This window comes from Musca domestica, unplaced genomic scaffold (assembly GCF_030504385.1).
Source record: "Musca domestica strain aabys unplaced genomic scaffold, Musca_domestica.polishedcontigs.V.1.1 102, whole genome shotgun sequence".
In the NCBI taxonomy this organism is placed as follows: Eukaryota; Metazoa; Arthropoda; class Insecta; order Diptera; family Muscidae; genus Musca; species Musca domestica.
The window spans coordinates 1,198,608-1,270,696 of record NW_026712117.1 but is presented as its reverse complement, the minus strand read 5'-3'; the positions used below and the strand labels follow the sequence as shown (position 1 = coordinate 1,270,696).

The 72,089-nt window shown below is 35.5% G+C and overlaps 7 protein-coding genes and 1 long non-coding RNA gene across 10 annotated transcripts in view; 5 read left to right on the top strand and 3 right to left on the bottom strand.

Annotated features, from left to right (window-relative positions):
* LOC101887747 (synaptic vesicle glycoprotein 2B) overlaps positions 1–9,827 on the top strand; it is a 63,601-nt gene extending 53,774 nt beyond the window's left edge. Inside the window, exons 2-10 of the mRNA XM_059128049.1 lie at positions 4,576–4,945; positions 5,007–5,185; positions 5,247–5,428; positions 5,495–5,739; positions 5,803–5,968; positions 8,818–8,935; positions 8,998–9,157; positions 9,226–9,353; positions 9,418–9,827. Coding sequence (XP_058984032.1) covers positions 4,576–4,945; positions 5,007–5,185; positions 5,247–5,428; positions 5,495–5,739; positions 5,803–5,968; positions 8,818–8,935; positions 8,998–9,157; positions 9,226–9,353; positions 9,418–9,467 — 1,598 coding nt within the window. The 3' untranslated portion in view covers positions 9,468–9,827. The remainder of the gene's footprint in view (positions 1–4,575; positions 4,946–5,006; positions 5,186–5,246; positions 5,429–5,494; positions 5,740–5,802; positions 5,969–8,817; positions 8,936–8,997; positions 9,158–9,225; positions 9,354–9,417) is intronic.
* Positions 1,674–2,187, top strand: LOC101887911 (luciferin sulfotransferase). Its single transcript, XM_005185878.4, has 2 exons — positions 1,674–1,953; positions 2,029–2,187. The coding sequence occupies exons 1-2, from the start codon at positions 1,703–1,705 to the stop codon at positions 2,174–2,176; spliced, it is 399 nt and encodes a 132-aa protein (XP_005185935.2). The 5' UTR covers positions 1,674–1,702; the 3' UTR covers positions 2,177–2,187.
* Positions 9,828–11,697: 1,870 nt separating the features above from the next.
* LOC101901533 (mediator of RNA polymerase II transcription subunit 7) lies at positions 11,698–13,076 on the bottom strand. Of its 2 annotated transcripts, XM_011295216.3 has the most exons (3): positions 12,960–13,076; positions 12,554–12,906; positions 11,698–12,485 (listed from the first exon to the last, which is right to left on the bottom strand). In XM_011295216.3, the coding sequence occupies exons 2-3, from the start codon at positions 12,875–12,877 to the stop codon at positions 12,156–12,158; spliced, it is 654 nt and encodes a 217-aa protein (XP_011293518.1). In that variant the 5' UTR covers positions 12,878–12,906; positions 12,960–13,076; the 3' UTR covers positions 11,698–12,155. The 2 variants fall into 2 exon arrangements, with proteins under 2 accessions (XP_011293518.1, XP_005185929.1); XM_005185872.4 differs by having other exon boundaries at positions 12,554–13,067.
* Positions 13,077–16,042: 2,966 nt separating this feature from the next.
* Positions 16,043–35,422, bottom strand: LOC131804809 (uncharacterized). The gene is made up of 3 exons (XR_009343299.1): positions 35,138–35,422; positions 16,234–16,321; positions 16,043–16,180 (listed from the first exon to the last, which is right to left on the bottom strand). It is a non-coding gene; the product is annotated as an uncharacterized LOC131804809 (long non-coding RNA).
* Positions 16,063–30,723, top strand: LOC101887583 (uncharacterized). Of its 2 annotated transcripts, XM_011295215.3 has the most exons (8): positions 16,063–16,200; positions 16,551–16,738; positions 16,860–17,041; positions 19,422–20,785; positions 20,862–21,199; positions 21,266–22,255; positions 23,531–24,280; positions 28,094–30,723. In XM_011295215.3, exons 1-8 carry the CDS (start codon positions 16,197–16,199, stop codon positions 28,160–28,162), a joined length of 3,885 nt encoding a protein of 1,294 aa, XP_011293517.2. In that variant the 5' UTR covers positions 16,063–16,196; the 3' UTR covers positions 28,163–30,723. The 2 variants fall into 2 exon arrangements, with proteins under 2 accessions (XP_011293517.2, XP_005185933.2); XM_005185876.4 differs by having other exon boundaries at positions 23,531–30,723.
* A 1,682-nt stretch (positions 35,423–37,104) lies between the features above and the next one.
* LOC101901368 (uncharacterized) lies at positions 37,105–55,360 on the top strand. Its single transcript, XM_005185871.4, has 2 exons — positions 37,105–37,781; positions 45,323–55,360. The coding sequence occupies exon 2, from the start codon at positions 45,595–45,597 to the stop codon at positions 49,597–49,599; it is 4,005 nt and encodes a 1,334-aa protein (XP_005185928.1). The 5' UTR covers positions 37,105–37,781; positions 45,323–45,594; the 3' UTR covers positions 49,600–55,360.
* On the bottom strand, positions 55,081–57,111 carry LOC101901202 (general transcription factor IIF subunit 2). Its single transcript, XM_005185870.4, has 2 exons — positions 56,450–57,111; positions 55,081–56,387 (listed from the first exon to the last, which is right to left on the bottom strand). The coding sequence occupies exons 1-2, from the start codon at positions 56,996–56,998 to the stop codon at positions 56,091–56,093; spliced, it is 846 nt and encodes a 281-aa protein (XP_005185927.1). The 5' UTR covers positions 56,999–57,111; the 3' UTR covers positions 55,081–56,090.
* Positions 57,112–61,001: 3,890 nt separating this feature from the next.
* On the top strand, positions 61,002–70,444 carry LOC101901030 (mucin-19). Its single transcript, XM_005185869.4, has 5 exons — positions 61,002–62,646; positions 64,155–64,264; positions 64,328–64,460; positions 64,527–65,010; positions 65,086–70,444. The coding sequence occupies exons 1-5, from the start codon at positions 61,682–61,684 to the stop codon at positions 68,512–68,514; spliced, it is 5,121 nt and encodes a 1,706-aa protein (XP_005185926.2). The 5' UTR covers positions 61,002–61,681; the 3' UTR covers positions 68,515–70,444.
* The last annotated feature ends 1,645 nt before the right edge of the window (positions 70,445–72,089 follow it).

Sequence of the window (72,089 nt, the reverse complement as noted above, 5' to 3'; positions counted from 1 at the left end):
GCTGTTGCCGTCACAGATATGGGAGAAGAAACCTAAGGTAAATTTTTCCGTTATGTTTTCAAAATTTATGGTGAGAATACATTAAAACGCTATTTTGAATGGCTTAAGTCATCGGCTGGCTTCTTCTGAAAAGAAACAAGTAAAAAAGCTGTAAGTTTGGTCAGGACGAACTTTGAATACCCTCCACAATTTGGAACGAACTTGTCAATTTTCAAAAAATTAAAATCCTTCAAAAATTCTGTTAAAAGCTTAAAAATATTGAATGTAGCCGTTACATTAGGGTCTATACAACGACGTGGACCTGCATAGGCAACTTTTGTTATAAACGTTTACAATATTCTAATGCAGAACTTGAAATGAAAATTCTGTGAATAATGTAGCTAAACTTATGAAAATACCGAATATCTGGAGGTACCGTTATACGAAGAGGTGGATCTGCACAGACAATTTTCTGCCATAGGCTGTAGTATCAATTACGAACTTCAAATACCAAATGTGATTAATGTCGCTAAAATCATCAAAATACCGAATATCGGGGGGTACCATTATATGGGGGCTATACGAAGACGTGGACCTGCACAGGCATTTTTTTGTCATAGGCTGTAGTATCCATTACGAACTTCAAATACCAAATGTTAAACAATTCGCTGAAATCACCAAAATACCGAATATCGGGAAGTGCCGTTATATGGGGGCTATACGAAGACGTGGACCTGCACAGGCAATTTTCTGTCATAGGCTGTGGTATCCATTACGAACTTTAAATACCAAATTTGAAACAATTCCGTTGAATAATGTCGCTGAAATCTTCAAAATACCGAATATCGGGAGGTACCGTTATATGGGGCTATACCAAAACGTGGACCTATATGGCCCATTTTCAATGCCAAAAGTCCTGCAGACATAATACACAGTTGAGAAAATTTTTATCAACCCCCTTCTTTTGTTCGAAAGCTAGAGTGATTTTCACACACGGGCAGACGGACGGACATCGCTAAATCGACATAGAATTTTGCTGATCAGGAATATATACATACTTTGTGGGATCTGAAATTTATATTTCGAGGTGTTAAAAACAGTAAGACAAATTCATTATACCCTCCATACTATGGTGGAGGATATACTAAAAAGGAGCGGAGGACCAAAATCGAACTAAGCAACCTAAAACTCTTTTGTTCCTCTACGAAGAAACCAGCCTAAAGGTGGGAATACATAAAGCGCTTATCTGGCTGGCTTAAGTTATCGGAAATGAACAAAGGAGCCTAGGGACAAAATCGAACTAAGTCAACCTAAAACTCCTTTGTTCATCTACGAAGAAGCCAGCAGATGATTTTAGCCAACCAAACAAGCACTTTAGGTATTTCAACCCTAACCTTTACTTGCCAATCGATTAGTGTACGAATTCTCCCACTATTGGAATATACCCCTCATCTCTCTTCTATGAAATACTCGATCACTAATTGGTTTAGAATGAATTTTATCGTCCCTTCAAAACATTTTGTTTTAATTCAACAACCAATCATTTCCTCCCCAACTCTTCATATCAAAAATCAAGGTTATCTACGTATCACGTAATCCCAAGGATGCCTTTGTCTCCGAGTATCACTTTTTCAATCATCAGGGCCTGCTTGCACCACAGTCCGTGGACGAATACGTCAATGGACGAATGACAAAGGCAGATTGCAATGAACAATTTGCCAACATGTATGAGTATTACACACTGCGTTCCGAGCCATGGCTATTCTATACCAGTTATGAAAAAATGAAATTAAATCTACGTCAAGTCATTTTGGATATTTGCGAATTTCTGGGTAAAACTATCGACGACACCAACATGGAACGAATGTTAAAACATTTATCCTTCGAAGAAATGAAAAAGAATCCACGAACTAATCACCTATGGGAATCGAATCAAGTGCGACAAATTACAAAAGCAAAATTTGATGATTTTACGTAAGTATAGAAAATTTGAAGAGGGAAATGTGGAAGAGTGAGAATTAATATTTTGTGTGCGTTTCTTTATTTTAGATTCTGTCGCAAGGGTGAAACAAATTCATACAAAAAAGAACTATCACCGGAAATGATAGAAAAATTGGATGCCTTTGTAGAGGAAAAAATTGCGAAGTATGGCCTCACTTTGAATGATCTACTGCTGTTGAATGAAAATAAATCCTGATTTTAATATAATAATAATTTAATTCAAATAAAAAATAAATAATAAAATAACTTTGTTTATAATTGCAATATTAATAAATTAAAATTAAGAAGGTAGTCATTTCAAATAAAGTTATCCGTCTCTTCCATCTATCCATTTTCTGTAATTTTCCTTATCAAATGTCAATGGATAGAAGGCTGCCATCTATGATTTGTGTGTGTACAATGGAAATGAAACGAATGAGTGAATGAAAAAATTGTAAACATAAAGCTGAAAATATTTTTCGGTTACCTTTTTAAAAAAACAATAATCCTGCCCCTGGCCATGGCAAAACAATAGAGGTAGCCTCGTTTGCTAAATCGAATATGGCAACCCCTTTTAAACGAGCTCTACCTTGTCATTTTTTAAATAAAAATTATTGTAATATCTAAAATAAATACGTATGACGAGTGACATATTTGACACGTAAAATAGTTATTTGTTTCACATCTCAGGAAGACGAGATTTATTTATCTTTTATTGGACCCAAAAATGGAAAATGTATATTCTTCATCTCTAGGAAACTTTCTAGCTCTTTTGACTTGCTTAATTCATCGGCTGGCTTCTTCGTATTGAAAACATGAGTTTTAGGTTGACTTAGTTCGATTATTGGCCCTACGTCCCTTTGAAGGTGGGAATACATAAGGCGCTTATCTGGCTGGCTTAAGTAATCGGCTGGCTTCTTCGAAAATGAACAAAGGAGCCTAGGGCCAAAATCAAACTAAGTCAACCTAAAACTCCTTTGTTCATCTACGAAGAAGCTAGGCAATGACTTAAGCCCGCCAAATATGCGTATTTTCACCCTGATATTTTCCGAAGAATCCATCCGATGACTTAAGGTGGAGTACTTAAAACCCTTTCTTGTCTGGCTTACTTGATTCAAGTATAAGGCCCCAGCTCAGCTGATTACCAAACGATCTGTCAATTAAATTTGAATTCGCTTCAACCAAAACAAACTCCAAAACTATGGTAGAAGAATACAGGTAGTCGCATTGCATAGTTGCTGGGACAATGAACTGTAAAACCAACTTTTAAATTGAAAATTATAAATGAAAAATTATTCCAATTTCTAAAAAAAAAATAAAACAAACATGATCGCCACAAAATTCTTCTGTCAATGCGAAAATTTTTATTTTCGCCTCAAGCATAAATTTTGACATTTCATCGGATAAAATAACAGCTGTTTTTAGATTAATTCGCTCGAAGGAAGACCTTAAGTTGGCAATACATAAAGCGCTTATCTGGCTTAAGTCATCGGCTGGCTTCTTCGTAAAAGAACAACGAAAGGAATGTCCATCAAAATGCCAATAGCCGATTATATCATCTGTTGGCAACACTACACTGCATATTCTAAATTGCAGTTTACACCAGACAAGTTATCTCCGCCATTGTTCTAATTGTCTGTATTTGAGATTTGAAAGAAGATATGAAACTAATAATCGATTTTTAATGATTTTCGATTCTTGTTCTATGAAAATTAAAAATTTTAAATACAAATTTGAAATACAAAGGCAAGATAGAGCTACCAGCTGATTACAATTTTTTCTAGTGTGCCCAACTTCTGTCAATTTTGTGTTTGTTTTGAAAAATAAAAACAAAATATTTTTAAAATCAATTATTGGAAGAAACCTACATTGTCCGGCGCGTATTTAAGATATTAACCAGTTTTGTCATGGAATTGAAAAATTAAACAGTTTAGATCGTATTTTTAAAAGAAAATCCAGGCACTTCTTTCATTTTAACTCAAGTCTAAAATCGGGCGGGGCCGACTATATGATCCCGTACCCTAAAAGAATTTATTAGTCAATGAATCAATTTTCACTAAATTTGACGGAGAAATTTTAATCTGTTTTCCCAAATAACATTGCAATAGAGTTCATGATATTACTTCGTATAATAATTTTGAACACATCTGACAAAAAGCGGGCATAAACTCAGGGCTGTATTTCTGCAGTTTTGCGAAGCTGTTCTACCTCCTTATTGTACCATAGCCCAAAGCAATTAAAGAAAATTTTGAAAAAGAGGAGGTGAGAGTCAATAAAAGACTTTTTTGGTTGGCGGGCTTTTTTGTAAAAGAACAAAGCAGTTTTAGGTTTACTTAGTTCGATTTTGGCCTTTTATGTATTCTCACCTTTAGAAGGCTAAAATATAATAAACTTTCAGCATGGAAATAAGCGAAATGAAGCAAACCACGATATGTAATTGTTTTTTTTTTTTTTTGTCAATGAAACGCAACGCCCTCAACAAAACCTTGATTCTGTCTTAGCCTCTATTAATATTTACTATTGTATGGCCGTATGTATCAAGGGTCAATGAAAACCAAATACAAGCATACAAACGATAACTTTCTAATATTCCTCTTTCCTTCCTCTTTCTTTCAGAGCTCAGTGAACCTGCAGATTTCGAAAAGGCCATAAATGAAGCGGGATTTGGTTTATTTAATCTTCTACTACTTTTCGTGGCAATACCAGCAACGTTGGCAAATGTCTTCTCGACCACAACAATGGCATATATTCTGCCCATAGCTGAATGTGATCTCCGATTGACGCTCTTCAATAAGGGAATGCTGAATGCGGCCACCTATGCTGGTATGATTGCCTCAGCCATTGTTTGGGGCTATCTGGCCGATACACAGGGTAGAAAGAAAATTCTCGTCGTTGGCTATTTGGCAGATGCGGTGTGTGTAGTTTGCAGTTCCCTGTCGCAGAATTTTGTTATGTTGGTATCCTTTAAATTTTTGGGAGGTCTGATGTAAGTTTGACGATTCTAATTACATTCTGAAATCATGATAATAAAATTTTCATCTCTGTAGAGTTAATGGGCCGGGAGCTGTTTTGTTTACATATTTGACAGAATTACATGGTTCCAAACATCGTCCTAGGGTCTTGATGATATTGGGTATGGTGCAATCGTTTGGTACCTTAATATTGCCAATTTTGGCCTGGTTGGTTTTGCCCAGAGACTGGGAATTTAAGATCGATGATTTTAATGGTAAGTTGGAGGGTTCGGGGGAATCAAATACTCCCAACTAAAATATTTTCTTTTTCTACAGTCCACACCTGGCAAATATTCCTGTTTATCTGTGCCCTACCCAGTCTCATAACTGGTCTTATCCTTATAATTTTACCCGAAAGTCCCAAGTTTTTAATGTCTCAGGGACGCAATATGGAGGCACTAAGAGCATTTCAGAAAATTTATGCTTTCAATACAAGGAAACCAAAAACTTCATATCCGGTAAGTAAATATGAAAAAAAAATGTTTTAAAAATCCCCAAACCTATTATATAAATTCTCTCTACAGATCCAACACCTTATCGAAGAAGTGCCCACACGTGATACAAATGCCAATGATGTCATATTTACCATTGAGAATAAACTACAATCGGCAGATGCGGAAAATGCCGCCAAACAAAAGGCGAAACGACCACACCGCTCAATGGCACAGAGTCTGCGCGAAGGTTGGCAACAGGCCAAACCAATGTTTCAAAAACCATTGCTCTCTAGGTCACTGCATGTCTATCTAATGCAGTTCTGCATTTTATTGGGGTAAGTAAGAACAGGGTGACATTTGTGGACTGAAAATAACCTAGAGTTCTCTTTTATGTTTAGTTTGAACACCATTCGATTGTGGTTGCCACAATTGTTTGCATCAATTGCTGAATTCGAACACGAATATGCCGACACAGATGAATCGGCAAATCTCTGTGTCATCTTAGATTATAGTGTGAATAAGACAGCCACGGCTATAGCCACCTACACTGGAGAATGTACGGCGGTAAGTAATCATGCTTCGGACGTATGAAAGTTTTCTAAAATTAGTAGAATTCCTTTATCGTAATGATATGTTTCATATTTGTTTAATTAAGACTTTGGAATTCCGGTCAAAACGATGTCTAATTGAACACCATCCATGTCCAACCCATCAAAATTAAATTTGCTTTAAGTTCCTTCGAAAAACACTCGACAACAATTTTACACCAACTTTAAAATCAGTTCTAGGAGCCATTCCGTTGATCAATAAAAAATACAACGAAGACTCTGACAAAAACACATATGGCGCCCAACATAAATACAATCTAGCCTCGTATATTTTTGTGCTTACAATGCCAAATCAAAACAATTGTTAAACAAGTTAAAAAGCATACCCTCAGCCAATGTTTGATTATTTTAATATAAATAAATCATATGGCGCCCAACGAAAACTCACTCTTAACCCAAATATAATTCTAAAATTAAAACGATATGAGCAAAAAGGAGCATTCACAAATATCACCGCCTACTTTATAATCAAGTTGTTTAATTTCACATTGACAAAATTCACTTCTTCTCACTCAATTTTGATTCCATAAAATTTAGACTATCAAACAATTTATGAAGAGTAACTTGTTTTAAGTCTTTGTTCATAGTATATTTATAAACTATATGGCGCTCAATGAAAAAGGGGTCTAGTCCCATATATTTTTAATATTTTGACCAGAAGTTGTTTAATTTCCACACTTACCATGAGCCTATGTAATTTTGGGCGTTAGTCTACTTCGATAAAAAATATGGAGCCCAACGAAAATTCGTTCTGAATATTTATATTTATTCGATATAATTTAAGGCTATCAAACGAAAAACCATTCTGTGTATTGTAAATTCCTAGAGCAGAAGGTTGTTGAATTTTTTGGACAAGTTTATTCTTTGCCACATATTAGGATACTTCGGGAAATGAAAATATAGGGCGCCAAAAGAAATTGCATTCTGACTTCGTATATATTTTTTACCAAATTTCGTAAATTTACTCTTTTCCCCTAAATTGTGATTCAATAGTTAAGGACTCCAAAAAAATGGCGCCCAACGTAAAAACATCCTGGTCCTGTATATTTATAATTTTTGGAACAGGAAGTTTTATAATTTACTATCCGAAGTTCATATGACATCCGTATTTACATTCGTGTACATTTCTAATCTTCTGAGTAAAATTCTACATTTTTGGGGTTAAACAAATTACATAATTTTTCCCTTTCTGCTGCTGAGGTGTCTATAACTCCGAACACAAAGCCAAAGTTCACAACACACTGGTATATGTGTATCATTTTAAATAAGCATACACTCTAAATTTTTCTGTAATTTACCTTGCCAAATTTAACGGAATAGAAAACCTCAAGAAAAACACGAAAATAACATCCGATTTCATTCAGACTTGGCATATTTCAATATTTCCATCAACACAAGATCTGTTATAAAGATGGTAGTGATCGGACCGTTCCTTCTGGTACCTCCCCCACAAAGGGTAAACCTTTTGAATAACCAAAACGATCTGAAATAACCATTCGGTTCTCTTAAAATTACACGCAGAACAATATTTTTATTAGCCCAAGGTCTGGTGTGAAGATCAAATATATCGGTCCACTCCTTCTGGTACCTCCCCTACAAAGGGTCAAAATTTGGAATATTCATGAAGCTCATAACACACGAAATTAACATCCGATTCCATTAAGACTTAGCACATCTCAATATTTCCATCAACACAAGATCTGTTATAAAGATGGTACAGATCGGACCATTCTTTCTGGTACTACCCCCACAAAGGGTCAAAATTTTGAATAACCGAAACGTCCATAAAATCCGAAATAAGCATCGGGTTTTCTTCAAATTACACGCATCACAATATGTTTCTTAACCCAAGGCTTTGTGGACGGAATATATCCGTCCACTCCCTGTGGTACCTCCCAAAGAAAGGGTCAAAATTTTGAATATCTAAGAAGCCCCCAAAAACGCGAAATTAACATCCGATACCATTTAGACTTGATACATCTCAATATTTTCATCAACACAAGATCTGTTATAAAGATGGTACAAATCGGACCATTTCTTCTAGTACCTCCCCACATAGGGTTCAAGATTTTTGAAAAACAAACCGCTCAAAGGAAGCGAAATAAGCATCCAACACCCTTCAAATTTCACAAATACAAATATTTCTGCTAACACAAGATCTATTGTGGAGATGATATATATCTGGTACATCACCCACAAAGGGGCACTATTTTCAATACTTATATATGTTATAACTTGCGATTCTTTACAACTAAACATTTCTCTTAATCAGAGATCTAATATGAATATGTAATTTATCGGAATTTATGATTTCGCATATAATTGAATATAAATGTATTTTTATCTGTATTAGATGAAGTATGAAAATGGAATACTTCGGTCCGCTATATCTGTTACCTCAAGCATATTTTCACATTTCCAAAAAAAAAAATTGCATATATCCCACATAAAGTACAGGAATTAGTCGATATAGTCCACATCTGTGTTGTTGTATTCAATATTGGACAACTTGTGGTCAATATTGGAGAACTGCTTCGGAACCTCCCCCTTAAAGGTCAACCGTATGAATAATTATAAGTCAAGGATGGGGGTATAAATCTGTCGGCAAAAACCGACTGATATTATTTTACTTGTTTTTTTTTTTTCAAAAATTTGGTCCACACTGCTCAATCTTGCAGATCCATGGCAAAACTGGTTAATATTTTTAATCCGCGCCCTGCAATGTACTTTTCTTCCAATCTATGATGCATACACAAAACTTACCTAATATATTTTATTTATTTATTTATTGTTTTTCAATTTCAGAATAAGGATGTATCCGTCGATACATATTTGAACAATATAATTGTAGCTATTGTGGGTTTGGTTGGTTACTGCTTTGCCGGGCTAATTGTGCGGGCCCTGGGACCAAAACGTTTATTGAGTGAGTAAATAATAAAACTATTAAGTACATGATTTAAAATATTTTCCATTTTTTTCTTTCAGCTTATGGACTGCTAATATCTGGAATATTGGGTTTCAGTCTGTTTTGGTCTAACAGCGGCCTAACCACATTGATAATATCTGCCTTGTTTATAACCGTTTGCAGTATATCAACCTCATCGCTGTTGGGTATGGTTGTGGCCATATTTCCCACAACATTAAGGTAAACATACATGGCTCGCTTTTCGTAAAAGAAATTTGTAACAAATAATTTGGAAATTCTTTTTGCAGAACAATGATTGTGGCCATAGCCATGATGTTTGGACGGTTGGGTGCCTTGTCGGGTAATTTAATGTTTCCCGTGCTGGTGGAAATCGGCTGTGTTCCGCCATTTATAATGGTTGGCGTGGTGTTGATATGTATGTTGCCTCATATTTGCGATTCCAAATTTAGTTTTGTAATATTCGATTTTTTTCATTACAGTTTCAAGTGCCTTATCCTGCATATTACCGAAGAAAACAACCTTTACATAGGACTCTTATTAGTTAAATTGAAATTAGAACAAAGTACTTAATCTATATACATACGGTATTTTAGAATAATTATAGTCATTGTTTGGAGGAGGATTGTGGAGTTCAGTTCATGTGAATTGTTTACGATTTGAAATGTTGAACAAATTAACTCAAATGATAATCTCTAGAAAGTGATATAATTTTATTTTTGTCCGCTGGAAATTGAGAGATCTAATTCGAGTCGTAAACCTTGCGATGGTTGTTGTCATATATAATTTGAATGTGATTTTTTATCTTATCATAGTAGATCATAAAATTGTATTTTTTTATAAAATTATTTTATAAAACTATGTAAATAAAGATTTAATAATTTAAGAAATATATAGACATAGATGATTTCTTTCAATGTGGCTAAATGGATAAATATTGAAATACCGAATAACGGGAGGTACCGTTATATGGAGCGCCCATCAGAGCTAGAATCCATTACGTACTACAATTACCAATATTTAAACCAATAAAAGAAAAAACCATCCATTTGGTACAAATTTGGCATTTTTCAAAAAAAAATCCGTTAAAAATTCTGCTAAAATCTTGAAAATACCGAATGCAGCCGTATATTAGGGTCTATATGACGACGTGGAATTGCATAGGCAACTTTTTTCATTAGCTATTACAATATTCAAATGCGAAACTTGCAAAAAAATGTTTTTATAATGTAGCTAAAATCATCAAAATACCGAATATAGGGAGGTACCAAGGAGGTTATAAAACGTGGACCTGCAAAGAAAATTTTCTGGCATAGGCTGTACTATCCATTACGCACTTCAAATACTAAATTTGAAATAGTTCCGGTAAATAATGTCGCTAAAATCATCAAAATACCGAATATCAGGGGGTACCGTTATATGAGGGCTATACGAAGACGAGGATCTGAACAGACAATTTTCTGTCTTAGGCTGTAGTATCCATTTCGAACTTCAAATACCAATTCCGCTGAATAATGTCGCTTAAATCACAAAAATGCCGAAAATAAGGAGGTACAGTTAGGTGGGGGCTATACCAAAACGTAGACTTACATGGCCCATTTTCAATACCAAAAGTCCTCCAGATATAATATGCATTTGAGTAAAATTTTATCAACCTACTTCATTTCGTTCGGAAGCTAGAGTGATTTCCACAGATGGACAGACGGACGGACATCGCTAAATCGACATCGAATTTTATGTTGCTCAAAAATATATATACTTTGTGTGGTCTAAAATGTATATTTCGAGGTGTTACAAACGGTATAACAAACTTCATATACCCTCCATACTATGGTGGAGGGTATAATAAAGGCGAGCTCGCAGTCAAAATACCTTGAAGTGGCCGACATATTAAAACCACCTCTTTGTCATTTTAACAGAGCATTAGAACTACTCTTCAAGGAGAAAGCCAAGTGTGCTGGTACAATGAACCACGTATCACCGTGGTACCAAAACAAATCTGGCCAGATATCTCCTCGCGTTACGGATAACAATATGATCTCAATTTTGGGATACTAACGGGCCACCTCATCATCTGATCAAAACCGTCCAAATGGGATAACATCAGGCTGAGTGAGAATCTTTGAGAGAATGAAACGATCAAACACCTTTTATGCCATTGTCCTGCCCTTCACATTGTAAGAGGCTGACTTAAGACCAAATTGGTCATCCTTCAAATCGCTAAAATTTGGAATTTGATTTAAATTTTGGAAGTTGATTTTGTTGAAAATTGGGGCCAAAACCTCTAAAGTCCCCAAATATGGAGCCAAAACAAAAAAGGGTTCAACGAGGAAAACTTTTGCAGAGAAACTGAAATGTAATATTGCAACGAATTTTCTTGGGAATTGAGAAAGAAACCGTCTTCTAGGAAAACAGTATTCTAGAATTAATATCAATGCCTTCGTACATGCTTGCTGTATCGTGCTTTATCAGCTGTCGGGCATAGAATTTTGCGCTAGCCATGAATAAAAACACTTTTTGGGATCTCCGAAGAATATTTCGAGATATTTGCCTTCTATGACCTTCATTTTATGGCGAAAATTATAAAAAATATCAGCCACATTTTGTTTAAAACCGTAAATATCCCATGTAGATTGAATGGATATGTTTTATAAATTTCTACTTAAGCTGCAGCAAAGCAGCTTTGCTAACTTCACCTAGTTTAATTTTTCTTTAACATCTTAAATTATATGTTTTCCACTTTTCTGCTTTTAAAGAAACACTTTAATTGATTATCAAAATTTTCATTTTTAATTATCAGAGAAATAGCTCAATTTCAACAATACATATTTTCCAAATGCTATATATTTTTTCGCATGTTACAAGTCTAGAGCCAGAGATATAAATATCCAAACTTGATACATCATTTGACTACTTTCATTGAAATGTTTTGTTGCCTAGCTTGATTATTGCCATTTCTTGACTATCATCTATTATGTATTTTACATTAAATCTTTATACACAATTTATATTATTATTATTAGTTTTAAAAAAATATTGTTTTCAGTACTTGAACTTACACTTGCAATTATGGCAAGTTTTGTTGTTATTGTTTCGGTTTTTTTTTTTTCTTTAATATAGAAATATATCTAAATAAAAATAATAAAATTAATAAAAAATGGTAGTTAACCTACAGCTACTAATAACTAACGTCAGAACATAAGCCCAACCACACCTGAGGTTATTCCATGTTATCAATGACACTGCACATAATACGATCCAATTGATGGACAGCATCAGATTTGCTGTTATTACTCGCATCCTGTGAATCGACTTCCATTTTAATATCACTCTCACTCATATCGTCATCTGTGATTTCGGGCAGGTCACTAAAAGCCGTATTCACAATGTCACAGACACGTTCCAAATGTTTTTCGAAACGTGTTGTGGTCTCCACACGTTGGCGTTTTTGTGTTTCCATCATCACCCGTAGGGTTTCGCGTGCCTGATGTGGTCGAAATTCATTTAACAAATGATGCATATGGACAAACAATAAACTAAGGTCATCAATCTGAAGAAGAGAATATAAAAAATTATGAAGATAAAATCTTGGAAATATTATTACAGTAAACCACATACCTTCTCTGTTCGTCGCGGACTATCCGGATATTGTATTAACAAATCTATAAGATCCAAAAAGTTTACAAACAGTGAATGATTTAATTTCTTCAATTCTTTTCTTCTATCAAAATGCAGAGGTATGAGTCGTTTGATGTTCTGTGATTCCAATGAACGTATCATTTCCTCATTGTTATACTGAATGCCGAACATACTGTAGCCATCTGGAATGGGTGGTGGTGGTCTTGGTGCCCTATTGCGTCTGATATTTTCCTCGGAGAAAAGATTTATATACTGGGATGGTGGTAGAGGTAGACTCATCACCTGTGACTCCTGCTGGGCCATTATTGCAGATTTATCCTTTCTTCAGCAACCTTTAATTTATTTTGTACTAATTGAGTGAATGTTTAATGTTTAAATATATTACAGCAATTGGCTTGAAGTTTAGTATATTTTCCAAATATTTCTTTAAGAATCTATCGTGAAAACAGACTTTCCTCTAAAACTAAACAAATGTCACATATCTCTTCTTCTTTCTCCATTATAAAGTAGTAATTCACGGTGAAATGATAAATATTATACACGCAGCGTAAGGCGCAAAGGTGAATAGCCGGGAAATGTTATGTTTACATCGAAAGATTTTACTTCAAAAAAATTCAAAGAAAATTGTTATAAACGGCTTTATTTGATTAGATTTAAAGTACAAAGCTAGACTTTTTTATGGCTGTATCATGGAAGAAGAATACAGGTTGGCGCATCGACACAGGTGATGAGACAAAGAACTGTCAAGCTAATTTTTAAATTGAAAATTAAGAATGAAAAACGCATATTATAATAACCTCCGATTGACGTCGTATAAGAAAACATATAAAAATATGCTTATATATGAAAAATCATTTTAAAATTTTTGACATATCAATGTCAAAATTGTTGCATCTACCTATATTCTTCTACCACGGGCTGTATCAAAAGTTATAAAGATACTACGACTCATGGTAGAAGAATAAAGGTAGACGCATCAACCCAGCTGCTGGGACAATGCAAATTCGATCTAATGAAGATAAAATTGTTACTCAAATTTTATTGAGAAAGTTGATACATAAAATGTATGTACCATTAAGAAAACCTAATCCTTTTTTACATCAACTCAAAATGTATAAAAATTATGATATAATAATTACAAGGATGGGCAGCATGGTTATTTTGTGAAATGAAATGTTTGTGGCAAATATTCAGAGTGGTTAAAGGTATTACATAGTCGGCTCCATCCATGATTAGCCCAACATGTGTCGCATAAATTAAGTATTTTTACCGAAGGTCGGCCTTTTTATCCTGATTAAAACAACATAGACTTTTAAGGGAGAAACACATACTACCTGTGACACTGAGCCCGGAAGAATCCCAAATCGCAGTCTTTTCTTCATTATTTCTAAACTTTGGTTCGCTTAGCCCGTTCGGACATGTCGTAGCGGAAAAAACTCAAGGGCAGAATGGCTGCAACCTAAACAATAAATATATTAAGAAAAACTTGGGTTCAAGTTAGGAGTGTTGGACAAATTCCAGAAGAGAATATTTCAAGTCTCATTCGAAGGACGGCTACTTAAAAAGAGTATCAAATTTTAAAAAAACAATAGCACATAGGGTGTGCATAGATTGAAATATATTGATTAACGGTTTCAAAATAAATTCTAATATTTGCACAAATTCTCGATCAAATGTGAAAAGGGACAATATCGACCCAATTCTTCCAGAACCTCCATTTGTATTTACATTCTGTACATCCCAATATTTCTACTAACAAAAGATCGGATATGAAGAACGGAGAGAACGGACCACACTTGGTGGTACCTTCCCCACGGGTCAAAATTCTGAATAACATGGACGCCCATTATTTAATGGCATACCCTAAAATATCCATCAATACAGGATATAGTATGGAAATGGGATACATCGGTCCTTCTGGTTCCGCTCCCAACATTTTGAATAATCATATATCATATAAAATGTGGAGAGGAGTTGTTTTCAAATTTCACACATCCCAATATTTTTGCCAACATGAGATCTGGTATAAAGAAGGGGTCACTTCCTGTTGTACCTTCATCACAACGGGTAAAAATTTTGTTAACCCATAAACCTCACAAAATGTAAAATAATAATTCTATACTTTTTTAACTTTGCTTATCCCAGTACGTCTGCATATACAAAATCTGATGTAAAGATGGAATGCAGCTCCGTTTGGAAAAATTTACAATGCCTGTCACAAAAATTATAATAGTCACATGCATGAAACCATTATTTACGGTCTTCTTCGGATTTGACAAGTTGGAGTTGACAAACAGTTTGTATGCATTTACACATAACACTTAACCGAACCAAAATTACGGTTCGAGCCGCCTGAAAACCTTAAATCGACAAGTGGTTTGCAGCCCTGGTTTTTTCATCGCATTCACTTTTGTATCGTCCATGGTAAAGTTAAAAAGGTAAAATCATTTCAAATAAGCATTCCAAAATCTGAATTTTCTGTAATTTATCTTGTCAAATTTCACTGCACAGAAAACCTGTTCCCATCTCAGATATGTGTATATACAAAGGATTTATAAATATACATTTTGACAATGAGATGTTGTCTAATGAATACTTTTAAATTGTAAATTGATTGCATGACTTTACCTTTTTAATTCTACCATGGTATCGCCATGCAGAAGAGGCTCTGAATTTTCAAAATCGCATTTATATTCATCAAAATAATTAGTTTTGTCTGAAATGAGTTTAAAGCTTAAAATCTTAAAAAAACACATTTTAAATGTTTGATTTTATTTCAATGTCACCGAAATTTTATCCATGGTTTATCTTTTTGAATATAAATGGTGTGAATAAATATGGTGTGAGATGTACAAAAATATTTCAAATTCTCTCGTGCAGGTCTTTGATAGTAAAAGGCTTTAGATTTATGTCTACCAGTTACATTAAATCCAACATTCAACCACCTGTTTGCTCTTCAAGTCAATTTCTTAGAAAACCGGATAACTATCGTCATTAATATTCCAATAGGATATGCACTTTTAGGTAGAAAGGCATACAAAACTGGTTTCTCACCACAAACCGAAGCCCAGAGTTGTATTTCCAAACAAACACGTGAAAACATAAGATGGCATCTCTAAACCACGAAGTAGCGAGTAGTTCATAGCAGGACGTGAACGAGTAAATGTGTGTGGAAAAAATAAACCCCTGAATACATGAATATGAATCAAAACAGAAAGAAAAATGTTGTGTGTTTTTAGTGTAAATGATTTATTTCGATTTGAAAGTGAAAATTTGTCAATGAAAAACAGCAGAATAATAAAGAAAAATGTAGAGGCGATAAAAACAAAATAAATAAATATTAAATGGAATAGGGGAAACAAAGCTGCATTTACATTTGAGTGGGCTCTGCACTAACACCAACATGAAAAAGGGGCGAAATAATGGAATTATAAAAGAATGATAAAAAATAATTAAGTAAATATACAACAGCAGAGCTCTAAAGCTAGAAAGCAATACTAAATAATTGGTTAAAATAACATGGATATGAAAATCGTATTGTAAATTAAAACGGCGGGATTATATTGAGAAAACAAAGTGGACATTAAAGGAAGATTTTTGGCGGAACTACAAGAAGATAATAATGGGTAAGATTGTTAAGTTAAATACATTAAATTCACCTTTGATTACAAGCATTGGATTCCATGCTTTTTCTCCCAGCCCATGGGGTACAGTCCAACAAATGCACAACACCGTAACCAACCATACCTACATACAAACAAACACATTATAACAATATAAACAGTGCGTGTTTGGCGGTGAGTGTGTGTGTGCATGTGTGTTCATTATGGCCCTATACCTCCTCAACGATAATAATGATGATGACGACGAATAAACTAGCTTTACAACATTGTATTTACATTGTAAACTTTACAACTAATCTCTCTCCCTATGTTTATCAATGTGTTTTCTATTTCATTTTGATTTTGTACAACAGCTAACACTAGCAGTAATAACCTATTGAACGACATTTTGCGGTCGGCAGATAAGCATCCCAATTCAAAAGTATCAAAGCTAATTCGTACCGTGGAAGAGGATCCATCCCAAAAGAATATTGTATTATTATTGATAGAATTATCAGAACATGCCGAATATTCAACAGATTTCAATATTTCTCTAAGATATGTAAGTGTATGAGCGGCGCGCCATACATGTGCACGCCGCCGCCATCCAATGAAATCATCATTCCACCGATTAATATTCATTTTTTTGTGCTTTCTTTCCATCATTTCTTTCTTTTTTTTAGTATTTGGACTTATTTGAAAGACTTGGCATTGATCGTGATCTAATTCTGAATGAAGCCGGTCTCTTATTAGTTAACTCTTCTAAAATATATTCGAAACGTGTTGATTACGTTCAGAGCTTGGTCGAGCGACAAATATTAACATTATCAAATGCTGATCAGGAAATACAACAACAAAAGGAACAGTAAGTTGATTTGTTTGTTTGTGTGTGAACGTTGTTTTTTGTTGTTTTCTTTTTGTATACAATAATATAGTATTATCACCGGCTTTTCTTTGGAATGTATTTTATTATCATTATTTTGTTTATGTTTTTATATTTATGAGGTTTTTTTGTTATAAGAGGACATTACGAGTACTAAGTCATCGAAGAAATTTGGCCAGATGGTTCTGTAGGATGTGAACTCAAAACGACCGGGCAAAGTTTTGATTTTAAGCCGGCTATGGAATGCAACGTGCATCCTAAGTGTTGGTTTCTTTTTTTTATGGTAAATCATCGTATTATGGTATAGTCTAAATGGGCTTTAATATAGGAACGTCTAAGGAGTTTTACCTTAGTGCATCAAAGTTCCACACTCCTACCCCAGAACTTTCTAACCTAGTCTGAAAGTTGAACTAGGCCCCGTTAGGTTCGTCAATGAACGCGAAAAGTTGTAGACAGGAACTGAATCGATCTACCATGCTAAACCAATGCCTTTTTTGACTTTTTAAAAATTAGATAAAAATAAGTGTACAACAGAAATGTAAAGGCCAATATTTAGAAATGTATGGACTTCTCCGAAAAGTAATATATATCATTGTGCTTACAACACTGAAGGTGCAAAAATGTTCACGGTCCAACCCTCTCTTCTCTTACATCAACATACTCATATGTTTTTATACCCTCCACCTTGAAAAGAAGGGTATATTAATATTGTCATTCCGTTTGTAAATCCCTAAATATTCGTCGTAGAACCCATAACATGTATGTACAAATATATACATATTCATGATCAGCATAAAATTCTAAGTCGATTTAAAGAAGTTCGTCTGTCTGTCTGTTGAAATCACGATAAAGCCGACATTATTTGACGTAGAGCTTCAAAATTTGGCAGAACAATTTTTATTGTGTCTAGCATGGTTGGTATTAAAAATGAGATATGTCGGACCACGTTTTTGTATAGCCTCCATGTAACGGTACCTCCCGATTTTTTTGTATTTTGATGATTTTTGCCACATTTTTCAACGGATTTGTCCAAATCTTCGTATTTTATAGGCCATGATGGATTCTAGCTCCGGTGGCGAAGCATTGTATATATAGGTCCACGTTTTTGTATAGGCCCCATGTATCGGTTCCTCCCAATATACGGAATTTTGATGATTTTTTGCCACATTTTTTCACGGATTTGTCTAAAATACTATCTCCGGTGGCGAAACATTTCATGTATGGGTCCACGTTTTTATATAGCCCCCATATAACGGTACCTTCCGATCGGTATTCTGATTATTTTTACCACAATTTTCCATGGATTTGTCTAAAAAATTGTATTTGTAGTTCATAATAGGTTCTAGTTCCAGCGGCAGAACATTGAATATTTAAGTCCACGTTTTCCTACAGCGCACATAAAACTATACCCACTGATATTCCGTATTTTGATAATCCTAATCACATTTACCGACGAAAATGTTTCAAATTTGGTAGATGACAATCCTTGAAGTATAAAATTGTCTATAGAGGTTCCCGTTTTGGTTTGTCCCCCATACAACGTCCTCACCTACTTTATGGGTGAGAAAATGTTTCAAATTTGGTAGATGACAATCCTTGAAGTATAAAATTGTCTATAGAGGTTCCCGTTTTGGTTTGGCCCCCATACAACGTCCTCACCCACTTTATGGCTTTTGAAAAGTTTAACAGCATTATCCAAACTGTCTTACTGGTATTTGTAGTTTAAAGTGGAACACGTTTGAATTTGGATACTTTTATTTACAAATGTCTTTACCCAAAGGTGGAAGGTATTGTGGTGTGGAAAAAGTTTCCTTGTTAACCATTTGTAAATTGATCTGTGGTCAATACTGGTGTTAGGGAATGCAAACGTATTCAAAGTTGTGAAAACATGGCCTTGAGAACTGACTCCTGAATCCATAGTAGTTGAGGTGCAGAAAATGATCTCTTGTTAATCTTTTTTAAATTGATCTACGATCAATACTGGTTTGAGCCAAGGGAATGTATTTAGAGTTGTAAAACCAACGCATTGAGAGCTAACTTTGGTCGACACATCTGTATAGATCTTTTGGTCGAGAAAGAAAAGTTTTACGCAGTTTCTCCCTAACATCTGCACTTAGACGAATGTCTGTTGCCATGGCTAGATCTAGATTGTGCCACCAACTCAGTTTCTTTTTCAACATGGAATTAAAAACCTCTCGGCATTTCTTCGACTGTCCAGCTTAGCCTGCTCAAATATCTTTAGTATAACTTTTTTAATGTCGTTTTGCTTTCACCTGCAAACGTTCCGCAGATTATCATTATTCCCGAAAAAATCCAAAAACATCTATAGAATAAAAATTCGCTATTTTATTTCTTCTTTCAGAAATGAAAAAGAAGCTTCCGAAGAAACCCCTGCCTCACAAGAAAAACCCAAACGTGGTCGTAAACGAGCCCTCGATGCTCCCACTGACCCTTATGAAGTTCAACTGGAACCGAAAAAATTCAAAAAGATGACCGAGGAGAAACGTTTTGCTACACCGAAAACTCCAACAAAAACAAAATCATTACCGCGAAACATTGAAATGGAACAGCAAATACATCCGGCCAGCTGGTTGCATGCAACCATCTATGATTTGGAAAATGAAGAGGAAGTCGACACCAAAAGAAATTACAAATTATTTACATATCACATTGAACATCGTTACAATACGCTGGTGCCCGACATCAATTTCCGTTTGCATTTCAAAGTTAAAGACTATCTGGATGCTCAAGCCGAAGAAGATGCCGATGATGTGGACAGTGCAGAATGTCAGAGGAATCAAGAGTGGCCACCATTATCGGAGGAATATGTACAAAAGTATATCAATTTAGAAAATCGTGTATTGCAATTGGAGTTGGATCCAACGTGGAAGAGTCCCAAAAGAAATGTGGAAACAATGGAAATGCCAATTGGCATGAATGATTTAAATACCAGCAATATCGCCAACGATGTTTCGAGTATCAATGATTCTGGCATGGGTACAAGTATTTTGGAAAGTACGACAAACACAAGTCGATTTGATAACACCACTGCCAGTCATGAAACATCGCTCAACAATACTTCTTTGGGGGATTTGGAGGCTGATAAAACAGTAGATACCACCCAGTTACAGGAGAATGAATCTGGTCTGGGAGAAAGTTTATTGGATCAAACAAATAATTGCAATGAAACTATATCAGATGCAGAAAAAAGCCACAATGAGGAGGCAAATACTTCAGTCGCTGAAGAAAATGAAAATACATTGTCGCAAGATAAGCCTGAAACGGGAGAAGAAGCCACCGCCAACAAAGAGAGTGAAACAGAAAAGGAGAAAGCGAACGATGAAACGGCTACTACTACTGAGGATGATGCCATGGGTACAAATGGTGAAACTACAAATGATGCAGAGGCTACGGAAGAAAAATCTACCACAACTGTTACATTAAGTAATGGCGTCGTTACAGCTGAAGATAAACATGATTGCTCGGAAACAGCGGAAAAGCAATTATCCAATGAAGGCAATCCAGTTGAAAACATCGACAACTCCTTAATTAACCAAGAGGAGGGTGACAAAAATGAAAACCAAGCAGGAACACCAAGTGCGGAAGCAGAGAAAGACACAACCACAAATACGGAAGACAATGTGCAAACTTCTGGTGAGGACTCAGCAAAAGACAAAGAAGGTTTCATTGAATTGGAAGTTCATGTCATGGATGACAACGACAATGGTAAATTGCAAAAATCCATTTTCCTCTCCTTTAAGAATTTTATTTAATTTGTTGAATTATTTTTTCTTTTCTTCAGAACCCTCGGAACGTTTGCAAATACAAATTCCCACCACTGACGATGAAGGTGTACATTTATCCGATGTATACGAAGGAGATTTACATATGCTAACACCCAACTTGCCGGATGCAATGAACAAGGACGTAACCATATATATGGACGATAAGTTACGGCAAGCTCTCGAAATGCCCGACGGTGTAATGGACAATTTTTCTCAAGAAACCTATACAGTGCCTGTGATAGATCAACCGAAAGAGTATCCACTTGTTATGAATATTTTCAAATTACCATCGAAACTTGTGAGAAGAAAAGTTCTCTTTAAACTGGGACCTGATATGGATTTATATTTAAAAGCGGTAAGCAAAGGTTAGAGTCTCTATAGATCAACGGATATCATTAACTATTTGATTTTCTGCTTTTAGCGCTCAATGAAACTATCAAGACCCCCGCCCAACCCTCGAGAATACAAGCTATGCAAAAATCAGTTGCAGGCATTTTCACTTAATAACACAGATATGTCTGGTATTCTAGACACTCCACCGCACAGTCCTGGTCATTACTCCGAGTTTTGTGGCTTTACCGACGATGAACGGGACGACTTTGATGATGAGACTACATGTACAGATTTTTGTGGTTTTACAGAGGATGAGCAACATAAATTGGTAATAAGTCCGCATCGTTTAAGTCGTGATTCTGGTGTGGGTGTTGATGCCTCAATTTTAACTCCAGAAAAAGAAAACCTGGCAACAATTTTTGAAGAAAATCCCGCCCCAGATGTAGATAGTTGTAAATTGAATTTGAAAAGTGCCTTAGAAAAAGAAACTACAGAAGATATACTTAATGAGTTATCGGATAGCATAAGATCGGCCTTGGAGGCTGAAATAGAAAATGAAACAACAGAAAATAATAAGGAATCTGAGAGTGCATCATCGGAGGTAAACGCAGAAAAGCCTGGCGAGGAAACAGAAAAGTCAACAATACCTTTAGAAGAATCGGGGGAAAATAAAAGTACTTCTGCAGAAGGGGAAATATGTGACAACGCCGGGGAGAATTCTACGGAAAACAATCAAGAAGAGTGTGAAACGATATCAAGCAATAAAGATGTGCAATCGTCTGCCGTTGAGGAAACTACAAACATCCCAGACAAACCTAGTGATGGAGAATGTGATAAAACAAATACTGAAGAAAATAAGGAATGTCAAGAAGGAACAACTGAAACAGTTTCAACAGCAAATGAATCGCACGTTCAAGATGAAACTATTCCCGGCGAACAAGAAAATACTTCCTTTGTGGCTGAAGGCAATGATGTAGTAGATTCTGTTGCTCCAGAATTAGAGCAAAGTATGACCGGCGATGAAAGTCAGGAAGATAATGCTTTATTCGATTTGGATTTACAGGGTACAAAAACCAAGGTATGTATTTAATATATATTCTTTTTAACATTCTGTCAGAACAAATGGTGAAAAAACGGTTGTCATTAGAGTGGCATATTACCAAGATAACTGCGTCCTGCTATCATTCGAAGACCTTTCACAAATCAAGTGTCTAAGACGCTGATGCTGTTCTGTTTCCAGAATCTGTGCATGTAGTTTTTTTAAAGATTCCGAAAGAGGAGTCTTTTTACTTACGATTGTTCCTCTGTTCACAATGGCTGAGATAAAATTAAATCAGGGTCAGGTATGTGGGTTTAATGAATTCACGCAATCAAGAATGACTCTCGATTTAATGGCACTTGGCTCGATAGCTTTAACCAATGACCATTTTTATACACTCCACCATAGTATGATGGGTATATTAACCTCGAAATATACATTTTAGACCCATTTTAAGTATTTATATTTTTTATATACATTTTTGTATTTATATTCTTCATCAGCATTAAATTCTATGTCGATTTAGCGATGTTCGTCCGTCTGTGGAAATCACTCTAGCTTCCGAACGAAATGAAGTAAGGTTGATACAATTTTACTCAAATGTATATTATGCCTGGAAGGCTTTTTGGTATTGAAAATGGGCCACGTAGGTCCACGTTTGGGTATAGTCTACATATAACGGTACCTCCCTATTTTCGGTTTTTTGGTGATTTAAGCGACATTATTCACCGGAATTGTTTCAAATTTGGTATTTGAAGTTCGTAATGGATACTATAGCCTAACACAGAAAATTGTCTGTGCAGATCCACGTATTTGTATAGCCCTCATATAACGGTACCTCCCAAAATTCGGGTTTTTATGTTTTTTTTTTTTAATATTATTCAACGGAATTGTTTCAAAATTTGGTATTTGAAGTTCGCAATGGATACTACAGCCTAAGACAGAAAATTGTCTGTGCTGGTCCACACCTTCGTATAGTCGTAATTCGTTCCAAGTGGTGGAGTTCGGCCCGGCCAAACTTACACCTTTTTTACTTGTTTTTATTTAGTTTGTTGCTTCTTCCAAGTGGGGAAGATCTCAACGACATCTGGAGTGCGCTGAATTCTGGGAGATATCATTCCACATATATCAGAAACTCCCTGGTTCACCCTATGGGGTTTGGACTTCCACCTACGACTGGGGTTCACACATATATGGATGATAATCCAACATTTCACACTTGTCCTTAAATTCAATTTTCCAAATTTCAATTTTGTAAATAACACGTAACTTTGAAATATGTAATAAACATGTCCTTTTATCCTTTCCTTTTAGATACAACAATGGCACGAACATCTTCGACCAATTTTGGCCAAATCAAGAGAACGCCATCACTTTGATGTTTTCCAATTGGGTACCGAAATAATTGACACAATACAATCAACCAATTGCGATGTGGCAAAGGAATCCACCTCCCTAAAACCAGAGGCAAGCTTTGAGGACATTATGGATAATAAGGATCGATCATATGTATCACGGTACTTCCTATCAACATTGCTACTGGCTAATCAAAGTAATGTTGATATTATGGTGAAAAATAAATCAAGTGAAAATCCTTCATCATGGTCGGATATTAAATTGAAGCTGTTAAGTACAAAACGTCACACTGTTGCAATAGAAGATAATATTGGCATGATTAGCGCTAGCAATAAACGTAAATCGGAAACACCAGTCGTGGGAGAACAAGGACCACAACAATTAGCGAAAAAGAAAGTCAAGACAAAATCCCGGAAGATCGAATCTGAAGAAGAGGAAGAATTTGATGATCACGATAACGATGAAGATGAACCTTTGGTTAAGCTGAAAACAACGCCGGCAAAACGTCGATCTAGAGAATCTCCAAATAGCCCGCATGAAAAGAAATTCAAAGGACTTACATCGCCGGCGTCAGCAAGAACTGTGGAATCGAGCACACCCCAACAACCATCGAAACCCAAGGAAATGCTAATAATTAGCCAAGAAATCTTATCACCAATCACCACAGAACTACCAACCACCAGCGGGCGAGCTATGGCGCAACATCAAGTAAATTTAAATAATATACGTGTTAAGTTACAGCCCATCGAGAAAATACCCCAGCAGGGAGATGACTTTGATTCGGGTATTTTCTCTTTGGATGAAGTCTCATCCATCTCTGGATGATAATAGAAGAAGCTTAGTTTTTCATTTCTACTTATATGTTTATAATTTATGTTTAATTAGCTTGTAATTTGGCAAAATATTTCGTATGTATGTGTGTGTGGTACAAATAGTTTTAATTTTTCTTATATATAATTTTTATGTCTATGCACAGGCTATTAACGTTTCAAAGAATTATTTGCGATCCAAGTTTTTGCGGACACATGCATTTTATGGGCCACAACTGAAAGGTCCCTTGTGGGTAGTCCGTAAAAACAAGCATTTATTGCAAAACCGTTATGGTCTGTATATCATAAGTTATTATACGTTTAGTTTAAATGTTTTTTTTTTACTTAGATTTTATGCAAAGCAATTCATTTGCCTTCATTATATTGTACAAAACAGGTTTAACGTTTAGTAGTAATTTCTTTCGTCTTAAGTTTTTTTTATTCGATGTTAATTTTAAGTTTTTCAATAGCTCTATAGTTTTTTAATCTATGTGTCGTTATATTTTTTTAATATACACATGTATTAACATTTTTTAATTTGACCCTGTGTGTATGTGCAATGAAATGTATTTTTAAACACGTTGTGACCCCCATTAAAAAGTTTTTAGAAAAGGAAAGAGACCAAAAAATATATGGATGTATAGAAACAATAACAAGGACGCAAAAGCCATAATCGGGCAAGGCCGACCATGTGATGTCTTACTCATCCAAAATTGAGTTTGACAGCTACCCCCAATCGTAGACCTTTCAGTTCATTTTGACCCTCCTAAAAAGTTTTTAGAAAAGGAAAGAGACCAAAACCGATATTGATGTATAGAAAAGAGCAACAATCATGTAGACCTAAGACATTTTGCCTAGAATGATCGGATACCTCAAGATATATCCCCAGATAACTACGTTCTCATACATCACACTAATGTCATATAGGCATGCAAAAGGATTATTTTGGATTTAAATCGAAAATTTGGTGGCATTTACCCTATATTTACACCTCTGTCGTGCAAATGGGAATTCAAAACAATATTCGAAAATATAGATTTCTGTATATATGTTGCTATATCTCCGATATCTTGGTTTGCTTTGGTTTAAGAAATAGCAGATACGTGGGAGATGGCTACTCGGAGATCTATGGTCCATTGAGTTCATCCTAGAACCAAAACGTGGAGAGTGCTAGTCTCAGCGCACTCCTTGCTGCTTGGAATTGAGCTAGAATATTCAATGGCTGGAATTTTTTGTAAATTGGGGTGTGCTCTTGAGAGCCTCGGTTGGCAGTAAGGACGCGGCTCGCTGCACTGTGGTTAATTTTAACATGAGCGTTCTGGATTCAATCGCCAAATGAGAACCCCATAGGTCAGAACAAATAAAACCAAGGTCACGTACATCCTTTGTTCGATTTGTTGTCTAAGCCCACATAAATATCTCGTACCCAGATATTTAGCACACGAGTAAATATTCAGTACAACTCCATTCAGTACTGGCAGCCAAAATGTATCTATATTACGTTTTTGTTAATAGTACAAGTTCAATCTTTGAGAGTTTAATTCCAGACCATCGACAAGGGCCCAACCAGACCGCTGTACTAGGTTACTTTGTATTGGGTTTGAAATAGATGGAAGAAATCTACAACTTATCAGCACCATTACGTCATCGACATATCCGACTGCCTCTATTTGAATTTGGTCGAAACTCACAAGTACTTCATTGATCACCAGAAGCCAAAGCGGAAATGGTAGCAATTTCCCATACGGTGTCGCTCTGCTCACAGTTTTCCTAATGGAACTCTCTCCCAAGCTTGAGGATATACCAGAGGTATAGAGGACATTAGGAATCGACTTCAGCTTACATTGCTAAAAGGTCCCTCTATACCGAGAAGTTGCCAAAGTAAAATTGGAATTTTCCATATTTTTCTCAATGTATCCGAAGACTTTATGTAGGTAGTCTCCACTGACCGACCCTTGAGATAGGCGTTTTGCGATGCATTTAATCGATTTGAATGAATTTCCAGATCCAGCAAATTTGGAAAAAAGCTAATCGGTTTATAGCCTTTAGGTAATGTGTGTCTTAGTTTTGGGAATATAGGTCACCGTAACATCTTCCCAAAGAATGGGTACTAACCTCAACCTAAGACAGGCCTGATATCCGAAACCGACTCAGATGGATGTTACAACATTGCCAGTATAATGCAATCGGGACCAGGAGATTTAAATTGTTGTGGTAGATTTAAAAGAATTTCCAGGTCCAGTAAATTTTTTGAGGTATTCATTAGAAAGGAAGAGTGTCTAATCGGTCTATAGGTAATGTTTGACTTGGTTTCCCACCAGGATCAGGATATTTAAAGTATTGTGGTTGCTTATTATCCTTCCTACAAATCTAATTTTCCGATTTACAACATAGGGAGGATGTTGGTGGTAACTTACTACTAACTGCATGTTTACTACCAGGGAAGTGGATGACTGATAAGAGGTCGAGAGTCTGTAGACAAGAATTAGTCCATTCGCTTTATACCTATGGACTTGTGGTCCTTAGACAGTATATTGCAAAATCTAGCAGCATTATCCACTCCCTCTATAAACTTGTAAAAGCCAATTTAAGATCTTCGTTTAGCCTTCTTCAAACGTTAACAAGGACTCTGGCTAATAAACCTGATATTCATTGAGGCGCCCAAATGTTAACGAAGTTCCGTTAGAATACAGTCGGTACTCAGACTGGAGTACTGATTGGTGGCACAACAACCGGCGTTCTTCTTTATGTGGCGATCAGCCGAAAGGCTTTATTATCAGGCGCACAGAAAATCGCCAATCTGATATTTATTGAGGCGCCCAAATGTCAACAAAGCTCCGTTAGAATACAGTCGGTACCCTGACTGCAACACTGATTGGTCACATAACACCCAGCGTTCCTCTTTATGTGGGGATCAGCAGAGAAGTTAGGCTTTTTTCAGGGGCTCAGAAAAATCACCATGTCAGCCTAAGGATCATTGGCACTCGGGTATTTAAGCCGAAATTATCCCCTCAGTCAGCGGGTCGTCCCCGACTGCCTATTCAATTCGTAACTACCTGTACTACGCGACTGATTACAATAAGCTATGGGACTGCTAATGTTAGACAATCAATTTTGAGCAAACATATAAACATTGATAGCTTAATGTTTGTTATTGCATGACGCTTGTACTGAAGTTACGTTCGAATCGAAGATTAGCATTTCATGTTTCATTTTATATTTGCAGACGATACATGCATACATTTAGTACATACACAGTGGTCTTTACATATAGTTTAAGTTTTATTTTAGTAAGTCTTTTTCTTTGTATGTAGATTATATAATTAGAAATATGTATGTAGTATGTGTGGCAATAATTAATTTGAAATCTATTCTTAATATAATGGTCGGGTGAGATACGAAATTACACTCAAAAACTCTACACATCACAATTACTGTGTCGAAACAAGGACTCAATATCAAAACTGTAAATTACAAAGAAAATGTTTTCTTATGTATTATTATTTCAAAACAGTCAGACTATATTCCATTTTTATTAACAACAATAACAATAGGAATACATCTGACTAGTTTGAAAAAGCCCAACAACTAAACACGCCAATCCTGTTCTATTTTATCTCACAGCAAATTTCGTATCTTATTCTCAGCCATATCCAAAATTTATTAGCATATCTATTAGCAGCTTAATCTAAGTTTCAATTTTTCATTACAGATGTTAGAACAAGATAATATAAAAACCTATCAAGATCATAGAAAAAGCCCAGTTGGGGCATGTGCCTGACATTTGAGATATAACCGGCTAATAACCTGTACAATTATTTATGTAGAGTATAGACAGTATTAAGATGCTTTTAAATTGCAATATTTTGTAAATATAGTTACATAGATATAAGAAACAAATAATGTAAAGGTAAAATAATTAAATAAGTGAACCAAAAACTAAAGGAAGCTATGCTTTCTTTTATATAAGAATATTAAATATATGACCAAGTTTTTTTATTTCGACTTTGCATTTTTTAATTATTTTACCTCTTGCCATTTTTAAATGTACAAAAAAACTGACCCCCTCCTAGTGATAGAATGAAAATTGTAAAATTTACACTTAGAAATAGAATTTTTATACAAATATATATATAGTATGTATTTCTCTTTGTTAAAAGAGTACATAGAAAGAAAAAAACTAAGCAAAAATGCTAACTTTTTAGACAAACTGCAATATTTGATACATGGGCTAATAACTGAAAGCAAAATTCCCTTTAAAGAAGCCTGTATTTTAACAACTTGATTTCGAAGACTCCAAAAACGCATATTCAAATATAACAAAACCCAAGGTTATATTCATTGTAGAAATAAGAAGGTAAAGTCATGCAATCATAAGTTTACAATTTTTTTCAAAATTATTCATTTGTAAAAATTTATATTTATAAATCCATTGTTCATACACAAACCAGAGATGGGAACTTGCTTTGACATGCAGTGAAATTTGACAAGCTAAATTACAGAAAATGCAGAGATGGGAGGGATTAATTAGACTGACTTAAATGCTACAAAAATTCCACGGGTGGTTTTTTGAAGTAAAAAAATTTTAACAAAAATTTACATTTATAACGAGATTGTTCCAATATTCGGGAAAAAACACGCCCGTGGTCCAAACTAGAGAAAAACTTGAAACTAATGACACCATATTTTAAAAACTTGAAAACAAATCACAAAATCTCATTCAGATACCATTTTTTCGAGAATCTTATATAGAAATCACAGTACCACACGCACGTGATGTAAGTTATTTTTTTTTTGTATTGTTCAATTTCGTACAAAAATGTACCTTTACCATGGTACAACTATCACATAAAGAAAAACTTGGTTTCTCGTAGGGATTGTTGGACACAATCCAGAGGAAAAGGTTTCACGCTTCGCCCGAAGGCCTGCTATTTAAAAAGAGTATCAAAGTTTTTGAATACTCATAAGCCTCACAAAATACAAAATAATCATCCTATACCTTTCTCACTTCGCACATCCCAGTACGTCTGCATACACAAAATCTGATGTGAAGAAGGGATGTAACACATGGTGTAGCATTAAGTAATAAGCAGCTCTGTGTGAAAATTTTACAATGTCTGAAAACGAATAGTGGCCTTCACACAGAAATTTCCTTCTAAAAAATTGTAAGAGCCACTTGCTTGAGTTTCGTGGTCTTCTTTTCTTACAAAGAAAACACGTTCTCATATTTTCAAATTTGAAGTTAACATTTTAATTTTGAATTTATATTTATACATAAAATGTCAGTCAAAATCATTTTGACAACGAAATGGGCAATTATGAAAAAATTGTAAACCTTTGATTGCATGACTTTACCTTCATAATTCTACCATGACTACAACATTAAGACAACAAAAATAAAAGTCGACTAATGTGTGTTCACGTTCATCCAAATTTCATATAAGAGTAAACTTTTTAAAACATTGTTTATCATATTTTGATAAATTTTAAACTCCTTCAGATTAATTTGATAATTTTATGCTAAATCTACTTGAATTAATTTTTACTAAATCCATTTTTAATTCCAAGAAATATAGAGTATGAATCAAGGAACTTTTGTTATAAAACACTTCCAAAAAGTTTTACAAACATTTCTATTTATATTTCATAAAAATGACTCTTTTACTTCAAGAATGCTTGCATTGTTCCAGTACCTGCAAGAATCTACTATTTTTGCAATTTTCTTCGATATCACAAAGGGAAAATCGGTTATCGTAGTAAAAACTTTTACATTCTTAAAGTTGTGGAACCGACCAACTATTTGTCTGTTCCACAACAGCAAGAATTATTAGATTCTTGCAGGTTCTGATACAGAGCAAATATCTGTGTATATATGTGTTCGAAATTTAACAGAAAAAAGAAAATACTCTTCGATATCAAAAAATGCAGCTTCATTTGTTTTATGCATCCTCCACTTTAGCCCATGTGTTTCCACTAAAAAAAACATACATTTGGAAAGATTTTATTTGACATTTTTTGTTTTATTTATTTTGAAAGCTAAATTTTTGGTTTATAATTTCTAATTACCAGATAATTTTTTTATGTTTGTTTTTTTTTTCTCATTTTCTTTGAACTTATTTTTGTTTAATTACTTATGGTTTAATTTGTTACATTTCTGTTACATACATATGTCATATTTTGATGTCGATTCAAAAAGAAAGCAGAACAGGAACAGCAAATAGTACAATAAGTTGGTAAAAAAAAATTTCGAAAACTACAGTCATAATTATTAAAAATTAAATGCAACCATGGTACAATAAGGATGTAGAACAGCTTCGTAAAACTACAGAAATTCAGCTCTGAGGCCATACCCGCTTCCTGTCAGAATTATTCAAAAATATATGCAACAAGTTGCAGCTCTGAGGCCATGTCCGCTTCCTGTCAAAATTATTCAAAATTATATGCAACAAGTTGTTTTCAATTATTACACATTTTTAAAATTACGAAAGATGAATGAAGTGCCTGGATTTTCTTTCAAGAGTATGATCCAGAGTGTCCAATCTTTCAATTCCATGGCAAACTGGTTAATATCATCATACGCGCCCCACAATCTACGTTTCTTCCAATCATTGATTTTGAAAATATTTTGTTTTTATTTTTTAAAACAATAAATACATACACAAAACTGGCGCACTCAGAAAAAAATGGAATCAGCTGGTAGCTCTACCATATCTTTTTATTGTACCATGGATGCAACAAGGTCTTATTTATTTTGTATTTTTCCTTATTAATTTTTAAAATGAGAAAAAAATCCAAAGTGTTAATATTCCAATTCCGTGGCAAAACTGGTTAATATTTCAATTGCATTTTAAATTTTTGTATCGACATCAAATATAGACAAAGTTTCTTTCTTTTTTCTTTCTTTCAGTTGAGTTTAATTTATTATTTGTTTTAATAATTTGAGATTTTTTATAGTTTTCGTTTATTTTCCTTTCAATAGTTCTTTTTTTTACTTCAAATACAATAAAAATGGTTTTCAAGAAATGTAATCAGCTGGTAGCACTACCATTGGTCTGCTTCAGAACCGCAAGAATTTAAAAAGGTTTGTTACGATAGTCGCTATTCCCTTTATGATATCGAAAAAATGCAAAAAATCACATTCTTGCAGGTGTTGCATAATTTTTTTTAAATCTTTGCATCGACAACAAATATAGATAAAGTTTCTGTTTTTCTTTCTTTCCGTTGAGTTCAATTTTTTATTTGTTTCAATGATTTGAGTTTTTTTCATATAGTTGTTCTTTATTTTTCTTTCAATTATTCTTTTTTCACCCAAATATAATAAAAGTGGTTTTCAAAAATTCCATCACATTTTACTGTTAACTCGATTTTTTCAATCATTGTCACTTTTGTTTATACACAGCACACTGTAAAAAATAAATAATGTATATATAGATACATAAATTTAGTATATAGAAATAGTTTTGTAAAGAAAATCTCCATTATTTACATTAGTTATTAAAAAATAGCTTTAATATGATAAAAAGAGACAGAAATATTTTTATAAAAAAGTGTTATAAATCATCAAGGACTTTGTTTAAATAAAGAAATTGAAAAAATTATATAAACAATTGGTTTATTTTATTTATTCTGTACTTCCCGTGGGAAATGAAGTTGATATCAACGCCAAAGGCGATGGTTCGGAAACTTTTTTTGCGGTTAAAGAAGAGCGACTCCACGTTAGATAATATATTCGTATATTTCATGTTTCCTAAAATTGATTGCTTGAAGAGTTGAGAGATTAGGACCAACAGCTAAAAACTTTGTATTCAGGGGAATGATGTGAAAGTATTAAAATTAAATATTTTACGAACTATTCTTCTGCATTTTCAATTTGATAATCTCAATTCCAACAATGTATATTTTTGAAATTAAAATAATAATTTTATCCGGTCTTACAAAACTTAAATGTACAAAATGGGTATAATTTGAAAGCTTATGATAAAACCCCCAAAAAGAAGAAAAAGGGCCCAATAAAATTGATACCGAATTATATCTGACACCCAAAATGCTACAATTTTGCTAATACCTTTTCTGAGTCCAGAAAGGTTCTCTTCTGGATATGTTCAACCGGCTACGCGAACTAACGTTTTCTAAATTTAACAGTTGTAGGTATCCGGCCTTCGGCCCCATCATTTGACCACTTGTTGGATATCTTTCAAACGATAGTCGGTGTTGGACAAACCTCAGGGGAGAAAATCTCAAGCCCCGGCCGAAGGCCCTTCTACTTAAAAATGATTAGATAAATATTAGTGGAGAAAATATCAATTTCATCAGCACATGTGGTACCATTTTGGAAAGGCAAGAGTGTAGGCTATAATGTAGCATGTAAATCTTAATACCCCATAAGGAGCCTACTTTCGAGTTTTTAGGGGTTTTTCAAAAACTGCTGGTATAAAAATTCCGATTTTCTTGCATTATTCCGGAACCGGTTCCGGATGTTGCATACAAATTACGAAAAAATGACTTTCCCTTACTTAAGTTACAAAAACTATTGCTTTGCGACTAGGCATTCCCTTAGTTGGTGCCTTTTTCGCAGCCCTTTTGCGTTTCTGGCCAGAAACTGACGGTGACGACACAAACTCATCTAATTCTTGGTATTTCTCAAACAATGTAGAGAAATTCTCTAATCGGAGTGATAGTGAGGAAAAATCTTTTTTCATCGATGTCAATTCCGACTGCAAATCCTTTACAAAATTATAAAAGTCTGCAGAGAGTTTCCTACATTGCACACAACACCAACGAACACCAACATTATTTCTAATTGTGTCTACGACTTTTGCATTAATCCTAGCACATTTTGCATGCAATTGTTACCAACAGGTAACACACAATTCATCCTCTGCAACAATATTACACAATTCAAAAGGGCACGACATTTTTTTAATTATAATTATTTCTTTTTTAATACACAAGTTACAACTATATTTTTCAAGATTAGATCTTTATCTGGATTTTTTTATTTATTTATTTTATGCTTTAATATTACCTACCAATATGTCAATATAAGCAGTTGCGAAGTTGTCTCTCAGCCCATTGTTGGGTATGCTGTGTCTTGGTGAAACAACATGTAATGCAAGTCAAGCTCTTGCATTTTGGGCAAAAAAAGTTAGATATCATCTCACGGTAGCACACAGTCACTTTTCGAATCGCAGTATCTTTGAAAACGTACGGTAAATTATGATTGCACCAGCATATAAACCGTACCAAACTGGGACTTACTTAACTCTAACATGAGGAGGTTTTTTGAAACGGTGTGGAAGTTTTAGTCAAATTATCGATTTTTTGAACCAGGATTTATTATAAGATCCCAAAAATGCCGAAAAACTCTCATAATGTACCATTATGTTATATAAATACCTATCCAACAAGTAGTCACATGAGGGGGTTATTTGAAGCGGTTTAAAAGTTATAGTTATCGATTTTTTGCACCCGGATTTTTTATAAAACCCCAAAAAAGTCGAAAAGTACCCATTATGGGGGTCAACAAAATTGAAACCAAATTATAGCTGACAATCTTACCTTTCCAAAATGTTGCAATTTGTGCTAATACCTTTTTCTTGTCCCAGAGATATGGGTCTTTCCACCCGCATAACCCGATTCTAAACAGTTCAATAAGTCAAATAGTCAAACTATCGATTTTTTGGACCCGGATTTTTTGTAAAACTCCAAAAAGGGCCCGTTATAGGGGTCAGCAATATTGATGCCAAATTATTGCTCCATCCGCTTAACCCGACTCTAACCAGTTCATTAAAACTATGTTTTCAATAAAAAAAGGTAACCGTAACCGTCCTTGGAATTACAAAAGTTTTCTAAATTTGGAACAATATTTTCATAAAAACCCATATCTCTGGAACCGAAAAAAGTATTAGCACAAATTGTAGCATTTTGAAAAGGTAAGAGTGTCGGCTATAATTTGGCAATCATTTTTTGACACCCCCCCTAATGGGCCCTTTTTTGACTTTTTGGGGGTTTTAAAAAAATCCGGGTCCAAAAAATCGTTAATTTGACTATAACGATACCTATATTGTCTATATCGGGTAATTGGATCCGGGTCTAGTCGGGGTCTTGAACCCGGGCTTTTGGATCAGAAATCTGGCGCCCCGTTCCGTCCCCCAAGAAAAAATAGTTTCCCGAAACCGGGGTAAAAATACCTACCTCTGGAAAAAATCTAAAAGTTTTTACTAAACTAGAGTTGTTCCGTTACCTCCTGGATTATAAACATTTATGTCACCTTTTAACGGCATTTATGAATTTCATAACTGTAACACTAAGCATGACTTCCCAAAAATCTACATTATAAAGATCATTTAAGGATTAAACGCGTGGCCATAAGCGGTTTAAAAGTTATAGTACACACATCCAAATTACGTAAACGTACACACATCCAAATTACCAAAATAAATAAAAAAAAAATGGTATGTGAAACACACCATGAAGCCATATTAATATTCATATCTTCAAAAACCACACGCTGCCATCGTACCAAAACTGCATTTTTAGGTTTGGTTTTGTCTTCTATTAATCAATTCGGCAATGGCTGGCAAAGAAACGGTCAGGCCACTCGTGTTGTATTCTTAAGTTGTGACACCACCAAATATTTGAAAACACGACGATAATGCAACAGAGCGAATGCGTAGCTGGTAAATTTGGTAAAACACATATTCACACACACACACAGCCAAGAAAGTCTGTCTCCCCCAATGGTTTTTTCTACTACCTGCTGTCTGCCCTGAACGTCGCCCAATGCAATTTGATCCAAAATATTTTCTTTTGTGGATTATATAAGAGTTGCATAAAATGGTATAAGAAAACATTTTAGTCAACACCTTTGCCACTGGAAAACGAAGCAACGATGAGAAAACAACTTTTAATGGTGGTGATTTTTTCAATTTGCAACATTCGTTTTGGTAGATGAATTAAAGAACAATAATAAATGTTGAATTTAATTTGATTATACATCGATGTATTATGTATGCATTTACACAACTCGTAAAGACATCTTGAATTCTGCATGTGAACGACATCTGTATAGATTTAGTAAACATAGCAGACTATTCTGCATTAATGCATTTTCTGGTAACGTCTTCACTTGTGGAACATAAACAAATTTCATACATGGTTGCATTTTCTATCGTATTGGACTACAATTTGCAGGGTATTATAAGTTTAGGCATTCGTTTGTAACACGTGGAAATGAATCGTGTTTATTGACCGATCTATGTCAAGCGTTTTATGTGTAATTAACACTCAAAATTGCCCATTCAGAGACTGTTTATAACTTTTTGAACGGCAATGCATAGCTATTGAAAATTACAAACAAGAAAGGTTGCTCAACCCATGAGACAATAAGGAGGTAGAACAGCTTCGTAAAACTACAGAAATACAGCTCTCAGACTACGCCCACTTCCTGTCAGAATCATTCAAAATTATATACAAGTTGTTTTCATTTTATTCAAATTTTTAAAATAAGTAAAATAGCGCGAAAAATGAAAGAAATGCATTGATTTTCCTTCAAAAATATGATCCAAACTGTTCAATTTCATGGCTAAACTGGTTAATAGCTTTAATGCGGGAGTGAATCACTGGTTTTGAAAATATTTTGTTTTCATTTTTCAAACCAATAAATATATGTACAAAATTGGCAGAAGTCTGTACTATGGTTGTTTCTGCTTATCGGCAGCATCTGAATATGTAACCTTCCTCGCCGGAAGTGTAGGATTAAATGTATAACAGTTCGTGACTTTGTCTTGCAGACCGTACTGATCATGGTAGAAAAATACAGGTAGATGCATCAACGATTGGGAACATTGATATGTCAAAAATTTTAAATGTTATATCAAATATAAGAAGATTTTTTTACGTTTTCTTATACGACGTCATTCGGAGGTTGTTATAATTGTCGTTTTTCAAAAATTTTATCAATTATATAATTTTTCATTCAACAATTTAAGTTCCAAAATTGGTTTGACAGTTCATTGTCCCAGCAGCTGTGTCGATGCGTCTACCTATATTCTTCTACCATGGTACTGATGGAACCGCGTGTTCTGTGGTTAACGTGCACGAACGTGTTTGATTCCCAAGACAAAGAGAATCGGGACCCAATTATTGTTCTATATGTAAAAAGCTTGCAATATAGATTTTGTATTATGGTTTGTATTTTTTAAAATATTTTTTAAGCTTTTGGCGTATTTACCAAGCGAATCCGTAATTTCACATATCAATTTTGAAAAAGAGGAACATTATAATTTTTGTCCAGTATCTCAGAAAAAAATCCATTAATAAATAGGGGGGGGTTCTAATCAATTTTTGGAAATCTCCACGGTTATTGAATTTTTCTTTGTTTGCCGATGCCAAGATTCAAACTTGCAACAATCGGTTTTGGATTATTTTCAACCAGATAGCAATGCAGAAGGCATACTGCACGTACATATACATACATACATATTCCAAAAATGTATGTGTTGTTCAAAAATACCTTTGACACCTATAATCCCATATATCGAAACGCAAATATAGGGTATCACATATCCTACTACAATATCCAATAACTACTACAATCCACAAAACTACCTGCCCAGTGTTGATATCATTTTAGTTGTATTATTTCGTACTTACATTTGCATGGTGTTGGCCATATTGTGGATTGCATTGCATCGCTGCAGTGTTGTACAATTGAGTAGTTTTTATGTGGCTTTGATGTATAAGTATACATAAAAAAGAAATTTTGTGGTACAAGTTTTTCGACGATGTGAAAAAATATAAAAATATTAGTTAATGACGAAATAAATAACAAATTATTGGTTTTCTTTATAAAAGAAAACTTCAAAGGCCTACGATCATTGTGAAAGTTAATGAAAAAAGTGCAAAATAAATTTAATTCAATGCCTCCCTTTGTTATGTTGTACATAATTCAAGAAGAAATGGTAGACGACAACTCTTCAATACATACATACAACAGCAGCAGCATTTAATTGATTCTTTGTATAAGAAGGAGGACTGTGTGCATTTGTGTGTGTGTGTACTGTGTATATTACCAAAAAAGTTTTGCCTATATGTGTACATAGATATAAATATATACAAAGAAGAAAAAAAATGAATGCTGGATTATCCTTCTAAATGAAATCTTAAAAAATTATTAATCGGATATTAAAGAAAGCCATCATCAAAGCCCACAACTTGTTGGTGTTGCTGGTCCATATACTGATTCACCGTGTCTTCTTTTGTCTCTTGTACCGTCTTCGTATATCGGGTGTGTGTGTACGTACTTCTGCCTTGCCTGGTAAATCTGAGAACAGGTTTCGTCGTGATGTATTTGGAACATACCACACAACACTGGTGCTAAGGTCTACGACTACTACATGGTAAGTATTTTTTGGTGGTAGATGCATAATTTTTATTTTATTTATTTTTTTTGGGCAATGAATCTCTATATGTGCCCTTGTCATAATATCCATTATGGATTTCTTTAAGAAGCAAATACACTCTTTTTTGTGGTTTCAAATGCATAAATATTAAATATTCATTACATATATACATACTGATATGTTTGGTGGATGGATAGCTGGCTGGCTGTTTAGTTGGTTGAATGATTTGCCTCCTTCATATACAAAACTCCACATACATATACAGCTATTTTATAAAAATTCTTCTTTCTGCATGAAATAGGAGTCCCCACAGGTATAGTAAAATTACATTTATTCAAAGAAAAGTTTTGATAAATAGTTTTGGTGGAATTCAACAGCACATAAAAATTGTTATTGCGCTCATAGTATTTCAACATTTGAATTTGTGTTGCGAAACCACAAATAATAAGCAACCTCCACCCATTTTGTTGCAATGTAGTATCGTATAATACCTGACTTTTTGCTTCGTTGCAGTGTGCCCAAAAAAATATTAAAACTTTAAATCTGTTTTTCCGAAAATATTGAAGATGAACTACAAAATAGTTTTCTGGTTGGTGTAGTCTGAAGTACAACGAAGAAATGTTTGAACATGGTCGATATCATTACCAAAGTAGATCATGCACCGTGGCAAGACTATTTAAAGTTATAAAACACGGTATACATGCCCATTGTCACATGTTTAATGCACGTTAAAAATATTACTTTTCGAAGGTATGAAGTAAGGGCCAACCTATGTAAAGTCAAAAAATGTTAGAAAATTATACGAAAATAGGGGACGATTCTTAGCAAGAATAATTTGGTCCATAAGTCCCGAATCATTGATTCAAAAACATCTCTTGGGGCCCATGACACTAATCTGAGGTTTCATTACAGCTAAGCATATCCAATGTAGTTATCGGATCAGAAAATTGATTGATTTTCTCCATAACTACGTTAAGGGTCCTATGAAACTAATTCCACGGCATCATTAGATTTGATAAAACTCTATTCTATCCAAAATTCCCTCGCAAGCTTTGATGGAATAGGTAGTAGAATTGTCTGTTTACGCATCGGTGGAAAATTCAGCGGATGCCTTTACTAAGAAACGAAATAATCTATGAATGGAATGATGGTTAGAATAATGTTGACTCAGGTCACACGCGTATACTGACAATGTGTTCCTAAACTTTGATATAGGACAGACATTCGACTAGTAGGATCTTCTAAAAACAACCCACTGAAACTATTGAAATTCACTCGGGAAATATCGAGACATTGGGAACTACTAAAACCAACTATGAATATTGCTGGTGTAGCTCAAAGTGTAGAAGAAAATACAGGTTTGTCCATCCCAACGTATTTTGCATAAAGAATTAATTCTTAAGAACGATCATCAACAACATCGCGCCTTTGGGGATTGTTTTATTGTAATGCATAAATTCCATAATTTTCACTATGCTATTAACGTCAATAAGCAAAATTGTCCTATCTGGGGCTCGGAAAAACTGATTTAGATGGTATTGAATTTGGCAACGTTTATTTTCGATACTGCGCTGGTGGATCGGGTCCTGTCTTTCATGACATATGTGTTGGAGGTGTTCACTCCATCTCGCGAAGATTGCCACATTCTTCAAAGCGAGGAATATAAAAAGATACGCTATCTAATCAACGGGCACACTATTTATTACATGGACTGCGGAGATGAGAACACAGCTGAATGTGAACTTAGCTGAAGGCCGAAAGCAAAAATCCTGAGGACTGCAACTGTGTGCCTTCTCATGACGCCAGTGGATCATTTTCATTAGGAGACGAAGTTTCTTCCCTTACGTCAGCATAATCATATGCTTTCGTTACAGTATCTGCTTGGAATCCCTCCACCCAGGCGAGTCAGGAAGGATCTGCATGATCTAGAGAGAGGTCCAACGATATAAAATATAGAGAGCGTCTATATATATTGGAAAGCCTTTCTTTTTAATTACCCTGCCAAACCTACCCAACCTCTCTATAGAGGATTTCTAGCTACAGTCCGTAATAATAGCTGACTTCCTAAACTTGGGCATTGAAGCAGAACCCGATTAATCTTAATATATATTACTGCTACAACAACCGTTGTTCCGGTTGATCACAATTGGCAATAGCCACCCTGCGCCTTCTTCCTTTGGGATAGCGTGAGAGATAAATTCTACGCCAAAAACTCAGCGTGTATTCAAATCGTGAGGCTATCTAGGGTACAGGGCAGTCAGTTTGGGATTTGGTTATGCCAAATTTGTATGCTTGTGCTGGCCATTAGTCCGATGATGTTTTTATAAGCAAGCCTTCGTCATTTTTCACAATTTTTTTAATACTAAAATGTTACCTTATTTTGGATAACTCTATGTATACAATCATCGGAAAAATATCAAATGCCTCCATTTGTTCCGGAAATGCATAACTCTTTTATTAAAACCTGCTGGCTTTAACTCAGCATTGGAATAAAATCACAGGTGAACTGACACTATATAACAAAACAAACGTTAAGCGACCTTGTGCAATTTTGGTAGGTTCTTGAAATGAAATGGTATTGGGGTAAATTACTCAGATTGATTCTAAAAGGCATCGAAAATATTTGTGTTCATTCTTGCGCAATACGAGTTAATGCGGTTGTCCATATATCTCGTGGTTGCCTAGGTATAAATGTGTCCTGCAAAGCCATGTGTTCTCCTAAGGCTGCATTCGCGAAGTATTCTGGCAACGCGAACGAGTCAATCATGTTGTCTTTAAACTAGAGGATCCCTCTTGTTGCAACTTCGCGAACATTTACACTATCTAGCGTATACGTCTCCTTAAATATCGCTTCAGAATCATGTAAAATGAATACTTTAGTATAGTTCGACTGAAGGTTAGAATACATAAGAGGTTTTTTAGGCACAAGTTTTCGACTGACATTTTTCTTACAGAACAAAGTGGCCTCAATTGGCTTAGCCCTTCAAAAACAAAAACTGAAACATTTCAACAAAGGCCGGAAAGTGGTGGCTTTGAAAATTAAATCATCAAAATGCAGAGCAGACTGCATTTTAACCTTATCCGTAGGCCTCTTCAATAATTTTTAAATATTCCTAACGTTGAAGTTGTTACAAAGTCACAGCATAGGTCCCCAGGCCCTTAAAAAATATACTTTTCTTAAATTCCCATCCTGTTTTTTTTTTCATCTATTAAAATTAATTGAAACGTGTAGATATAGATAGATATCGGGTTCTGGTTTCACTGCATCATAATTTTGAATTTCAAATCAAATGAAGATGTATACGTACTTTGGCTCAAATTCATAAATGATGATTTACAAAAAAATGTTATGATCCATGAATTCAACGATAAACGAGAGTACTTATTTACAAAAAGGATGTCGAATTGATTACTCATTTATAAATAAAAGCATTCTTGTTTATCTTGTCTGACTTAAAGCAAAAATATGCCCAATAATTTAAATATCCGATTTATGTTTCTTTTAAGAGTGTATTTTAAATGTTGATGGTTCTGTTTCTGCAAAAAAAAAAAAAAAAAAAAAATGAGTCGTTCGTTTGTGTTAGAAACGGTATGAAGATGTTTTTAAACGGTGCGAAATTGTACTATAGAAATGGTTTCAGATTTAAATTTAATCAGAATACACGACACCCCATTGGCAAGGCTTATTGAATACATGTTTTAGGCGGACTCTTCGCCACGATTGAAGTTATTAAATAAAGTTTGCATTATGACTGTTCTAATGTATATACTAGGAATAGTTTGTAATTTCTACAAATGTCAAAAAGAAAATCTTAGATAGAAAGTTCCTCCAGTTGTAAATCTGTAGAAATAATCCATTTTTCCTTTTTTACTTATTTATTTCAAATTGGATATGCTATTATGGTAGGTGGTTGAATGAATGACACTACTAACAATCTGTCTAAGGCTTTTTGGCCTGCAAATCTCGGGAAGAAAAGCTGTCCTTCTCAATCTGTACAGTAGGCTATAAAAATGTATTCTTTTTAATTACCTTTTAATAAGTGTGAAGTACTTTTTTAAGTTTACATAAATCTTTTCTTCCGCATAAATCTTTTTGGCCATGTGGATTTCGACTTGGAAGACGAAAACTCCCAGTTATACGTTTGGTTAATTCTTTCTAACAGTTTCATAATCAATACGCAAATTTGATTTCCTGCATTATTACAACACCTTACTGAATTTGAGTACTTTATAATAAAACATGTGTTACCGTAGGAAAACTCGTGTACAACTTTTCAAATTTATGTAGGTAAATATGGTAAAAACTTGCTGGCTCTGGAACAGAGCATAAATAGCCAAATATAAAATTTTGTCAGTCTTTATTTCATTACCTATTCCATTGAAATTGCCCAACACTATTTTTATTCCTCGACAGGCTTAATATAAATATCATCACTTCGTCTATTGACTAAGGAAATAATTAATCAAAATGTTTATCTAACTATTTCATTTCGACTGCAAATTAAATGTTTCGTCGCTTTTTTTTTGTTTTGGAGTACACAATATGCCGCTTTGTTGAATTTCTTTTTTTGTTTAATAATTGGCTATACTTTGTATTGGGCACAGGGAAAATTTATAGAATAGCACAGCTGCCAAAGCAGCAGCGACAGCAGCATCCATCGGCCGACAGTGGCAGGCAGAATCAACACACAAAAAAAGGAACTTGGCGTCTGAGATTTTGTTCATTCACCTATTGATTAGTACACTCCAGTTTGTTTTTGTTATAAGTTCCACTTCAATAAATGCCATTAGTACAATAGGTTATGAGGATATGAGGTCGAGTAGAAATAAAAAAGAATATTGTGCTAAATAAAATTTATTATTGAAATAAGAAGAATTGAAGGAGACGAGTGGATGGGCCATTGAAATACAGAGAGAACAATGGCGAGGATCCAAAGATAAATGTGAAATCTAATTATGCCTTAATTGGAAATCTATCGAAATGGAATTGAAGGAGATAGGCATGAAAATTGGGTATTTTATTTTCTGTTTTAGATGGTGAAGTTCTTTATGAGAATAGCTGACTGAGTTATTAGAATGATACAGGTTTATGATCGAAACAATTTCGACTCGTTATGACATACATCGATTTGCTAAAAAGATAAAACCAAAATTAAAAAAATTATCAAAAAAATTCGTATTTTGATGGAAAAATACTAAAAATCTAGTCATCGACGGCTAAACGCCAAATTACAAGTAAAATAGTATCAGTGGGTTTTCCGACAGATGTATACCCTCAGCCTTGATATATGATTATTTAAGCTCTTGACTCTTTATGGGGGAGGTTCCGAAGCAGTTGGCCAATATTGACCAATTCGTTTCTGACCAAAGACTGATATATATTACAATGTGACAGATTTGGACTATATCGACTACTTGATATACATATCCGATATATGCAAATTTTTGGAAAATGTGGAAATATGCATTAGGTAACAGTCATACCTTACCTAATTTCAGAAAATACATATTCATATCAGATTTCTGGTTAAGAGAGATACTGTATCGCCAACTTGTTTCGCAAGTTATAACATATATAAATATTGGAATATGTGACCCTTTTGGGTGATGATGTTGTTGTAGCAGTAGTACATGTGAGTGTTTGTGTTCTGCTAATCTGGTTCCAGCTCCAGGTTTAGAAAATCGGCTACTTTAATGGGATGTAGCTAGAAATCTTTTGGAGTGAGTTGGGTAGGCTTGGCTGTGCAATTAAAGAGGTGCAGCGTATTGTGCGGGTCTATATCACACGCCGGCCAGGCGCCACGCACATCTTCATCAATTCGCACCCAATACGAATTGAGACGACAACACCATCCTGAACGTAATTGCGCTAAGACTACCCAGGTTTGTCTAGGCAGCTGGCGTTCTTCCGCTGCAATGGATGGGGGGTGGACTCCGAGGACGGAATTCACTTTATGCAGCATCCGCGACTGCATCGGTATGGATGCCTCCCAGACCCGCTTGATAGGCTTCTTGATCTAGTTGTTGAACATCCCTCTCTAGATCGTGTATGTCCTTCCTGACACGCCTGGTTGGGGGAGTTGTATCCACCATATGATGGTTGGGATTACTCTCACGGTAACACCCAAGCAGGTACTGCAACCAAAGCATATGATTATGCTGACGTAAGGGAAGGACTTTCGCTTTCTCATGTATATGGTTCACTGTGGGTGAGGTACCAAAAGGGGTTGGCAGATATATATCATCTTCACAACAGATCTTGCGTAAGCAAAAATATTTGGATGTGTAAAATTTGAAGAGAGTTTGATGCTTAATTTTTTAGCTTTCTTTGTTGTTTTTTATCAATATTGAACTCTTTGTGGGGGAAATACCAGAAGTTATGGTCCGATTTCTACCATCTTTATAAGATATCTTGTGTTCATGGAAATATTGAGATATACTATGACTGAATGGAATCGGATTTTAATTTCGTGTTTTATGAGCTTCATGGTTACTCAAAATGTTGGCCCTTTGTGGGGAAGGTACCAGAATGAGTGGACCGACATATCCCATCCTCACATCAAACTTTGGATTAATAAAAATATTGTGATGTGTGTAATTTGAAGAGAACTAGATGTTTATCTCGGCGATGTACCAGAAGAAATGGACCGATCTCTACCATATTTATAACAGATCTTGTGTTGTTTGAGATATTGTGAAGTGCCAAGTCTGAATGGAATGACAATTTCGTGATTTATTCGCTTCATGAGTATTCAAAATGTTGACCCTTTGTGGAGGAGGTACCAGAGGGAGTGGACCGATATATCACACCTTCACACCAGACATTGGGTTAATAAAAGTATTGAGATGTGCGTAATTTGAAAACAATCGGACACATACATCACATTTTATAAGAGTTATAATTGTTCAAAAATTTGACCCTTTGTGGGGAGGTACTTGATGGAGTAGACAGATATTGTTCATTATCGCTCCTGACCTAGCACTGATGCAAATATTAGGATTCGCAAAGTTGAAGCAAAATCGGATTATCCGTTCTCTTTCTGTGTAGCAAGTTATTTTCTTTGAAAATGTTAACATTTTGTGTGGGAGGTACCAGAAGGAGTGGACCGATACTTCCCATCTCCGAACTCGATTAAAGTTTGATAATAATATTACGATGTACCAAGTTTGGATTTAATCGGATACTCCCTTTGAAAGTTATTGTGCGCACCAGACGACAGAACATCGCGAACATCGCTAGATCGACTCCAAATGTCTTGAAACGGATTTGATCCAAAGAGACCGTTGTTTCGATGAGGCACGTTTCGGCCGTATCAGCCATATGGCTGAGGGTATAAAAAAAATGCTCTACACACCTTTCAACACATGTGACTTTCATTAATGTATTTTTCGTTGCACATTTCCGAACAAACACCGCTTTCCCACTCCATAAATATTTATTTAAGACATAATCTAATTAAGTATTCATAATATTAGTTTCCACGAAAACTAAAATGACTAACATATTTATTGTTTTCCCCCACCTCTTTTCTTTATAGGTACTCTAAAGAAGAATGCCGCGTGGAGGAACACACGTAGAAGATAAATGTAAAATGTTTACTTCAATGGTTTCATACTAGAAGAATAAACATAAAACTTGTGATGGAAACTCTCGAATAGCGTAATCAGGACCTTTTGCTCCCGATAACAAAATTGGAAAAATAGAACATCGCCATACAAGCTTTTAATGTTTTTACAAAAATACTCATAAAAGACAAAAACAAAACAAAACAAAAACGTCCATGCTAACACCGATTGAATGAATGAGTAAATGATTTATATAATCATGAATTCAAATATTACAAAGCTGTACGATGTTATTGATGAGAATGCAGTAAATGAATGCGATTATCTTATATTGGCATCTACAATTGTTGGGAAGGCGGCAGATAATAAAATACTCCAAACGTGTCAATGTTACTTAAAACATAATTATGCTGCGTGGGACGACGACGAGCATAAGCAGGAAGAAGAGGAGAAGACGACGAAGAAGAAGAAGGAAGAGGAAAGCAACGCAATAGGGTTCACATTTAGGCAGCAGCAGCAGCAACTGAATGGCGATCAAATAGATCCTAACAGATGTTTATGTGATAAACACAGGCAGCAGCACAATTGCCAGATACATTACTGCCACAACAGCAGCAGTACTATATTAAGAAATACAACAACACCTACAATAACAATACCCAGCTCAAAATTCTGCTCATCTAAACAACAAAAACAACAACAATCACCACCACCAACATTACTACTCGAGCATGGCAAAGACTCACCACGAAAACAACAACCACAATCCACATTATTTAAGCCATCTTGCACTCATGAGGATACTTATGCTGTACCATATTTAATATTAGACAATTCGAATACATGTAAATTTATATCAAATAAGGAACAAACTACATTAACTGTCGATAAATACGCATTCACAACAACAAATTTCATTTCATCAACAACAAATATGCGAACCACCAATACGCCGGATGTATCCGAAAACTCCCCAACATTAGATAATGTTAAGCATCATCAATTCAAGAGTAAATACAACTTGAATGATAAGGCGAGGAGAAATAACATTCGCGATGACGATGATGAGTATAATGACCATTGCCATTACAACAGACGTGACAAGAATAATACAGTCGTGCAATGCTTTAATTACTCCTCCGACCATTGCAATTGGTTTTTGAGAAACAATCCATTCGTTACATTTCAACCCTCAACTGGTGGCAAGCTATTGAATTTATTCTTTATTTTACTCTTAACGTTAGCACAATATTTTGGCAGCACACAAGGTCTATTGGTGGCAAAATCGCCACCATTTAGTTTAGATTCATCGTCACCAGTTGATTCGCTATCCATTGATTCCAGCGATTTTGCAATGCAAACGCACACCAACAACACTGGCGCTAGTTCGCTTAATAATAATTTCAGTCTGATACAAAAAACAACGGTAGATCAAAACGATGGTCTGGGAGGAGGCGGTATTGGTGATCATTTTCCTTCGAGTAGCAAAAGTTTAAGCATATCATCTGCTGCTGGTAGCGGTGCCTATCTCGATAAACTGGACAATTTGGAACGTAGCCTGGCAGCAGTACTAATAAAAGTTGCCTACGGCACAACCTCGACCACCAAACGTAGTATACCCGACAACAGTTATGCCTCAAGCCTAACCACCATTGCCACGCCCCTACTAACCACACAAAGATATCACGAAAAGTCTCGCCAGCCCCAATTAAATGTACATCATCGTAATTATGAACTTGATTTGGAAAGAGATCATGCCTTGCCAACAACAGCACCAAATGCAGATATTTTAAAGAGTAACAGTAATCCCACATATCCAAATCCCAATCGACATCACAACAATGATCGAGATCGCCATAGACATTTGATTAACTCAACACCACTGCCATCGTTACCAGAAGTATTAAAGAAATCGAATGGTCACACGCCCACCATACCAATGTTTTCCGGTGCCGACATACCCTCATACTCACCGCCAGCTAGATCGTTTTTCACGCCGCCACTGCCACCAGAATATCAGCATCCATTTGCTGATAAACCAACGCTTAGGGGAACAAATAATGAAGGGGGTATTGTACCCAACACCGGTAGCTATATAAATCGCCGTCCCATACCACCGCCAAGTCTGATGCCTGGCCATGAACGCATACCATTTAGGCCACCCGATTTGGCAGGAGGTGCTGGTGGTACCACTAGTGCAAATTCAAATCCAAACACAAACATGTCGCCGGCCCAATCACCTGCTGCAGGTGGCAGCAGTCTTTCGTCTTCGCTAAATCCTCACTCATCCTCAGGTGTTCACATGGACTCGGATCACAAGAAAGCCTCGAACAATGCCACAAAGAGTATTAATGTCGAATCTCCCCCGCCCGATGTCAAATCAGAAAATGGAAATTCAGATGCTGTTCAGGGTTCATCATCTGGTAGCATGTTCTTGGATTCATCGGACAGCTTCCGTAACAACTACAATTCTAAGGTTAGGAAAGAAGTACTGCCCAGTATACAACGCATACTCAGCGGATCGAATGGTCGCAAAGGTGATATACCCGAAGTATTATTGAAACAGGTAACGACAAGGCCAAATTATCACCAACCGCCTTCATCGCCAGTGGTCATAAATACCTATTTGAATCAAAACGGTGACACGAGTGTGGTGGATGCCAGCATTGATAGCAAACAAAATATTAATAAAATCAAGAATATGAAGGATGTTGAAGGTGTTGATGTGGGCGTTGGTGTCGATGGTGGTGCTGATTTGCCACAACAAACTGAAATCACAACAAAGTCCGTAACAGGTGCCGTGTTTGGTGCTGCAGTAAATGGCTCAACGTCAACGCCTTCGGCTGCAGCCATTGGCGGTATGAAAACAAACACCGTTATTGTACCAACATCGCGTACCGTATTTGCTTCAGGTGCTGGTGGCAACTCCAACAACTCGCCATCATCAACAAATCGCGGTGATGATGCCTCATCTACGTCATCCTCCACACTGGCAGCTGCTTCTGGTCTGGCCACCTCATCCCTAGCCTGGAATATACATGTCTACTTGTCGGTCATTCTCTTTACAATACTGGCCGTCTACTCCCTGTATAAAATGGTTACATACAATAAGCTAACACATCTTTTCTCACAATCCTACTTCCTCTGCATCCACATTATACTGATCACCATTTGCTCAATTCGCACTTTTTATCTCTGCTATGACGCTTATAATATTCATTCCAGTTTTCATATATTTGTTTCGGAAATTCTACTAAATTTACCCGCCACATTCCTGACCATATCCTTTGCCGTTCTAATACTCTTCCTATCGCTGAAATCTTTGAACCATAAGAATCGTTATTCGGCTCTGATTCGGCCGCTGACGGTAGTTGTGGGCTGTGGCGTACATGTGATGTTGTGCATAACCTTGCACTATGTGGAGTCGTATACCCTGCAAAATCACCAGCAGCAACAGAAATTGTTGATGAAACGACATCAGCAACAGCAACTCCAGTCCTATGTCCATCATAATTTTGCCCAGCAGCAACAGTATTCATATTTAGAAAGCATGGCCTTTAATTCACCGCTATCAGCGGCATCGCCAGCCGGCCAAACGGCAGCAGGCTATCAACATTTGGCTGCTGGCGTCTCTCCACTGCCACCGAATCCTCCACGTGTTTTGTCCTTGATTTGCCAAATTATATACATTTTCGTTTGCTTTAGTTTGGGTCTTTTATATTTGTATCTCTATAGGATTTTAAAGCGTGTCTTAAGAAATAAATCCCAAAATTATATTCATGGCTATCAGAATTTGTCCTATGCCATACACATTACCATTGCCACTGCCTTGTTGTTTGTACTGCTGGCAGCTTTACAAATATTCGGTGCTATAAGTATTTCCTCTACCAGGCCAATGATAGCTCAGGCCACAGCAGAAATAGATTGGTTTCAGTGGGGCTACCAGTTTTCGTTGCGTCTAATTGAAATTGCCATTATAACGCTCATCTCGTGGGTGACAGGTTTGAAGACAAACACCGGCTCAAATACAGTTAACATTAATCTAACGAATAACGAGGCGAGGATTGTGGGGGGACACATCGATACGAATACAATGTACAATACAAATGCCAGCATGAATCCCAGACGTCTGAAACAAAATGTCCACTATAGCCAATATAGCCATCCCAATGTGACCAATTTCTTCTTGCCTTATACCTCAAGTTCTAGTCAAGAACAATTTGACATGGATTACCCGGCGCGTATATAACTCGAAGCGAACAAAGCGAATCAATGGTATTGAAAGAGCTAAGTGAATGGAAATAGAAAAAAAAAAAACACGTGATCCAAAGGCAGTGCACCAGTAAGCCAGAAGTTTATCCACTGACATGGAGATAGTGGCATCATGGTTCAAGCTTTCAATTTCATTCTATTTACATGCATACATACACAGTCCGCAAATCTTGTCTCATAAAATAACAAAATTCCCCAATTTTTTGCAACACCGCCAACCACTTAATCATAAAACGCGTTAAAAACCTTTTCACAATATACTCCAGAATAAACAAAAAAAACAAAATAAAATATAAATATATACATAGTTTTTTCGTAATCTTTTTCCCATCTTTTTTATATATGCAATATAATCATAATCGCGACATAATGTATACAAATTAAAAAACAAAAACTAAATATTTTTCCCTTCTTTTTTTACCAGAAAACACAAAATATAAAAATGAATTTTTTTCATTTTTTATTATTATTTAATTATTTTTTTTTTGTTGTTTATATATAACTCTGTGTATTGGATTTTAATATAAATAATAAAAAATAATTTTTTATTTATACAACAAAAAAAAACATATATCATTTACACAAAAAAACGCTCTTTTTTATTCGATTATATAGTAATAATAAATTTTGTTAATATTAAATTAAATTGAAAAAAAAAACAATGCACTTTTTTAAGAACCGAAGCAGAAATGGAGAGGAATAAAAAATTTATAAGAATTACAAAAAAAATATTGCTTTAATAAAAACTCAAATACGCAAAATAAACAAGAAAATAAAAATTAAAAGAAATGTGAATTCTTTTTATTGAAATAAAAAAAAAAAAACAGATTAAATTAAAAAACAAAACACAAAAAAATCGAAAAATCACATTTTGCTGATAAATCGATCGAATGATCTATCGAATTATTGTCTGGACTTATCTCGTTTCTGATTAATCAATTAATTGTAATATAAGTGTAATTATTTATTAATCAGAATACCTGATGGATCAGGCGAAAATTTTGATGCGACATAACAATTTATCTGTAAGCTACAAAAACTGCATAATTATTGTTAGTATTTAACTGTAAATTTTACATACTGTACATTTGTTAGTAACGACATATTTTTTAAGTTTAGCATTTAGTAATATAATAATAATAAATAAACAATTCGAATAAATAAAACATAATTTTTGATAATAAAATAAAAACAAAATACAAAAATAACTATTTTCAATTAAGATAGAATTACAAGAAAAACAACAACAAAAGAAAGAAAGAAAAAGACAAAAATTCAAAACAAGTAACAAACGCAAAATTACAAAACAAACAAAAAATGGACTCGTATTCAAAATGCTATGATTAAAACAAGGCAACTTACAAAACAAAATGTATTTCTCATTCGTGCGTCCTACGAGCACCCCAAATAGTTCTCTCATTGCAACGAACGTGACCAGCATTAAACTTACAACATATACATAAATATTTATTAAATCTATATATTTCAATTCATTTTCTTTTAATTTATTCCTTGTTTTCCGTTTTAATTGCCCAATCAATAGAAGGATGAAAATGGATGGAAATTTGGAGGGATTTTCCCTTTATGGCTCTTAAATGATTCTTTATTTGAATATTTTTTAGATCTTCAAATTTTCACAAATGTTTTCAGTTTTAAATGGATGAAAATTTGGAAGGATTTTACCTTTAGACTTTTAAATGATTCTTTATTTAAATATTTGTATACCCTCCACCATTCTATGGAGGGTATATAAACTTTGTCATTCCGTTTGTAACTCCTCGAAATATTTGTAATAGACCCTACAAAGTATATATATTCTTGATTATCGTAAGTTTCTAAGATAATCTAGCGATGTCCGTCTGTCTGCTGTAATCACTGTCTTTCGAACGAACTGAGATAGAAGGATAAAATTTTAAATACATGCATAGTTTACCAGTAGGCAGGTCACGTTTGTAAATGGGCCATGTCGGTCCACGTTTTCGTATAGCAACCATTTAACTGTACCTTCCGATATCGGTATTTTCATGATTTTAGCGACATTTTTTATCTGAATTATTTCAAATTTCTTATTTGAAGTTCGTAATGGGTGCTACAGCCTATGACAAAAATTTTCGTATGCAGCTCCACGTCTTCGTATAGTCCCCATGTAGCGGTTTTCAATTAAGTGGTGGTATTCGATTTTTTTTATCTCATTATCGTAACATTGAAAGTGGTAGCTTTCTTTCTGATTAATCTGGAGGCTAGCTGTATAGGACGCTTGGGCGAAGTAATATACAGGGTGAGATAAAAAAAACTGCAACAAAGTCAAACTCCATAATTTTTACATTTTTTACTTTTATTGAATAAAAGCAAAAAATGTCGGAAATAGCATCAAATTTTAGAGTAAGCTGAGATTTGTTCGAATTGGTAACCTTTTGCACGAATTATGGTCTTCAAACCGCAAATGAAACAGTCAAACGCTGCCCGAATGTTGCTCTACGGTATTTTGGCCCATTCCCGGCGAAGCGCTTGCTTGAGGTGATCGACACTTTGGTTTTTAGTGCCAACCTTGCTTTCCGAAATACTCCAAACACAATAGTCCAGCGGATTGGTGTCATCCGGAGATTTTGGTTGCCATTGTGCGCTGGAAATGAAGCGAGGAACCTCATTTTGTAGCCATTCTTAAGTGGCGCGTGCTGAGTGCAATGGTGCTGAGTCCTGTTGGAATGTCCAAGGTCTGCGGCCAAAATGATTGCGTGCCCAATGCTTTAGTACATCCTCCAGAATATGTTCGCGACAATATTCGGCATTTATTCTCACGCCACTGTCGATTAATACGAGCGGAGAGCGACCATTGACTGTTATGGCGGACAACACCATCACCATGGCAAGCGCTTGAGTTCTAGTGGCCAACCGAAGGTGCACATTTTCAGCCGACCTCTTTGGCAAGTAAACACGATCATTTTGTGTGTTTACAAACTGCTGGACACCGAATGTTTTCTCATCGGAGAAAACCAAAAACCAAATTCGGTAGTTCACCACTTTCGGCCAAGCGAAGCAACTTTTTAGCTCTTATGAGTTTATTTTCTTTCTGTTTCTGGTGCGGTGTAAGTTCTTGCATTTTTTGAAATTTCAATAGCTTTGCCCTGAGCTCGTTTTTTCAACATTTGTCGAATGGAATATTGTGATATGTGCAGCTCGGCCACTGCGACGAGGTTGTTGTTTTCTTTCGTCCACTTCCTTGACGTCGGGTTAGGCTACCAGTACCACGGTAGCGAGCGATGTTATGAGACACAAAAGATTTATTCACATCTAAATGCTGGGGCGCTCTATCGATAGCCACTTGTGGTTTTCCAACCAAATATAAAGGAATCGCGCTATCAAAACTACTCAGGTTTGTCGGGGCAGCTCTCGCTCTTCAGCTGCGATTGGAGGGGGATGGTCTCCTAGTACAGTGTTTACTCTATATCCTTCCATGGTGACACTTTGACACCATGTTCAACTAATTCGCTAGTTAGGGCTCAAAACAAAGAGAGCTTGTTGACCTCGTATAAAGCGATGGGTCGGTCTGTGGTCCAATGGAGAAGTATTTAGACTCGCCAAAATGCTGCCTTGAGAACTGAAACAGCATGCCAACATGACTCAATTGGCCCATTTACATTCGGAGCTGTAGGTTCTTTCCTTACGTCTGCATTATCATACGATATGTTGGAGTCATCCAAACCATTATATGATGCACAGAGCCTCATCAGCCAGGTATTTTAGAAAGGATCTACACGAACTAGAAGGGGGAGGTCTAATGCTATAGAAGACAGCCCCTAGATCAAGAAATCTATCAGCAGGTCTGAGTGGCATTCATACTGATACAGTCATATAGGCGATTAACACCACTAGCATGAATGTCGTCCTCGAAGTCCACACCCCATCCATTCCAGTTCAAAAACGTCGGAGCAATTACGTTCAGGATAGTGTAGCCGTATTTGACGCGAAGTGATGAATGGATTGCTCGGCGTGTGATACAGGCCCGCACAATATGCAGCATCTCTTTAAATGCCCTGCTAAACCTAGCCTAGAACCGGTATAGCAGAAATCATACCAGTAATGTATAGATGTTACAACAACGACTTTTAGAGGGAGAGACGTCCAACTATCTAACTGAGAGAATCCATAACGTTAAAAATGTCATCCTCAGAATCCACTCTGCATCCACTGCGGCAGAAGAACAGACAAACTAGGATATATAGGATAGACGAGCCAATGCAACCAGTTTCCTAAGATATAATTTGGAATCAAACTAGCAGAAAGCAACAAACAACATGTATTGCTGTTACAACTACAAGCTACAGAAACAGGTACTGCAATATAGAACAATAGGCGAGTAAGAGGTTTCTTTCAAAGCGAGTTTTTTTAAATACTGTCCCTGGCAAAATTTTATTACCGAAAGTTCTCTATTTCTTTTGTACTCTCAATATCCTCTAATTCGTCAAACTAAGAAAAACTCCCGCGAGCGCTTCCCAAATCCTGAATGTTCTTTTAAGGGTGAGATAAAAAACTGCAACAAAGTCAAACGCAATAATTTATACTTTTTTTAATGTTATTGAATGATAGCAAAAAATGTCGGAAATAGCATCAAATTTAGAATAAGTTTAGATTTTTAGGAATTGGTCAGCTTTGGCACGAATTATGGCCTTCAAACGGCCAATGAAACTGTTGGAATGTTCAAGGTCTGCGGCCAAAATGTTTGCGTGGCCAAGGCTTTATTGCACTCTCCAGAATATTTTCGCGATAATTTTCGGCATTTATTCATATGCCACGGTCGCTTAATACGAGCGGAGAGCCACCATTGGCTGTTATGGTGTCCCAAACCATCACCATGGCCGGCGCTTGAGTTCTGGTGGCCAAATGAAGGTGCACATTTTCAGCTGACCTCTTTGACAAGTAAACACGATCTTTGGGTTGCTTACAAACTGACGGACGACTTATGTTTTCTCATGGGAGAAATCCAAATTCAGCAGTTCACCACTTTCGGCCAAGCGAAGCAACTCTTTAGCTCTTTTGAGTCTATTTTCTTTCCGTTACGGTGTAAGTTCTTGCACTTTTTCGAATTTTAATGGCTCATTTTTCAATATTTGCCGAATGGAATATTGCGATATGTTTGAAATGGCAGCAGTCTAAAGTTGGTTGCAGTTTTTTCATCTCACCCTGTAGATTTTATAAAATCCAAGCACTATACATCAGCCTCTTTAGCACTTTGCAGTGGCTCAACAATATGGTAATTAACTGACATAATTAAAATATTCAATTCCAGATCCGAAAACCTTCCAAATGTATTTCCATGGACCTTGTTTTACCTTATTGCAGTTTACTGAATCCTTCTGTTGGTTATAGCATTAATTCTACTAACACTCATCACTCATTGCCTATTTTGCCATACTATTGTACAATTTCAATTATATTCACTAACAAAAACAAAATAAAATTTCATCTGTGCATTATTAAAATATATTTATATATATACAAAACAAAATAATAATAATAATTAACAACAAATATATGAATAGCAGCAGTCTGACTGTAGAGAATGTGAGAACTTTTGAATCATAATTTGAAAATTAACAAGGAAAACATTTTTACAAAATAAACTGATATTAGATGCTAATACTTTTACAGTACGAAATCAAGTCTATTAAGAAATAATGTAAAAAAAAAACAAATCAATGCATACATCATTTTAAATAAAAACCCAATTAAATTTAAAATTGACTAAAATTATTTTATATATCCTTCGATCGGGGGTATCAACTACTACCCATATGGTTGTTTTTTAATTCTATACTAACGTCAATGTCGGCGAAAAATCATTGGGTTTCAAACTGAGGCAAATTGTTGATTTTGCGCTGCTTTAAAATTATCCAACGGTGGCATTTTCAAATTGAACATTTTGAGTATACCTTGTAAGACGTGGTTTTGGAGCACGATGACTTAGTTCGTATACAAATCAAATGACGTTTTATTAATTGCTCTACATAAAAAAGAGTGTAATTGGTACCAATATTTTAAAATGGACAACAGTCAACTTTGTATATAAAAGAATAAGATATCAACATAACATATCAATCAATTGAATGCAAACTAAATACAAAACGTTAAGGGGATTAAACATTGCAACTCAACTTTAGTGTTGTAGTATGTTTAGGGGCTAATTTATAACATTATAAGGGACATAGACATTTTAGATATTGGTAAAGGCAGTGGCTGACTAGTCCTCAGTTTTTGTTGTATTTTCTTAATGGATACTACCCCATAATTTTATATTTAAATTTTCCCCATTAAAAATGCCAGAAAAATTCAAAGTTATATTCAGCATTTATAAAAAAAAAAAATAACTAACTATTTATTATTCACAAGAACAAAGTGTATATCATCTGCACACGAACACATTACAATTGAATTATTTACGGTTTGAAACTCGTGCAAATTAATTTATCACTAATCTGAATCACTATCCGTGTTTGGTTTGTCTTCATCTTTCTTGTCATCAGTCTTGTAATGGCGATATTCCTTTTTCAACTCCCACATATTTTTGTGTGGATTTTTCATATTATAATCACACACTTCTTTCAGAATTTCCTTCAGATAACCAATAGGTTGTTTTGTAATTTTAACCAAATCCTTAATATTGTAGTACTGATGTTTTTCGAAGGCAAGGAAGAGCATATCCATAACAGCATTCTTATCATCACGGGCCTTCTTACCTTCGGCCTTTTTGCGTTCCCTATATTCGATCTGGAATGAGAAAGATTATTAGAGAATAACATTTCAAAATTCCTAAATCGACATAGACTTACATTGTGAGCATGATCTTTGACAGGTTTGAAGTTTTGAACAATCTTATCAATTGGCTGCACTTTTCTAACGGGCACCGACGCCTTGCGTATAGATTCCAATTTTAATTTCATATAACAATTATCGGCAATAGGTCTACATTCTAATTTTTGTACTATTCTACCTTCCATGTAAAGTTTCTCGGAACTTTGCGTGCTAGCTGAGGTATCTTTACTGCTGCTGCCACTACCCGCTTCCTGTGGTACCATATGTGAAAAAACACCCAATGTCTGTTTAGTTACCACTGAGACATCGAGTATATGTTCCGTAGGTATTTCCTCCTGTGGATCTAGTTTTACAACTGCTTGTGACAAACTTAACGATACCTGTGCCTTCTGTCCGGGTGTTTTACTGATTCTCAACTTGCCAACGTCCATGTTTGAGGGAGCTTTCTCCCATTTTTGAGCAATATATTTGGGTACTTTAACCAACCAAACGCCCCGTCCAGCATTCGACAAATCCAATTCTTTGTCAACAATTGGTATTTTAACCTCCTTGTCATCTTTAGACATTTTAGAAAAGACAAAATTGAATAGGAAATTGAATTGTGGTGCACGATTAAACAAAACAGCTTCTGTTGCAATTGAAGAAAACAAAGCCAACGCAAATGTGGCGCATATTGACTCCGTTATCTGTCACATTGTTAATCCAGCTTTGATGTTACCAAAAGCAACAGCTGTGGTTAATGATAAGTTTACATTGAAGAGATTTAATCTGATTTGAGCTTTATGGTACGTTTAGAGCCTGGTAGAAGAATATAGGTAGACGCGTCGACACAGCTGCTGGGACAATTAACTGTCAAACCAATTTTGGAATTGAAAATGTTGAATGAAAAATTTTAAATTTTTAAAAATTGTTGAAAACGCGAATTATAATAGCCTCCGAAAGACGTAGTATAAGAAAACGTACAAAAATCTACTTATATTTGAAAAAAATATATAATTTGTTTTTGACGCATCAATGCTCCCATGCGTTGATGCATCTACCTGTATTCTTCTGCCATGGTTTAGGGTATGGCAAAATTATATAGGTAATTCATGGTAGAAAAATATAGGTAGACGCATCGACACAGCTGCTGGGACAATGAACTGTCAAACCAATTTTGCAATTGAAAATATTGAATGAAAAATTATTTAAATTTGTAAAAATTGTTTAAAAACTCGAATTCTAATAACCTCCGAATGACGTCGTATAAGAAAACATATAAAAATCTACTTATATTTGAAAAAAAAAAAAACATTTAAATTTTTTTGACGTATCAATGTTACCAAGCGTTGATGCGTCTACCTGTATTTTTCTACCATGAGGTAATTCCATGCTAATAGCATGTTTCCATTGGAAACCGAACAACGTTGTTCGCTCTCAGAATTAGGTACACGAATTAACCAGTTCATACGGCGCGATTCGTAATTCATAGTAAAATAATTCCTTTTTTCAAAAATTTTATTTGTTGATTTTAACGGGAATTTATACTAAAATACATTAAATTCTCACTAATATGAATAGAAGAAATGATTGTTTTTCTCCCAAAGATTTATTATATTATTAATTTTATAATTTTCATTCACGTTTTCAACTTTTTGTGTAAATGTTGACATTTTGAACATATTTTTGTATTTTTCTATTTTTAAATTCTGCTGGATAGACACTTGTCAAACATTTTTTCTGCCGATACAAACATTTTGAAAATATTGCCTCTTTTGTTTTCAGTTTTCTGTGGAAATTTCAACTCGTGGACAAAATGCGTTCCTCGGATGAGGGAAAAAACAAAATTTACTTTCGTTTGAATGCACATACGCTATTCAACATTGTAGTTTTCATTCATAATTTTCAGTCTTCCCAAAATTTTTCAAAATGTCATTAAATTTTTCTATTTTCAATTTTTAAATGTCATAATTTATTTTTTCGATAAATGCTCTCATTTGTTAGGGATGGAACATATTTTTTCGTTGTTCTGAGAGTGATTTGATTTGAACAATGTACAAATATGAGTGTTTGCTCAGGAAATTTTGTGTGAAGAATTTTTTTTCATAGTTAATGGTCAAACAACGAATAGAGAGCGAATCAAGTGCTGTGGAAACGCCACATAACATCATGGCAGAAGAATATAGGTAGACACAGCGATACATCTGCTGAGACAATGAACTGTCAAACCAGTATTGGAATTGAAAATGTTGAATTAAAAAAATTATTTACATTTGTAAAAATTGTTGAAAACGCGTATTATAATAACTCCGAACGTGTAATAAAACACATAAATGGTACAATAAAGACAAGGCAGTACATATCAATCACATGAATACAACTTTTTCTTTTAGTAGTCTTGTAATGTCGTAAAATGTATATAGTTTTTCTATGTTTAAAGTAATAATCCATTCGCATGAAGATTAGGAGAACTATTTCGATTATGAGTTTAATCATACCAAATTTACGATGATTTACTGTATTACATGGTAAGTAAATTCATTTGAAATAATCATACCCATCTCTGTATTTTCTGTAATTTACTTTGTCAAATTTCACTGCAAAAAAATAGGTTACCATCTCTGATTTGTGTATTTATAATGGATATAAAAAACACATATTTTGACAATGAGATGTTGCAAATGAATTTTTTTGAAAATAATTGTAAGCATATGTTAGCATGATTTTTACCTTCTTGATTCTACCATGGACAGAATGATTAAATTTGAAAAACATAACGCTGAAGCTAGAGTCTTGTAACATAAAAAAACGAATGGAACACCGTGTATTTTTTACAATCCACTACCTTGTCTTCATTGTACCATGCTTAATTCTTTTTATTTTTCTTTTAATAGTATTCTTGCAAAAGAGAATAAACATGGGAGAAGAATACAAGTAGTAGTTGCATGTTATTTTAGAAGTAACATTTTTCAATGAAAAAGTATTCAAATTTGTAAAAATTGATTAAAAAATGCAAATGCAAAATAACGATAGGCGAGGTATAGAAAAACATTTAAAAAAAAATACATATCAATTTTCCCAAACGCTGATGCATCTACCAGTATTATTTTTTATAGCGAGTTTATACATAATTGAAATACTTTTACATGCAGAATCTCTAAATAGGTTAACACCAATAATTGGCCATTTACATTATCGAAATAAAATTACTAATACTTTGTCCCAGATCCTACAAGAATCTACCATGGCACAATAGGGAGGTAGAGCAGCTTCGTAAACCTAGAGAACTACAACCCTGTTGCTATGCCCACTTGATGTCAGAATTACCCCAAATCATGGTACAATTAAAAAGGTATATACATGCAATCATATGTTTAAAACTTTTTTTAAATTTATTCATTGGATAACATCTCATTGTCAAAATCTATATTCATAAGTCCATTCATGGTAGAACTAAGAAGTAAAGTCATGCAATCATATGTTTACAATTTTTTCAAATTTATACAGTTGACAGTTGACAACATGTCATTGTCAAAATCTATATGCAAAAATCCATTGTATACACACAAAATCAGAGATGAGAACTGTTTTTATGAAATTTGACAAGGTAAATTACAGAAAATGCAGAGCTGGGAAAGCTAATTTGAAATGAGTTTACCTTTATAATCCACTGTATACACACAAAATTAGAGATGGGAACTGTTTTTATGCGTTATAAATTGACAAGGTAAATTACAGAAAATGCAGAGCTGGTAATGCTAATTTGTAATGAGGTTTATTTGATATTAAATGTTTATTTTCAAAATGAGTCAAATATCGCGAAAAATGATTGAAATGCCTGGATGTTCTCTCAAAAATATGATCCCAAGTTCAATCTTTCAATTCCATGGTAAATATAGTTAATATCATTAATACCCGCCCGCAATTTAAGAGTCTTCCAATTATTGATATCTGGTTCTTATTTTTCAAAACAATAAATACACACACAAAATAGGCATAAGTTGGGTACACTTAGAAAAAAATTGTAATCAGCTGGTAGCTCTACTTTATTTATTTTATTGTACCATGGAATCTACTACTTTTGCAATTTTATTTGATATCATAAAGGAAAACCGGTTGTCGTAGTAAAAGCTTTTACATTCTTGCAGTTCTGAAACAGTCCATAGGCTAGTAAATTATTGCAGGTTCTGCAACTGATCAATGTTTTCGCGAAATTACCTTTCTAATCCTACCATGGTAAGGGCAAACAAATTTAGAAAACCCCGCTACTAAAAATTGTATTTAGGGGGTATCTTTGTTCTACCTTCTGTAGTTGTGCCATGTGTTTTGTTTTCAAGCTGCTCGCTTACACACACTGTTTTTTGTTCTGTTTGATCAATTATTTTTTAATGGCAATACTAGTGAAAGTGTCAACATTCCTTATATTACAAAATATTGGTTTTTAAAAAACACACTCTGGATATTTTGGATATCTCCAGAAATTCTAAAAAAAAAAAAAACTTTAAAAAAAACGCTATCGATAGAATTAACTATCAATCGATATTTCCTTCAAAATACTATTCGATACTATCGATATTGTCATCGATTGTTTGCCAGCTCTAATAATTGAACGAATATTGAAGAAAAGGGATAGGACACACGTTACAACGCAAATAGGAAAAAATCTTTTTTTAATAATAATGTTGTTTATTAATAACTTTTTAATAGTTTTTCGATAATTCTAACAATGCAGCAATGCGTTAACGTGCCGACTAAAATGTGAAAATAAGTGTAAATATGTTTACGACAAGAACACAATAAAACGAAACGCAAAAGAAAACGAAACGGATAGAAAAAGAAATACGGTGAACAAAAAAAAAAAAAAAGAAAAAATGTTTTATTATCGAGCAGACATAGATTACATTTGCTGCTGTTGTGTCCTAAAGCAACGAGTGCGATTAACATTTAACTTTTTTAGCAGTTTAGTGTGGAAGTAAAGGAATTTTAAGTGTATATTTTAAGAAATACAACAAGTTATACACCCGGTTTGGTGTATAACCAACCGACCAACTCTTAGAGCTTAAGATAAGAACGAACGGCTGCGGTGGCTAGCTAGCAGTTGATTTGTTTTGCCTTTTTACGTGTGGAAAGGAAAGTGTGATAGATAATTTCGACGGAAAGAGAAGGGAAATTGGTACTGATATTTGAAGCGCCAGCCACGGAGAGTGAACTTAGCTGCTCGTGTACAGTTATTGTCACACGTTCGCGCTCGGCTTTTTATACATTGCGATATGTCCGAAAAAAATGGACAAGGAGCAGCAGTACAGTGGACGAAAGGAGGGGCAGCGGCAGCACAAAAACAACATCAGCAAATTCAACAGGGCATCTCGCCCATTTATAATGCAAATGTGGGATCAGCATTAGCTTTACCGACGGCGGCAACGTCTGCCGCTCTGTATGGCGCTACGAACCCTATAAGTGGCGGCAGCCCACATGATGTAGTATCGTATGCATCGGCACGCTTCCAGGCGCCACCACCGTTGGATCACAGCACTGCAACATCATCGTCACTCACTGCAATACCACAGTCGTCTTCGTCGACTTCAAATGTACCTGTACCCAGTGGATTTATACCCCCACCATTTGCTGCCGCATCGTCTGCTGCTGCGACGACATCAGTCTTAACTCCAAATCCGTATGCTGCGCCCACTATAGCAGCCAGTAATCCACATGGTCATCAGTCTGCCACAATAAATTCTCAACATTTTCCTGGGCAAACAATACCACCATCGTCCCATCATCTACATCCACATTTCGGCATGGATCAATTCCAACATTTAAATGTTCAACAACAATTTGAGCTGAGCAAAATAATGGCAGCTGCTACATTCGGATCCAATCAAATTGGTTCCATAGGACCAACTAATTTGACATCTTCCAACAGTGGTGGTAGTGGAGTTGGTCCGGCTGTTTCGACCACAACTACAACCACATCCACTTCAGCGCTCTCGCCATCGATTACTCAATCTTCTAGCCGGCAGCCTTTTGCCAATGTTGGCGATATGACACCCAATAGCAATGCTGGAGCCATTAGTAGCCAATTAGCGGAACAAGTCATTAATACAATAAGTACAGGGAGTTCTGGTACCAAATTGGCCCCAACACCGATCCATGGACGTCTAATGGGCTTAGGTGTAAATGCACCAGACGAAGAAAAACTACGCCGCATACAAGAAGTTGTCGAATGGGGTATAAGGTGTGTATAAAACCCAGACATATTCCAGTGTAATCTTTAACATTTGATCAGTATTACATTTACATTTCATAGATTCGTTAACCCGAATTCTGATAAGAATGTAATGAAAACTTATAGATACTATCGTTTAAATGTAATGATGTACATACGTGTATTTTGTTTACAATACTATCGTTAATGTGTGTGCGAATAGCTATATAAATCAGTCTTACAGATAGTATTCTCGTAATTCGGATGGGACGTTACCATTCATTTGGGAATTCTTATAGGAATGTTTAAGATTTCGATTTATGAAGTAATGTCTTGAGTTTTGCCTTGTTAAGGCGAAGATCATATGTTTTATGATTTAAGTTTTTGTTTTCTCTTTCGAGACGAGCTTAACGATCTGAAATTTGCAGTGAAATAATAATAATGTCTTGTTGGTAAATCAATCGACCGACACCCTTCGATCGAAATATGGAACTGCCAATGCAGATGATGATTAAATGCCTGTGTTAACAGGTCTCAAGAACATTTAGATTTATAATAGAGTGTTCGAAAGGGTTTCTCCATTTTTGTGCAACACTCTTAAGAATTTGTAAAAATATGTGCCAATAACCGCCCGTAGTTTTGAGGAAGTATCTAAGAATATATACACCGAAATAGTCATCTGTACTGATGACTGAACCCCTCCGGTGACATTCGTTGAGCGGCTGAACAATCTTGTGTTGGCTTTGTGTCTCAAGGTTTCAGCGCAGCAATACCGTGCGTTCCCTGCTGTCCTTTTTTTACACAACCAAAGGATACGATACGGATTGTTGTATCGCCTGCATCGTCATTTTTTTCTTGTCCTCAGGTTATTGTCCTTCAGTTGACCTTATGCTCTGGATGCGAGGCAGTTTAGGTTGTTGTAACAGTTGCACATGCTATGTTCTGGTTCTAACACCGGGCCGTCTCTGAGACCGCATCCTTTAACGAAGTTGGTACTTAAGCAAACGTTTGGTTCTTCACCCTCCCCACCATTGTAGTGGGTAGAAGTGGTGACGCCACCGGAGAGCTTGGCAGAGCCGGTTTGGTGTATTTTAAGGCATGCTTTTGCTTGCTCTTCTTTCCACAAATGTTTTTGGTTTTGTAACACTTAATCACTTTGTATTGCGATTTGGAGGATGATACCACTGGTTCAGGAGTCGTCGTGGCCTCCTTCTTTTCAGATGAACAGGAGCTTCGCGAAGTCATAGCCCTTTTGTGGCCTCTTTAAGTCTAAGTTTAAATTAAGTTGGGATATTTCTCTGGAGCTTGCTAACGAACTTCACGTTCGTTCTGATAAGCTGTATCAGTGAGATTGGACGGATCCCAATCAATTGCAGAAATTCTTGTTTAATAATATATTTATGTCTTCCATACGTCATTGGTTTGTCCACCATGGTAAGGACTTAGCTATCAACTGTCAAGTCTAGAATTGACTGCTCTCTCAATGTAGCTCCTTAAGCCTACACCCAATCTAACTTATTTTTATCATTATAAAATAGCGATCATGCCAAACAACAAATTGTGCAAATATTGGACCGTATATCAACACTGAGACCAGTAGAAAAACTTTTGCTCTATTTACGTTTGCCCGGGGAGCAACCTGAAACTGGTAAGTCAAAAAATAAATCACTGCTATTTTTCAATTACTCACAATGTCTTTGTCTTTATTCAGATCCCTTACGTCAACCGCAAAATCCTCTCGGAACACGTTCCGAAATCAATCACACCATCAATTGGGTACGAACACATTTGGAACAAGATCCACAAGTTTCGATACCTAAACAGGATGTATACAATGATTACTTGTAAGTACAATGTTGTGGTTATTTTATTTTTGGAGTGTTTTTTATTGTTTATCACACTTTCTCCAGAGTCTATTGCGAACGTTTAAATATAAAACCATTATCTACGGCTGATTTTGGTAAAGTAATGAAACAAGTTTTTCCTGGCATAAGACCCAGACGTTTGGGAACTAGAGGACATTCCCGTTATTGTTATGCAGCTATGCGAAAAACCAGCAAATTGCCAGCACCACACTTACCAACGCTTACAACGACAACGACAAAGCCATCATTGCTTAAGGGAGATTCAGATGCCGTAACTGAATCGGGAGATACATTTTCCGATAACGTTGAAGAAGATCAAGAAGAATCATGGTCCATTATCAAACAATGGGCTGAAAATGTGCTCCACGTTAAAGTGAACGATATCAATGAACTGGCAAATCAGATTAAAGCTAATGGTTCCAATCCACAAGGGCATTATACATCATTTACTGGCACAAATAAAACAGGCAGTCATATGATACACAAGAAATACGCCCAAAGGGAACCAAAAGAGAAACGTGTTATGGCTGTAAGAAGTATTTCAATGCGGAAGGTCAATAACATTGATTTAATAACATATGTTTTCTTTTTTAAATTTTAACAGGATATGGGCCCTTTGAAGAAACGACGCAAAAAGAAACGCAAAGGTTCTTCTTCGTCAGAATCTAGTTGCCACCAATCGAATACAGCAGTAGACCAAGTTGCTGGTCAAATTCAACCTCAGTTGTCACCAGCCAACAGTTCAAAGGGCAGCAGTCAACGCAACCCCACATCTCCACTAATCTCGATTGATGATGGACAAAAACTGCTTAGTTGCGTTAAGATAAAACAAGAAATTGTAGATTCTCCTGGCTACGTATCAACAACATCAGCGATAGCAACTACGCATTCTTCAGAAAATGATTCCTCCAACAAGCATATTCCCATATATAACCCTTACTCAAATCAAAGTCAACAACAACAGCAGCAAACAATGCCAATTAATTTGGCAGCTGAAACGCGAGGTGGGCATCCAGGAGTTAGACCCGCGTCTACTAGTTTAACAGGCAGCGCCTTTGAACATGTACGTTCACCAGCAATTGCAACAAATAATAACACTACAACGGCCGTCAAAAATTTAACGCCAAAAATTATGGAACTTGCGGTAGAAAGTCAGCCGTCGCCACCAGCACCACAATCCCAAACAACAATTCATAGTACTACCACCATAAAACAAGAGGACGTTGGCGTAGAAGACTACAATACAACAAATATCTTTTGTAAAAAAGTACGAAAAGCTCAAGAAACTAAAAGCTTCTGGCCAAATTCTCCAACATCCAACAATAGAACAACAGCAACAACCATAACGAGTGCTTCCAGGCCAACTCTCCCCATAATAACGACAACAGCATCAACGCCACCTCCGGTGGCAGCAAGTGTCATTACATCACCGAACAACAATGGCAACAGTAATATCAACAGTTCCAGTGCCTTGGATTCTAGTGCAGTAGCACCAACATGCTATTCGATGGGGCCTCCAGCACAAATGGCTCCCTCTACCAGCCCAAATAACCATCATTCGTCATTGCAAGAGGATGCCATGGGCCTACCAAAAGTTGTTTCCAGGAATTTACAACAGTTACGCGCCAAGAAACTTCTGAGTGCAAATCCTTCGGCATGTGATCAACCCGATTTGAGCGCCGTCGTAAAAGATGCTGCTGATCTGCCCGAGAATTTGGGAATACCACGTGAAAGAGTGATCAGCATTTGCAATATGGATAAGCGGGAATTGGATGATTACTTTTTGCCCGAAGAAGAAAATTCTGAAGAGAATGAAACTGAACTGCTTCAATATTTTCAGATGGGAGACGCTGAGGAAAAATTAACAAAAAATTCTTCCTCCGATGCTAAACGACACAGTTATCCAACAGTAACGCCAGTGGTATCAAATATGGCTCCGACTTCGTCTACCTCAACAACGGTGACTATGTCTGGTAGCACAACTTCATCGGCAACAGCCGTGGGAGCAACAAGACAAACCTTGCCAACGATGAATGCTGGCAGCATAAAACGTGATAGCACGGGCTCAGTAAATAATGAGGCAAACAACTCGAAGCTAGCAAGCAAACAGCTATCACAGCAGGCTCTTAACTACCTGAGAAATGCCAATGCATCATCTTCGCTTCATACCAATCGGGAGTCTTGTGGAAAATTTGTATCATCTTCTAAGCATTTAACATCTACTGTTGGAACTGCCTCAGCGTCTCTAGAACAACTCACACAAAAGCATCAGCAACAACAACAACAACAGTTGCAAAATCAACAACAACAATTGCAACAGCCCCCTCAACCACCCACAAAGGTTTCATATAAACGTAAAATAAATTTAAATACATCATCATCCTCTGATATAACGGCGGCAAGAAAAAATTATAGTTTTTTACCAATATCTCCGAACATTAATAACACATCAGCCACTTCATCGGTCCTTAAGGGTGGCGGCAGTGCCGGAAGTGGCAGTCATAGCAGTAATAGTGGATTTTTTGCCAGTCCTAATTTTAGTCGTCTACTGACTAAGCAGCAATCTTTAGATTCTGAATCATCTTCTGATCCCATGATAGGTGCCACTCGTAGAAGGCGCACCTACATGTCGACAATGACATCGGCTTCAGCTCCACCTAGTCCTTCTGTGCTAAAACAACAACAGGAACAACAATTATTTGCTCTATCTAATAACCTTTTGCTAGAACAATGGCCAACGTCGACAAATTCATCGGCATTCAATAATTTTCAGAGTTCAAATCAGAACCATGCTGCTGCCATGGTTGATCAAAATTCTTTAGATTTGGATTTATTTGCAGAAGCAGCCGCCGCCTCAGCATCCGCCACATCATCAATCTGTGGTCCTCAAAATCAGCAGGCAGCAGTCTCTCAGGTGTCTCTTAAAGACAGTGAATCTATCATGAATGATTTGACACAGCGTTCTCGTTCGGTGCCCCTGTCACAACTGCAACGATCGCATTCGCCCACATTTAATCGTGAATTTCAATTGAACTCTGTTACGGGCACTGCCTATTCGGCTTGCAATTCCTTGGCCCAAACGCCAATACACACCGACTTCATAGACTCTGTAACAATGCTTTCTGAAAATAGTTGCAGCCAACAAAGTTCGTCGATAAAACTGGAAGAAGTTGGTAATGTTGTGGGCTCAGATTCGACAGCTTTACTAGATGATGTGGATGTGAATGAGATTCTATCCTCACCGGATTTTGTAAAATTTTCAAGTATAACCCAATCAGGTGGCAGTTCAACCGGCACAAAAACATCTTGCTCATCGGCAGGATCTTCCTCTGGTTATAGTAGTGCTGGGCAATTTTCACTTTCGTTAAGTAGTTACGGTAGCAACGGCAATGGGGTAGGTGGTGCTATTATGTCATCGACCGCCTCAATATCCCGATCTGTACCTTCGACGCCATTGCCACATCAAAATCCTTCATGCATGCCGGGAAGTGGTAATAATTTCTATCGACGGCGCTTCGCCAACAATTGTCATCCGCTGGGAAGTAATTATTTTTCATCGACGGGAAAATATGGTTACGGCAATATGAATACAGCTTTATCCAGATCTGCTTGTGACATATCCAAATCGATGCCCTCCACACCAATTACTACAACGCCGAGTAGTTTTCGCTACAGTCCAACCGAATTTACTAGAGATTTTCTTATAAATGGCAATACAATTGATGACAGCCTAGCATCGTCATTTGGCACTGTGGGTACGGACAATTTGATGGGATCGGATGTAGTAGGCGTTGATGCTCCACTTATGAACGAAGAGGATTCTCTGCTCAATGGACCACGCGTCGATAATGATGTTATGTCACCAGATTTTTGTACCCAATCCGGCGATTCATCTGTTTTGATTGGAAATAATAGTGGATTGGGAGGGTCGTCGACGGCGGTGGTGTCAGCCTCAACGGCAATGGGATCTAATACTGGAGGTGAGTCATCCGTTGTTATTGGTGTAGGATCCGATCTATTGGATAATTTGTAGAATTTGCCTGAAGAGCAAGTCAAAAGGAAACGTTTAAAGCCACAAAAGTCACATGACTCCATAATAGAGGAGACAATTTTAGTTGATGCTGTAATGCAAAATCCCGAAATTGTTGATGAAGATCATGACGACAACGATAATAATGGAGCTATGAGTCTTTTATTGGCTGAGGTTGGAAAACTTTAAAAAATCTCATTTTCGGAAGGGTAAATATTTACATGATTTGAATGCGGTCAATAAAGGAGACACTTGAAAGGTTGTAGAGAATGATCGCGTATAAAAAAGACAGGAATCGAAGGTCTTTCGACGCTATTAGTAATGCTATTTATGAGCGATACTAATTCATTTTTTGTTGCCATAGCCGATATTGTGTTATAAAAGTGGTTTATAACGTAGTGGGGGTTAGTTCTCAGTCAGTACAATGCTTAGGTTTGATAAAGCAAAAAAAAAAAAAAAAAATAAATAAATGTGCAAAAAGCAAAGTAAAAAAGTGTGACTTGAAGCTGAGAATTTAATAGGAAAAATAAAGAATGGAGAATGGTAAAAAGGTTTTTTAGACACAATGAAGTTGCCAAACCTCCTCGATGTACAAAATATGCAAAGGCAGCATTTCGGAATTGAATTTTGGAACACTCTATTTTTCAACATACCAATTTGGTTGCTGCAAAATCAGAAAAATTTTCTTTTTTTTTTTTTTTGGTTCATTTGAACCCCTAAATGTACATCTTCAAATACCAAATTGGTTGCTGCAAAATCAGGAAAATTGTCTTTTTTTTTTTGGTTCATTTGAACCCCTAAATGTAAATCTTCAAAAAACAATAGGCTTTTATTCTGACCCTAACCTATCCCCATGCCAAATTTCGTTTAGATCAGACGATAATTGCGACCTGTATATAATACCATAAACACATAGTGTTGCGGGGTGTAGGAAAACTTGAGAAAATGTACAATTCAAAATTGTAAGTCAAGTCAAAAATCGCATGCGAAAAAAATATGACAAAAATTTAAAAAAAAATTACAAAAAAATTTACTTTCGCCCTTTTCAAATGGGTCAAATCGGTCCACCGGATTTTGACTTATAAGCGGAATAACTAACATCATTTTCATTTACATATAGATTGTCATTAATTCGCTACATATCCGATATTTAGGCAATCAGCATCACAGTAATGATCAGTAGTGACCTTTAAATGAATTTTTGATTTGGCCGGGATTAAAAATATTCGCAGTTTTGTTTTCGCATGTTTTGACATAAAAGTTATGGTTTATTTTACACGCAAAATATTGTCCGATGACCATTTAAATTGTTAGGATTCTGCCCAGCCCTAAACTCTAACTACATCCAAAATTGGTCGCGTCGATTGGTTCATAATTGTGTCCTGTGGAGCAATTGCAAAATCAGTAAATTTTTCTGTTCTTGGGCGGTGTTCCCCAAAAACAAAAGGCTTCTATTCTGACCTTAACCCCACCTCCATTGTCAATTTCGTGAAGATTGGCCATAATTGCGACATGTAGCTTGATTACAAATTAACATGGACAGACGGACGAACGGACATACATAGTTACACCGACTCAGGTCGGCGAGATAGGAAGATCCATATATGGTTTGCTATGTTGGGAACCAATATCTAGAGGTGTTACACAATTTTTGGCCAATCAAACTTGTAATACTCCCAACACATAGTGTAGTAGGAAAATAATTTTATTAAAATAGTTCCCTTAGTTGGCCATGCAGTAGCCTACACGATAGGTCGAATTTTAAAGCACAATATCGAATGTTTGTAGTGGCATTTCACCAAGACTTTCCTCCAGTATTGTCCTTTAAAGCGTCAATTGTCTCTGGCTTTTTGTCGGCACCTACAAATAATAGACCAATGGTGTCAAATCCTAGCTGCGATGTGGGTAACCCACCTCAGGTGAATAATGTGATCTTCAAAAACAGGCCACAAAATATCGAGTTGAGCTTCGGCTGTGCGGTACGTAGCGCCTTTCTGTTGGAAGCAAACGTTGCCAATGCTTTCCTCTTTAATTTTTGTGACAAAAATTTGTTCTGCATGGCCCGATAACATAACTGCCACTACTTGCTCATATTCGAAGAAAAATTGGGTCCATCCTATATATGAGTGCTGGTTTTCTGTGACGATGCTTCTCTTCTTTCAAAAACCGTACTCCTTTTGCGCACACATTCTGCAACATTACCATTATTTTCAAATTAATATCGCTATATTTCCCAGCGTTGTTCAAAGCGCATACACCACCAAATTCAAAGGATAAAACTAATTGAGTGCCAAATCAAACATAAGCTAAGTGTTACCATTCGCAAAATAGCTCTAGTTGAAAAAGAAAACGTTATATGGCGGCGGACCATGTACAAATCAAATTACGTTTTGGGAGTACCTCTTATACTAAATGTAATTGGTTTTGAGTGTAATATAACCCATACAAAAAAAAAAAAAACATATTCCCAATTTTTTGGCACTTCTGCCGTATGGATTCAATGATTTCAATTTTCGAATGGTTATCCTTTTTTGATCTGCATGCAAAAGAAATTGTGAGAATAAATAAAAACCCATATCATTCCCTTCCAAAAGTGAACATCCATCCGGATGACGTTTTCCATAGTGTCTTGCTCTTCAGTTAACAAGAAAATGCTGTATTCGAGAATTGTTGTTACACACCTATGTTTGTATGTATGTATACAAGTGCAGTAGATATGAATTATGTAATAAATGTTGTTATTTATATATGTAAGTACATTGTATATGTTAAGTTCTTCTATATTTGTTTTGTTTCTTTAGCTTTAAGTCGATCGATAAATTGAACTATTTTTGATTTTGATATCCTTTTTTGTTTTGTTAACAATAAAAAGTCCTTAAAAAATATCTTTAATATTGATGTGTGTGTGCGACGTCTGTGACGTTATAACACAAAAAAAAGAAAAAAAACGAAAATGGCCTTTGGTCTTCGTCGTTTTGTGAACATTAATTTTTGCCTTTGAAAATTTAAAATGAAAATAATTATAATAATAATTGTATATATGTTGTATTTGTTTAATATACATATTATAATTCTTAATTAAGTCTAACTAAATGATGGCATACAAAATCTATTTTACTACGGAGAATGAATTTTATGAATATGATGAATGTGTACGTGTAAGCAAATAAGTATAACATATTTTTTTTAAATGTTACATTACAAAATCAACAACAACTTTACGTTTCAATTACAAAATTGTAGTGTGATAGATTACATTAACAATTTTTATTAAATAAATATATGCAGTAGCTGCGTTTTAATTTTTACAAATTATACAAAGAATAATAATGTCTTTTTATTTTATTTTGTTTTCTGTTTTTTTTTTTTAAGTCAATTGAGGTTTCTTTATTGTTTTATCAAAGACTAAATAATGTATAGACTATGAACAATCTCTTAAACTATCATAGCAAAAAAAATTCGGTAAAAATCTTTACATTTTCAAAATGATGATGAATGAAATGATTGTTCCAGAACCTGCAGGAAAAATCTATTAGTATTTCAATTTTTTCGATATCATAAACATCCCTGCAGTTCTG

Coding starts and splice junctions, on each gene's coding strand:
- LOC101887911 (XM_005185878.4), top strand. CDS start 1,703: ATGTATGAGTATTACACACTGCGTTCCGAGCCATGGCTATTCTATACC. Junction 1,954..2,028: donor GCAAAATTTGATGATTTTAC/GTAAGTATAGAA, acceptor TCTTTATTTTAG/ATTCTGTCGCAAGGGTGAAA.
- LOC101901533 (XM_011295216.3), bottom strand. CDS start 12,877: ATGGCCCAGCAGGAGTCACAGGTGATGAGTCTACCTCTACCACCATCC. Junction 12,486..12,553: donor GTCCGCGACGAACAGAGAAG/GTATGTGGTTTA, acceptor TCTCTTCTTCAG/ATTGATGACCTTAGTTTATT.
- LOC101887583 (XM_005185876.4), top strand. Junction 16,739..16,859: donor TCAATATTTCTCTAAGATAT/GTAAGTGTATGA, acceptor TCTTTTTTTTAG/TATTTGGACTTATTTGAAAG. Junction 21,200..21,265: donor TGGATTTATATTTAAAAGCG/GTAAGCAAAGGT, acceptor TTCTGCTTTTAG/CGCTCAATGAAACTATCAAG.
- LOC101901368 (XM_005185871.4), top strand. CDS start 45,595: ATGATTTATATAATCATGAATTCAAATATTACAAAGCTGTACGATGTT.
- LOC101901202 (XM_005185870.4), bottom strand. CDS start 56,998: ATGTCTAAAGATGACAAGGAGGTTAAAATACCAATTGTTGACAAAGAA. Junction 56,388..56,449: donor TCAAAGATCATGCTCACAAT/GTAAGTCTATGT, acceptor TTCTCATTCCAG/ATCGAATATAGGGAACGCAA.
- LOC101901030 (XM_005185869.4), top strand. CDS start 61,682: ATGTCCGAAAAAAATGGACAAGGAGCAGCAGTACAGTGGACGAAAGGA. Junction 64,265..64,327: donor CGGGGAGCAACCTGAAACTG/GTAAGTCAAAAA, acceptor GTCTTTATTCAG/ATCCCTTACGTCAACCGCAA. Junction 65,011..65,085: donor AAGAGAAACGTGTTATGGCT/GTAAGAAGTATT, acceptor AAATTTTAACAG/GATATGGGCCCTTTGAAGAA.